The sequence below is a fragment of the Triticum aestivum genome, chromosome 3B (genome assembly GCF_018294505.1).
Source record: "Triticum aestivum cultivar Chinese Spring chromosome 3B, IWGSC CS RefSeq v2.1, whole genome shotgun sequence".
Classification (NCBI taxonomy): Eukaryota; Viridiplantae; Streptophyta; class Magnoliopsida; order Poales; family Poaceae; genus Triticum; species Triticum aestivum.
Window position 1 is genome coordinate 64,130,552 of NC_057801.1, and position 72,089 is coordinate 64,202,640.

Sequence of the window (72,089 nt, forward strand, 5' to 3'; positions counted from 1 at the left end):
AACCACAGTTCATAAGGCGTCGTCTCAACGGATTTTGATGGTGCCATATTTAACGTGAATGCGTCCGTCTCTAAAGCATAACCCCAAAACGATAGCGGTAAATCAGTAAGAGACATCATAGATCGCACCATATCTAGTAAAGTACGATTACGACGTTCGGACACACCATTTCATTGTGGTGTTCCGGGTGGCGTGAGTTGCGAAACTATTCCGCATTGTTTCAAATGTAAACCAAACTCGTAACTCAAATATTCTCCTCCACGATCAGATCGTAGAAACTTTATTTTCTTGTTACGATGATTTTCCACTTCACTCTGAAATTCCTTGAACTTTTCAAATGTTTCAGACTTGTGTTTCATTAAGTAGATATACCCATATCTGCTCAAGTCATTTGTGAAGGTGAGAAAATAACGATACCCGCCGCGAGCCTCAACATTCATTGGACCACAAACATCAGTATGTATGATTTCCAACAAATCAGTTGCTCGCTCCATAGTTCCGGAGAACGGCGTTTTAGTCACCTTGCCCATGAGGCACGGTTCGCAAGTACCAAGTGATTCATAATCAAGTGATTCCAAAAGCCCATCAGTATGGAGTTTCTTCATGCGCTTTACACCGATATGAGCTAAACGGCAGTGCCACAAATAAGTTGCACTATCATTATCAACTCTGCATCTTTTGGTTTCAACACTATGAATATGTGTATCACTACTATCGAGATTCAATAAAAATAGACCATTCTTCAAGGGTGCATGACCATAAAAGATATTACTCATATAAATAGAACAACCATTATTTTCTGATTTAAATGAATAACCGTCTCGCATCAAACAAGATCCAGATATAATGTTCATGCTCAACGCTGGCACCAAATAACAATTATTTAGGTCTAAAACTAATCCCGATGGTACATGTAGAGGTAGCGTGCCGACCGCGATCACAACGACTTTGGAACCATTTCCCACGCGCATCGTCACCTCGTCCTTAGCCAATCTTCGCTTAATCCGTAGTCCCTGTTTCGAGTTGCAAATATTAGCAACAGAACCAGTATCAAATACCCAGGTACTACTGCGAGCATTAGTAAGGTACACATCAATAACATGTATATCACATATACCTTTGTTCACTTTGCCATCCTTCTTATCCGCCAAATACTTGGGGCAGTTCTGCTTCTAGTGTCCAGTCTGCTTGCAGTAGAAGCACTCAGTCTCAGGCTTAGGTCCAGACTTGGGTTTCTTCTCTTGAGCAGCAACTTGTTTGTTGTTCTTCTTGAAGTTCCCCTTGTTCTTCCCTTTGCCCTTTTTCTTGAAACTGGTGGTCTTGTTAACCATCAACACTTGATGCTCCTTCTTGATGCACACTGAACTATCGAGTAGTCATCAGCTTTGCTCTGCCAGACGTTCTTAACGTCGTCAGTTGCATCAGCAGCAGGCCTGGCACCCAGCGGTGCTTCCAGGATGTAATTCTTCTATGCAGCAATGAGGATAATCCTCAGGTTACGGACCCAGTCCGTGTAATTGCTACCATCATCTTTCAACTTTGCTTTCTCAAGGAACACATTAAAATTCAACGGAACAACAGCACGAGCCATCTATCTACAACAAACATAGATAAGCAAAATACTATCAGGTGCTAAGTTCATGATAAATTTAAGTTCAATTAATCATATTACTTAAGAACTCCCACTTAGACAGACATCTCTCTAGTCATCTAAGTGATCACGTGATCGAAATCAACAAAACCATGTCCTATCATCACGTGAGATGGAGTAGTTTCAATGGTGAACATCACTATGTTGATCATATCTGCTATATGATTCACGCTCGACCTTTCAGTCTCCGTGTTCCGAGGCCATATCTGTTATATGCTAGGCTCGTCAAGTTTAACCTGAGTATTCCGCGTGTGCAACTATTTTGCACCCGTTTTATTTGAACGTAGAGCATATCACACCCGATCATCACGTGGTGTCTCAGCACGAAGAACTTTCGCAACGGTGCATACTCAGGGAGAACACTTCTTGATAATTTTAGTGAGAGATCATCTTAAAATGGTACCGTCAATCAAAGCAAGATAAGATGCATAAAGGGTACATCACATGCAATCAATATAAGTGATATGATATGGCCATCATCATCTTGTGCTTGTGATCTCCATCTTCGAAGCACCGTCATGATCACCATCGTCACCGGCGCGACACCTTGATCTCCATTGTAGCATCGTTGTCGTTACACCATCTATTGCTTCTACGACTATCGCTACCGCTTAGTGATAAAGTAAAGCAATTACAGGGCGTTTGCGTTTCATACAATAAAGCGACAACCATATGGCTCCTGCCAGTTGCTGATAACTTCGGTTACAAAACATGATCATCTCATACAAAATATAGCATCACGTCTTGACCATATCACATCACAACATGCCCTGCAAAAACAAGTTAGACGTCCTCTACTTTGTTGTTGCAAATTTTACGTGGCTGCTACGGGATTAGCAAGAACCGTTCTTACCTACGCATCAAAACCACAACGATAGTTCTTACCTACGCAAGGACCGGGCATAGCCACACTCGATTCAGCTAAAGTGAGAGAGACAGACACCCGCCAGCCACCTTTAAGCACGAGTGCTCGTAACGGTGAAACCAGTCTCGCGTAAGCGTATGCGTAATGTCGGTCTGGGCCGCTTCATCTCACAATACCGCTGAACCAAAGTATGACATGCTGGTAAGCAGTATGACTTGTATCGCCCACAACTCACTTGTGTTCTACTCGTGCATATGACATCTACGCATAAAACCTGGCTCTGATGCCACTGTTGGGGAACATAGTAATTTCAAAATTTTCCTACGCACACGTAAGATCATGGTGATGGCATAGCAACGAGACGGGAGAGTATTGTCCACGTACCCTTGTAGACCGTAAGCGGAAGCATTATCACAACGCGGTTAATGCGGCGTTTGTGCTTATTGCGACGCGACCTGTCATTGCTGTCCTTGGTATCCGGACTACCAGAATTTTTGGTGAGGTTGTTACTGTGGGCTAGCCAGCTGTCCTCTCCCGCACAGAAGCGAGCCATGAGTGATGTGATGGCTGCCATGGATTTCGGCTTTTCCTGTCCTAGGTGCCGGGCCAGCCACTCATCGCGGATGTTATGTTTGAAGGCTGCAAGGGCCTCTACATCCGGACAGTCGACGATTTGATTTTTCTTGGTTAAGAATCGAGTCCAGAATTGTCTGGCCGACTCGTCTGGCTGCTGAATTATGTGGCTTAGGTCATCAGCATCTGGTGGTCGCACATATGTGCCCTGGAAGTTATCAAGGAATGCGGCTTCCAGGTCCTCCCAACACCCAATTGATTCTGCTGGCAAGCTGTTAAGCCAATGTCAAGCTGGTCCTTTAAGCTTGAGTGGGAGGTATTTGATGGCGTGAAGATCATCACCGCGGGCCATGTGGATATGAAGGAGATAGTCTTTGATCCAAACCGCGGGGTCTTTTGTGCCATCGTAGGATTCAATGTTCACGGGTTTGAACCCTTCGGGGATTTGATGATCCATTACTTCATCTGTGAAGCATAGTGGGTGTGCAACGCCTCTATATTGGGCTATATCACGACGTAGCTCAAGCGAGCTTTGTCTACTGTGTTCGGCCCGGCCGAAATTGCTGTATCCAGCGCGACGGTTGTCGTTGCGAATCGTGGGGCGCCCACGTGATCCGTAGATCGATCTTGATTGTCTTGCCTTATCCTCCAATATGTCTCGCAAGTCCGGCGCATTCCCCCGTGGCTTTGTACTTTTCGAGCGATGCCGGGGTACGGCTTTAGTGGAGGGCCTAGAGGCCTCTCTGTCGCGGCCACGAGGTGGCCGATCGGTCGTATTGTGCGCTGGTGATGTAGTTTTATTTGCTTCCTCCTCTAATCGGGGCAGCAGCTTGCGTTTGGGGTAGCTTTTGGAGGGGCGTTCGAGTTCGCACTCTTCGGCCGCAAGGACTTCGGTCCATCTGTCGGCTAGCAAATCTTGATCAGCTCTAAGCTGTTGCTGCTTTTTCTTGAGGCTGCTTGCCGTGGCCATGAGCCTGCGTTTAAAACGCTCTTGTTCGACGGGATCCTCAGGCACAACGAATTCATCGTCGTCGAGGCTTGCCTCGTCTCCGGAGGGAGGCATGTAATTATCGTCCTCTACCTCTTTGTCTGCCGCTCTCTCATGAGGGCTGGCTTCTCCATCCTCCTGTGCTGAATCTTGCTGGAGGGGGTTGTCTTCGGCACTGTCCGGGGTGTTATTGTCTCCGGTGCCGGAATCTCCATTCTTGCTGTGGCGGGATTTAGAGCGGCGCCGCTGACGCCGGCGCTTAGGCTGTTTCTTGGAGGGGTCTTCCTCCGCTGTTTCATCGCCATTCCCATCCTTTGGGATGTCCACCATGTATATGTCGTATGACGAGGTGGCTTTCCAGTGCCCTGGAGGCGCTAGTTCTTGGTCGTCTCCGGCATCGTCGTCCATACCATCGATGTCTTCGGAGTCGAAGTCTAGCATGTCGGTTAGGTCATCGACAGTGGCTACAAAGTGGGTGGTGGGTGGGTTTTGAATTTCTTCGTCGTCCGCCTCCCAACCGTCCTGACCGTGATCCTGTTGGGGAACGTAGTAATTTCAAAATTTTCCTACGTACATGCAAGATCATGGTGATGGCATAGCAATGAGAGGGGAGAGTATTGTCCACATACCCTCGTAGACCGTAAGCGGAAGCGTTATCACAACACGGTTGATGTAGTCATATGTCTTCACGATCCGACCGATCCAAGTACCGAAAGTACGGCACCTCCGAGTTCAGCACATGTTCAGCTCGATGACGATCGCCGGACTCCGATCCAGCAAAGTGTCGGGGATGAGTTCCGTCAGCACAATGGCGTGGTGACGATGATGATGCTCTACCGGCGCAGGGCTTCGCCTAAACTCCACGACGATATGACCGAGGTGGAATATGGTGGAGGGGGACACCGCACACGACTAAGGAACGATCCGTAGATCAACTTGTGTGTTCTAGGGTGCCCCCTGCCCCCGTATATAAAGGAGCCAAGGGGAAGGGGGCGGCCGGCCAAGGAGGGCGCGCCAAGGGGGAGTCCTACTCCCACCGGGAGTAGGACTCCCTTCTTTCCTAGTTGGAGTAGGAGAAGGGGGAAGGAGGAGGAAGAGGGGAACGAAAGGGGGGGCGCCGCCCCCCTCTCCTTGTCCTATTCGGACTAGGGAGGGGAGGGGGCGCAGCCCACCTCTTGCCTCCTCTCCTCTTCTCCCTTAGGGCCCATGAAGGCCCAATAACCCCCGGGAGGGTTCCGGTAACCCCCCGGTACTCCGCTAAAATGCCGATTTCACCCGGAACACTTCCGATGTCCAAACATAGGCTTCCAATATATCAATCTTTATGTCTCGACCATTTCGAGACTCCTCGTCATGTCCGTGATCACATCCGGGACTCCGAACAAACTTCAGTACATCAAAACTTATAAACTCATAATAAAACTGTCATCGTAACGTTAAGCGTGCGGACCCTACGGGTTCAAGAACTATGTAGACATGACCTAGAACTATTCTCGGTCAATAACCAATAGCGGAACCTGGATGCCCATATTGGTTCCTACATATTCTACGAAGATCTTTATCGGTCAAACCACATAACAACATACGTTGTTCCCTTTGTCATCGGTATGTTACTTGCCCGAGATTCGATCGTCGGTATCCAATACCTAGTTCAATCTCGTTACTGGCAAGTCTCTTTACTCGTTACGTAATGCATCATTCCATGACTAACTCATTAGCTACATTACTTGCAAGGCTTATAGTGATGTGCATTACCGAGAGGGCCCAGAGATACCTCTCCGACAATCGGAGTGACAAAACCTAATCTCGAAATACGCCAACCCAACATGTACCTTTGGAGACACCTGTAGTACTCCTTTATAATCACCCAGTTACGTTGTGACGTTTGGTAGTACCCAAAGTGTTCCTCCGGTAAACGGGAGTTGCATAATCTCATAGTTATGGGAACATGTATAAGTCATGAAGAAAGCAATAGCAATATACTAAACGATCAAGTGCTAGGCTAACGGAATGGGTCATGTCAATCACATCATTCTCCTAATGATGTGATCCCATTAATCAAATGACAACACATGTCTATGGTTAGGAAACATAACCATCTTTGATTAATGAGCTAGTCAAGTAGAGGCATACTAGTGACTATATGTTTGTCTATGTATTCACACATGTATCATGTTTCCGGTTAATACAATTCTAGCATGAATAATAAACTTTTATCATGATATGAGGAAATAAATAATAACTTTATTATTGCCTCTAGGGCATATTTCCTTCAGATCCGGCCAGGGCTCTCCTAATAAAGAGAGATACTTTAGCGAATTTAGGATGTCGCCAAAAGGCGAGTGCTGAAAGATATCCGCAGCGGTGAACTCCATGATTGGTGCCCAATCGGATTCGATCGGTAGGGGCGCGGGAGGTTCGGAGTCCGGCGAGGAGTCTGGCACCTCGGAGTCACGAGCTTCGCAAGGGACATGGTCGGTATTCGGCTCCATCGCCATAGAGGTAGCAGCCCCCGAGGCGGTGTCTAGCCACCCATCCTCGATCGGTGCAGTCGGCTCCGAGTTGAGGGTCAGAGCGGACTCTCGTGCGGCCTCCAGGGCACTGTCCGGCAGCAGAGCTAAATCATGCCCATCGTGACAGTGCGGCGTGCTCGGCTGCGGCTCGAATCCGTCGAAGATCAAGTCTCCGCGGATGTCGGCCGTATAATTCAAACTTCCAAATCTGACCTGATCGCCAGGGGCGCAGCTTTCGATCTGCTCCAGATGGCCAAGCGAATTGGCCCGCAATGCAAATCCGCCGAATACGAAGATCTGTCCGGGGAGAAAAGTCTCCCCCTGGACTGCGTCATTGTTGATGATCGAAGGAGCCATCGGGCCTATGAGCGACGTCACAGAGGAACTCTCAATGAAAGCACCAATGTCGGTGTCAAAACCGGCGGATCTCAGGTAGGGGGTCCCGAACTGTGCGTCTAGGTGGATGGTAACAGGAGACAAGGGACACGATGTTTTTACCCAGGTTTGGGCCTTCTCGATGGAGGTAAAACCCTACTCCTGCTTGATTGATATTGATGATATGGGTAGTACAAGAGTGGATCTACCACGAGATCAAGGAGGCTAAACCCTAGAAGCTAGCCTATGGTATGATTGTTCGTCCTACAGACTGAAACCCTCCGGTTTATATTGACACCGAAGAGGGCTAGGGTTACACAGAGTCGGTTATAATGGTAGGAGATCTACATATCCGTATCGCCAATCTTGCCTTCCACGCCAAGGAAAGTCCCATCCGGACACGGGACTAAGTCTTCAATCTTGTATCTTCATAGTCTTGGAGTCCGACCAATGATGATAGTTTGGCTATCCGGACACCCCCTAGTCCAGGACTCCCTCACAGAGTCTTGATCTTGAAGCTTTAGCCAATCCTTTGTCCTTAGCGTCTTGAAGGGGTTCCACATCCTTTAGTCCATGCCACTCTATTGTTGAACTTGTCTGAAACATACTAGGTAAAAGTGTTAGTCCAACAAGAGATATGTTAACGTTGACATTAATTACCAAAATCACCCAGGGAGCACTTGTGCTTTCAAAGGTGGAGGCTGAGGGAGTCCTGGATTAAGGGGTCCTCGGACAGTCAGACTATATTCTTTAGCCGGACTGTTGGACTATGAAGATACAAGATTGAAGACTTCGTCCCGTGTCCGGATGGGACTCTCCTTTGCGTGGAAGGCAAGCTTGGCAATTCGGATATGTAGATCTCCTTCTCTGTAACCGACTCTGTGTAACCCTAGCCCCCTCCGATGTCTATATAAACCGGAGGGTTTAGTCCGTAGGACAACAACAATCATAATCATAGGCTAGCTTCTAGAGTTTAGCCTCTACGATCTCGTGGTAGATCAACTCTTGTAATACTCATATCATCAAGATCGATCAAGCAGGAAGTAGGGTATTACCTCCATCGAGAGGGCCCGAACCTGGGTAAACATCGTTTCCCCCGCCTCCTATTACCATTAGCCTCAAACACACAGTTCGGGACCCCCTACCCGAGATCCGCCTGTTTTGACACCGACATTGGTGCTTTAATTGAGAGTTCCACTCTGCCGTCACGAAAGGGCTTGATGGCTCGCCTTGTTGTCAAGGACAACGTCACCTCTGGGGGAGCCCTGGCTTTCAGCCAAACTCTCCGACTAGGCGGCTTCGTCATGACCGCCCGATCGGCCGTCGCGCTGACGATGACTTCTCAGGTCATCAAAAACAACCTCCACATCAGCTCGGAACTTACCGAGCAGATGGATCCAATGGAGCTCTCCTTCCTGAACGAGCTCTTGGATCGCATCGCCGCTCTGGGAATCGCTACGGACTATGATCGGATCGGGCTTAAACCCGACCAAAGGGAGATTAACTCTCCGCCGGTCACCCATCAGATAGCGGTGGTGGAGGAGCAATGCATCGATTCCTCCTCTATTTTGAGGACGAACTATGTCCGATTCCCGAGCTCTCCGAGTCGGATACCCGTCTACGGGAGGACATGGCCCAAGCTTCGAACCTAGAATCGGACAGCGGGCCAGAAAAATTGGGCAGCATCCCGGAACCCAAGCTGTCAAGCTCGGAAGTTTCTCTGCCCCTGGGTCTCAGATCGGGTCAGGGTTTGGACTTAAATCTACCCACCCACCCAAATACAAGTGATCTTTCCCACATCAGACAAGAGCCCCAAGAGATAGTACATCACTTCTGGGCCAGATTCCTCCCTGTAATGAGCAAGGTTAAGGACTGTCGCGAGGAAGACACAATCTCATTCTTTTGCAAAAATTGCACGGACAAGGCAATCCTCAACGCCATAAGTCACGGTGACATAGTACACTTTGTCGACTTGGCGGCCATAGTACAGAAGTACTGTGCGATGGAAAGCGCCTGGCAAACCCAAACAAAATTCTGGGATCCTCCAGCTCTCACTAAACCTCTAGTCCGAACTAAAAGGGTGCACTCTCGCAAGTCACCTAATCTGATTACAAAGAAACCAAAGCCCACTACAGGGCGTGGAACCATATTGGAGGGATGGCTTAATGGGACATGCAAAATTCACAGCACACCGGATACCATACAAACACACAGCCTTAGAGCATGTTGGATACTCCGGCAGGTGGCCAAGAGCGTCGAGGATCTCCTCATCAGCAATACCATAGAACACCATCCCGCAGAAAATAACAATACAGTACTGACAGTCTTCGAGACTTTCGCCTCAAATAATAGGCGCAAGCGAGCACTCTGCAGCCTCGCCGAAGTCTGCCACATTGCAGCAATAAATCCATGGAACAACATGGCCATAACCTTCAATGCCAGTGACGAACCTCAATTTCGAACAGTCCGAGCACCGGCCGCTCTGGTCCTTAGTCCAATTGTGGACGGCTTCTGGCTCACTAAAGTGCTCATGGATGGCAGAAGCGGATTAAACCTCATTTACGAGGAGACTCTTAACAAAATGGAAATAGACAAGAGCCGCATTGAGCAAAGCAGCACGACCTTCAGGGGAATAATCCTTAGTTGGGAAGCACGATGTGCAGGAAAATCACACTAGATGTGGTATTCGGCACGCCGGAAAATTATAGGTCCAAAGAAATCACATTCCAAGTGGCCCCGTTCAGTAGCGGATACCACGCCCTTTTAGGGTGGGATGCATTCACGAGCTTTCAAGCTATACCCCATTACGGGTACATGAAGCTCAAGATGCCCGGGCCCAATGGAATAATCACTCTAGCTAGTGATCCGGACGTAGCACTCCGCACCGAAAATAAAACCGCCGCACTGGCCCTTGAGGCATTATCTGAAGCCCTCGCGGCCGAAGAACTAACTACGCTGCGCTCCACAGTGGACAGGGATGACGTGATACTCGACAAACGACCCAAGTCCACCTCTTTCAAACCAGCGGACGAAATAGTCAAGTTACAGGTCCACCCAATGGACCCTACAAAAATAGCATCCATCGGAGCACAGCTGAACCCCACAATAGACGCTACACTGCGAGAGTTCTTGCATGAGAATTGGGACATCTTCGCCTGGCATCCTTCAGACATGCCAGGTATCCCACGCAGGCTGGCCGAACATAGCCTAAACATACTGAAGGGATACAAGCCGGTCAAGCAAACTCTTCGGCGCTTTTCAGAACCTAAGCGACAAGCCATGGGAGAAGAGCTAGCTATGTTACTCGAGGCTGGATTCATCAGAGAAATAAAACATCCAGACTGGCTAGCAAACCTGGTGATGGTACCAAAGAAGGACAAATCCTGGCGCCTATGCGTCGATTTCAAGGACCTCAATAAGGCTTGCCCCAAGGATCCCTTCCCACTCCCCCGCATTGATCAAATCATCGACGCTACCGCAGGACACGACTCATTGTGCTTCCTCGATGCATACTCCAGATACCATCAAATCAAGATGGCGGAGTCCGATCAAGCCGCAATGGCATTCATCACTCCATACGACCCCTTTCTGTTTTAACACCATGCCTTTCATGCTCAAAAACGCTGGTGCAACCTATCAACGCATGATTCAGGCATGCCTGGAAACACAAATCGGCAAAATAGTGGAGGCATACATAGATGATGTGGTCATCAAAACTAGACACGTCGAGTCCTTAATAGACGACTTGAGGCTTACGTTCGACAATCTACGAACATATGACATCAAGCTCAATCCGGAAAAATGCGTCTTCGGCGTACCTACCGGAAAGCTCTTGGGCTTCATCATTTCCAATAGAGGAATTGAAGCAAATGCGGCTAAAATCTGAGCTCTCTCACAGTTGGCTACCCCAACAAACCTCAAGCATATCCAAAAATTAACTGGATGCGTGGCTGCCCTAAGCCGCTTCATCTCCCGATTAGGAGAAAAGGCACTACCTCTCTATCACCTTCTTTGACGCACCGAACACTTTGAGTGGACGGATGCGGCTACGGCCGAACTGGAAGACATAAAGGCCCTCTTGGCCAGCAATCCAATCCTGGCCGCGCCAAATATTGGCGAACCTATGCTGTTATATATAGCTGCAACACACCAGGTTGTAAGCGCAGTGCTCGTCGTCGAACAAGAGACGGACAGATATAAGTTCCCGCTTCAAAAGCCGGTATACTACGTATCCACTGTCCTCACTCCATGCAAGTCACGGTACCCACATTATCAAAAGATAGCATACGCGGTCTTCATGGCATCCCAGAAATTACGACACTACTTTCAAGAGTGTTCAATCACGGTGGCCTCTGAAGTACCACTCAACGATATAATAAATAACTGCCATGCCATGGGCCAGATTGCTAAATGGGCTATCGAGCTCCTCCCGTTCGACATAATATAAAAACCACGGCGAGCCATTAAGTCGCAAGTACTGGCCGACTTCGTCGCCGAATGGACAGAAGCCGAACTCCCTAAAGAGTACGGTGCGTACTCCAATTGGATCATGCACTTTGACGGCTCTAAGATGCTGGCTGGTCTGGGGCAGGCGTTGTCCCGACATCCCCCACCAGAGATACAATCCAATACGTACTCCAAATATTATACACAGACTCCAACAACATAGCCGAATATGAGGCTCTGTTGCATGGTCTTCGGATGGCAGTCTCCAAGGGCATTCAACGCCTGGAAGTGCGTGGGGATCCGAACCTCGCAATATCTCAAATAAATGGAGACTTCGACGCCAAGGACCCAAAAATGGCGGCTTACCGTAATGACGTCCTCAAAATGTTAGCTCGGTTCAAGGGGCTCGAATTCCACCATGTGGTCCGAGAAAACAATCAAGAGGCGGATATCCTCGCCCGCATCGGCACTAAGCGCGACCCCGTCCCACCTAATATCTTCTTGGAAAGGCTGTTCAAGCCATCCGTGGTGTGGGAAGGGGAGACCGGCAATACCAGTCCGGATTCGAACACAACCCCAGATCCCGAACAATCTGACGTAATCGGAGGCTCCGCCGCCGAAATAACACCTTCGGCCCACATGATTATGGCTATCATCGCCCCGTGGACAGAACCCTTCTTAGCCTACCTAAATAGGCAAGAACTCCCTGAGGACCAAAATGAGGTGCATTGTGGCGCTCTAAAGCGTACAAGGTTCACGAAGGTGAGCTTTATAAGAGAAGTGCGACCGGAGTGCTCCAAAGGTGCATCTCCGAAGAGGAAGGACGACAGCTACTGGCCGAAATTCATGCTGGACTCGGCGACCATCACGCCGCAGCTCGGGCCCTTGTAAGCAAGGCCTTCCGTACAGGTTTCTACTGGCCGACATCCCAAGCAGACGCACAAGACCTCGTCCAACATTGTGTCGGTTGCCAGCTTTTTGCAAATCAAAGCCATATGCCACCTACCGCTCTCCAAACAATCCGCATAACTTGGCCCTTTGCGGTCTGGGGGCTCGATATGGTTGGACCCCTTAAAGGAGGAAGCCATAAGAAAAAAATACTTGTTGGTCATGGTAGATAAATTCACCAAATGGGTAGAAGCCAAACCAGTTAAAACGGCCGAATCCGGACCAGTGATAGACTTCATATCCGGGGTTGTACACCGTTCCGGTGTCCCCCAGAGCATCATCACTGATAACGACTCCAACTTCACAGCCGAAGAAGAGAAAACTTGGTTCTGCAACATGGGCATCAAACTCGATTATGCCTCCGTCTATCATCCCCAAACAAACGGTCAAGTCAAACGAGCAAATGGTCTTATTATGAGCGGCATCAAACCCAGACTAGTGCGATCCTTGAAGGAATCAGATACGCACTGGGTTGAGGAGCTCGACTCCGTACTATGGGGGTTGCGGACCACGCCGAATCGCACTACCGGATACACACCATTCTTTATGGTGTACGACGCAGAGGCGGTATTGCCATGCGACATTATTCATGACTCACCTCGAGTGCGCATGTACGAAGAGAGAGAAGCCAAGCTGGATCGACAGGACAGTTTAGATGCCCTGGGAGGAGGAGCGTGACATCGCAAAGGCCCGTTCCGCATTCTATCAGCAGCAGGCTCGAAGGTATCAAAGCAGAGAATTATAGGCCAAAACCTATAATGTTGGCGAACTCGTTCTACGCCTACCGGAAAAGAAAAAGGACAAGCTCAAGCCCAAGTGGGAGGGTCCCTTCATCATTGATAAAGTTCTCACAGGAGGAGCGTACCGTCTGCGTGATGCGTCAGATAATAGACTCGAGCCGAACCCATGGAATGCGGCCAGACTCCGAAGATTCTACGCCTAGTGCCGAACCCTGTGTTCGTCTCCTTACCTCCGCCTTTTTTAAGTTATATCCTCTTTCTTTCTTTCTTTCTTTTTTTATATAGCCTTAAAAGCTTCAAGTGTGCTTCGACCGCACACTCATGCCGCGCTATGCGCGCTCAATATACCTGGGGGCTTCTTATATAGAAGATTAATATAATTATCTTCTGGGCTTTATGCTCACCACATATGCGTCACTTCCCCATATGTACCTTTTTTCACCATTATATGCATCGATATGACTTAAGTTTTGGCCAAGCTGGGTTGCCTGACTCTTGTGTTTATGCCCTACGTTCCCGTTAATTTGGCTAGGGCATAAGGGGAGCACCTCTCCGATTGTTACTGCCGGGTCAGCCGGATGTGTACCTTAGACTGGATGAAGCCGAAAGCTAGCGTTCTTAAGGGAATATTCGATCAGTGAACGAAATATGTTTCTTACTTACTTGCAATATATGCCCCCAGACGTTTATATCTTGCATCGCTTTTCGCAGTTCAGACATGCACATTAATGCATGCATACCCAGGGAAAGGAACCCTTAACGGAACTATTCTCCCTGGAAGATGTTTCTTACTATCCATGTAATATAACATAGCTAGTTGGGTACTTGTCTGTTCAAGCACTTATGACCCCTACGCCTGGTTTCCACGCATACCCCCGCTTTTACATAACTGAGCGGGTATTCGGATACACTCCGGACTGTCGGGTCCGGAGGTTGAAGCGAAAAGGTCCGCCATGACAAATGATTTACAATCCGGCTAGGGACAAAATATGTCATTTGAAGTACACAGTCACTTAGACTGACTGAATAAAGGTTCTTCGCCGAACTGTATAAAGTTTCGTTCGAGCACTTACTAAAAATGCCGTGTCGAAGCCTCTTATTCTCCTTCACGGAGTCAGCAAGCTGGGCCCGAACATCTTTTAATTCAACGCCCAGCCGGGTATTCGCGTCCTGGAGATCATTTTTTTCCCGTATAACCTTTGTAAGGACGCGCTCGCCAGCCTTTAGCTGTCGTTGAGCATGTTTCTCATCCTCCGATACGATCTCCGGATTACCTCCGGGATTGTCTGCAGAATCTATTGTTAGATTTGCATGCATGCCGAATACTAACTGGTATATGTCAATACATTCTTTTCGATCAAGACAAGTATTACCAGACGAGGCCTTCTTGGACTCCTCCATTCCGGCAACTGCGGCCCGTAGCTGGGCTTTGCACTCCTCCAGCTCTTGAGAAAACTGGGTATTCTTCTTCGTGAGAGCCTACGCATACAATGATTCTTAAATCAGTTGCGCCAATTGTTTCAAGTCTCAGGGGCTACTGATATACATAATTATCAAAATTTCTTACTTGTATGTCCTTTACATACTGGTCTGTGGCTCTGGCAAGGCCATCTTGAGTAACTCGGATGTACGCATCTCCTGAGTTGAAGGCATTGAACGCCTCTTCGGAGAAACTATGGTCGCGGAGTATGGCCCGGTGGCGCCTGTGATTCATGGCGCTCTCCACTTCAGAATTCGTAGCGGATAGTCTATCTGTATCCTCTATAGGAGGACCATCCGGCGTCGTCCCCGCGTTAGCCTCTGCCCCTAAGTCCGATTCTGGAGTCCGGCTGGTGGAGGCGTGGCCAGCAGGCTCTCCGGACACAGTTCGGCGAGCATTTTTCTGCCAGGAACCACAAACATTATTATATTTTAAAGATGATAATCGTGGAGCAAGGTTTTAATCATACCTCTGTGATGGCATCTCAGTCCTAACCGCCTTCCTTTTGAGCCTACCCGACTTCGGTGCCCCTTGTTGACGAGTCACCGCGGGTTCGGCACGGCGCCCCGATGGCCTTCCCTGTAAGACACAATATATGTGCGGTGGGTAAGATGCAAAGAAGGGATCCTTCTCGGAAGTTGGGACTCCGGTTTTACTTACATGCGATGCAGGGAGTAGGCCAGGGTAATCGGCTATGATGGCCACCAAGACACCATCACGACTTAGCTGATAGAACGCCCTGTCAATAAGCTCCACAAATACGTTCGGATCTTCTTCGAGTCAGGGGTCGAGGGCCCGGTCGGGGTCCTCTGGCTGTGGAGACGGGCTGTGGACCTCCCTCATAGCTTTTCGCAGTTCCTGCTATGAATTGGCAAGGTAAATATTTGTGATGAAGAATGTGAGAAAGACTGGAATAAAAGATAGCAGCTCACCCAGCTTGGGGGGTTGTACATGGAGAATCCATCCCGTGGCTTAATATGGATGAACTCCTCTTCTTTTCCTTTGTACAAATCGGATAGTATTTTCGCCAGAGCGGCGGCGGAGTCCGGACCTTTACGGCCGCAGCGGGTGGTGTCGTCTTCTCCATTGAAGTGCCACATGGGTTTCCCCCGATATTGAAGTGGCTGCACTCCCCGCATTATACATATTGACATAACCTCAATTATTGTCAGTCCTGATTTGGCCAGCGTCTTTATCCTGTCCATTAGGAAAAGGACCTCTATGTTATCTTCCTCCTGGGGGCTGCGGGGGTGCCAGCTGTGGCGTTTCTTCAACGGGGCATTTGCAAACTCAGGAAGGCCCATCCGAATAGGGTCCGGAAGGGGGACGTCCTCCATATAAAACCACTCCGAGGGCCAGTCTTCGGATGTCTTCTTCGGAGTACCGGACAGGTATCCGGTCCCGGCGATGCGCCATATTTCGGCTCCGCCCACTTGATATATCAACCCCTCCTGGGTGCGGGGTACGAGGCAGAATAGCCTCTTCCATAGCTCGAAATGAGCTTCGCAGCCCAGAAATAGCTCGCAGAAGGCGACATAGCCCGCGATGTGTAGTATGGAGGCAGGAGTGAAGTTATGCAGCTGGAGGCCGTAGAACTCCAGGAGCCTGCGGAGGAACGGGTGGATTGGAAATCCGAGTCCCCTCAGCAAATAAGGGACAAGGCATACCCGCTCCCTCTTGGATGGGTTGGGAGAACTCTCCGCTTGCTCCCCGCCATTATAAGTGGCTAGTCCGGCTCGGACGGGGACCATGTACGCAGGTGGGAGAAACCCCTGGGTCTGCAACTCTACCAATCGGCTATGGGGGACTGAACACTTCTCCAAATCACCTGGCTTAGTGCTACGGGAGCGAGAGGAGGAGCTGCGACGGCCGGCCATGATGAGATGGCTTCTTTCGGGCGTGCTCTGATGAATACTCGCTGGTGGAGGATGGTGTGATTTGGATCTGAGGATCCCCGTCTCTTTAAATAGACGATTTGCTTACATGTCCAGGGTAGCAAATGTAAAAATGCCCTGACTTCTCGCATTCGCTCGACACGTGGAGATAGCCATTATTAAAGCACAGAAGCCGAGGAGAGCAACATTAATGGGAAGCCGGACACTACTCGTTACAACAAGTACTCAGGGATTTTGGAGAAGAACCCGCCTTGCAATGCCGAAGACAATCTGCGCGCCGGACTCATCGTCATTGAATCCTGGTTCGGGGGCTACTGAGGGAGTCCTGGATTAGGGGGTCCTCGGACAGCCGGACTATATACTTTAGCCGGACTGTTGAACTATGAAGATACATGATTAAAGACTTCGTCTCGTGTCCGGATGGGACTCTCCTTTGCGTGGAAGGCAAGCTTGGCAATTTGGATATGTAGATCTCCTTCTCTGTAACCGACTCTGTGTAACCCTAGCCCCCTCCGGTGTCTATATAAACCGGAGGGTTTAGTCCGTAGGACAACAACAATCATAACCATAGCCTAGCTTCTAGGGTTTAGCATCTATGATCTCGTGGTAGATCAACTCTTGTAATACTCATATCATCAAGATCAATCAAGCAGGAAGTAGGGTATTAGCTCCATCGAGAGGGCCCGAACCTGGGTAAACATCGTGTCCCCCGCCTCCTGTTACCATTAGCATCAGACGCACAATTTGGGACCCCTTACCTGAGATCCGCCGGTTTTGACACCGACAGAGGCGGCTGCGGGCTTCACCATGGAGGATGCCATGCGAAGTTCAAAGTCTCCCAAGCGGAGGAGATGGCGGAGCAGACCGCCATTCTGGAGTTCATCCAAGATGAGTCTGCGGTGGCGGCCAACGGGCGCTTCATCCGGCAGCAACGGACAAAGATTGGCGAAATATTCGCCTCTAGTGACTCGGACGGCGAGCCAGAGTTCCCTCAGTTGCCCATCTACTCGGAGTCGGGCACTGAGATCGTCGATACCTCTGACGATGAGTAGATAGGATACGTATGCAGTACATATGTTTTTTATTCTGCATGACGGTATGGATTTGAGGTACATGAATGTAGGAACGTTTTTTATTGTGTGACCGGTCAGTGCATGTGGACGCGGTTGGACGCGACCACGGGGCGTATAGGTGCCCAAATTAGATGACCAGGGCTGTAGATACTCTAGCAACTATGACCAAAAGCAAACTACGCGTGCAACAATGAAACAAATTATGCCGCATTCGTCTAGTGTTGTTCATTTAGCTCCATATACATAGAGGATACTTCATGGCAATTAACAATGAAACAATGCCCTAAACAAACAGAGAAAATTAATAGGGCCATATAATTCAAGACGCAAGACAATAAAGTAGCACAATTAAGAAACAAATTTGTAGTACAATACTACAATACGTTCTAAAACGAGCACAGCTAATGGCTTATATAGCTACAAAGTCTAGTAGGATCAGAATATTCCAACATACTAATTATGAAGCCTAGGACTATGCCGTGCGCACGACAACTTTTGTTAAGACCATTTCCTACAACTTCTCATGGTTCTTCCTTGACAACTTTCCATCCATTGTTCGTGTCCTGCCACCAAAGAATATATTAGATGTGAAGGAGAGGGAAAAAAGTGATGTCGTATTGAAATAAAAAGATGAGAAATGCATATCCATGTGTACATGCACATGCTGTTGGCGCCTGTCCAAAGTAATTGTTGCGCGCGCACTAATTAGATTTCAGCGTACATTCATAAACTTGCGCGTTTTCAGTTTTGAGATAGCTTACTACATGTGTCATGGGGTAAACTTGCGTATATTTTAATTATATACTTTCATGTATGAAACACATTGAATGCAGGAACGCCTGGTCTTATATTAGGACTCCTATCAATTGACACATGATGGTTTTTGATTTCAGAAAGGGCACTAAATTTACCTCCTTGACGAGAACCACCCTCGTGCTATGCCTGCTGCAGTGCGACAAGCCTAACCATCCCAGCGATTGGCATGTCCATCTAACAAATGTATGAAATGGAAATGTTATAACTCAGTCAAACCAAAAGGCGATATTATATATATAACATACTGCATGAAAAAATCGAGGTTTTACATTGACTCCACCAAGGCGCTCTCCTAAGAACTCCTTTATAGTTCTGACCGGAACAGCGTATACAGAGGCACGTGAAGCTCCGCCAAGCACCCCAACTACCTCGTTTACATTTGCCAAAATAATAGGTGAACCTGATGTCGCTTCCTTAGATGAACAACTACAGTGAAGGTGTGGTTCATCTGGTTCATTGCTGCAATAATAAACATTCTAATTAGCCCAAAACGCTGATAAAATAGGGACAAAAGGAATATAGCTAGTGTTGGAAGATTGTATTACGTTATGTCACCAGAAAAGGTCCCTGGTTCTAGAATAGGATTGGATGAAGCACCCAATGAGATAAAAGAAAGTGCGACAACATTCCATCCAGAAGAATACGGTGAGTCAAAGAACCTCAAAGAAGTCATTGGTTCCACCACCTCTTCAGCCCACAGCAAAGCAAGATCCCGGTGCTCATCGGTATACAATACTCTTGCATTGTATGGGGCGACACTGTTGGAGAAATAAGCATGCATGGTTCCACCATCTTCAACTATCTTAACGACATGTTGACATGACACTATGAGACACCTCGTTTTACTGTGATAGACAATAAAGCCATTGCCACCAAAATCATTTCCAGCAACAGAATGCAGACGCACCACGGAGAACTCATGTTCTCTAAACACCTGCTCACGCCAGCGAGCTTCATCCACGACATCAGACATGTTTAGGTGTCAACCTGTACAAAAAAAATACATTCCGGTGAACAATTCATACATATTAAAGTTAAACACGCATGATGTATGTGTGAATCGGCTTGCCGATGGCACGACATCTGCACTACTCCAGCTACCTAGGTAGGTGGTGGTATACTGACATGCAACTTGGCAAGGGCACGAAAACGGGTGACTTGCAAGAGCACAAAAGCCGGCGACTTGGCAAGACCGCAAGATCGCACTGCTGTGCATATTGACTGGATCCATGCGTGTGGAGCTAGCTCCTGGTTGGAGCGGTGCCATGGTAAGCCATGGTTTGCACTACAACGACTCTATCTAGGCTGTAGCACCTGGTGCTAGCTAGGTGGTGTACTGACATCGCAAAGCCGGCGACTTGGCAAGAGCACGGTGCTTCGCATATTGCTCCATACATGTGTGTGGGCTAGATCTGAAGTGCGGGCAGAGCAGGGTTGGGGAAGGGGGGAGGAGAGCACGCGCAGGGCCGCTCACCGGGCGTTCTCTATCAGTGGTATGCCATGCCATGGTCGTCCATGGTTCTAGATCCTGGTCGATCGATTTGCTACTTCCTGACTACTGACTAAGCACATCGATTAGGACTTCCTGACTACTGACTAAGCACGCATCGATTAGGCGTACACGGCCAGGGACTTACCAGCACACAATCGTCGGAGGCTCACGCGGTGCCGGCGGCCGGACGGAAATCTCGTGGCGCAGAGCTGGCTGGACCGGAGAGATGTGGGGCGGGCGGAGCTGAGCACTACCTAAAACAGAGGAATGGTGCATTATTGGCAGACGGGTGGATGGGGAGATATGGGGAGGCTCCCGGCCGGCCAGATTCGCTCTGTGGTGTGGTACCGGGGCGGCAAGGACGAGCAGGTGGAGAGAAGCTGCATAAGGGCGGGCGGGGTACTGCACCGGCTAAAGCCCTCTCCATCCTTTGCCGCTTCGGGAAGACGAGTTATGACAAGAGGCCCCCGCCTTTGACCACCAATAATTGAGATTTTTCAACTGAATGCAATTTCAGAGCAACTCCAACACAACGATCCAAACAGGCCCTCGTTTTATCAAATTTTTTGTTCGTTTGGATCGCCGAGTGGCGCCATTATCCGCTTTTTAGTTTAGGTCTGCCCATCGTCCAACGGCTGGCCGACGCATTTTTCCGCATCCAAAAAACAAATTCAAAAATATGTAGTCGAAATAAACATAATAAATGGCCGGTCAACCGCCGGCCAAAATCCACTTAAGCATTAAATAAAACTTCAATAAACTAAAAACACGCTCGCCCGCTGCTTTAGGCTTTGTCGACGCCCTTGCTGTTGTCATCGCCGGTGAGTTCAATGAAGGTCGGCGACAGCCCACCCACGGGAATGCGCTCTCCCATGTCGTCGGTGTTGCCTCCTTCGGCGTCTACTCCGGTGGCGGCATTGCAATGCAGCGGGCGCCCTCCTCCTCCTGTTGCTCGCGGCGCTCCTCCTCCTGCTTGCGCTCGATCTGCTCCTAGCGCTGGCCGGCGTCCCGCTCCTCCGCCAGCCAGTGCTGCCTCCAACGTTCGAGTAGGTCACATCCTCCTTCGGTGGCGTGCATGTAGACGGTAGGCGCGCTCACCCACTCGCCCACAATGTCGGTCCACCCGTACCTTTCCTCGGGGCATGTGAGCGTTGTGGCACGCGCGGGGCCATGGGCGTGCGCGTTTGCTCTGGGTCGGCCTTGGACTCGAGGACAGGCGGCCGCCGTGGCGGGGGGTAGAGCAGGGCGTGGAGGGAGTCCCCAGCCGCCGACAACGCGAGGGCCTCCTCCATGCCCTCCCAGTGCGCGTCCTGGTCGCGCCTACTCGCCTCCATGGCGCGCTGTGTGGCCGCCTCCAGAGCAGCCTGGTAGGCCACCTCCTCCTCTTCCTCCTCCGGCTTAACCTCTGGGGCAACGGCACGTAGCTGGGGTCAAGCTGCACGCCGTCGCGGCGGGCAACGTGGTTCTCTATCGTGAACCAGCCCTCCCAGTGGGGGGAGGGGGGTCTGACGTGTAGGGTCGGAGACGCCGCTGCTCCGGCGTAAGGAGGGTGCGATGCCGGCCACCTCCTCTGCGTGCGACCGCAGCATCGCCGACACGGGGATGTGGTGCAGATCCAAATGCCAGCCTGGGGTACGTTGGCATCTGGATACGGCAGCCGCTGGTGGTACTTCTAGTGCCGGCGGCCTGGTGCATCGGATGTACAACCTCTCCCGTGGACCGCCGGCAGCGGCAGAGCAGGAGGCGCGCGGGAAGAGGTGACGCCGGGGGTGAGCTTCCCCTTGCCCTTTCCAAAGAAACCCATGGCTAGGGTGGCTAGGGTTTTGGTGTCGCCGACGAGGGAGCGAGCTTGGCCAGATGTGGACAGGGAGAGGAAGTGGATGAGGCCGGACCCCCCCCCCCCCCACACACACACACACGCACACACACACACACACGCTTACATAAAAAAAGGACGACGGGCAGGACGCTGCCACACTAGTCCAAGTTAGATGGCTGCATTGACTACGGCCGACGCTGAAGGTTGGGTGGCCAACAAGTGGGGCCGTCACGGACACCGAGCAGACTGCGATGCGTCTGTCTCTTGTCCACGTGGACGCAAATCGGGTGCAAATTTGGGTCTAAAATGCGTCTAGGCGAACAGCAAGCGGACACCTTTTAAGTTTGGGTCGGCGCATTGCATTTGGGTCACGGCGGCGTTGGGTTGCTCTCAATTTAGTGAGAGGCATAACTTTTCACCCCGTTTCATTTTCTAGAAAAGTATATGCTACTCCTACTTTCTTATTAAATTAAAATTTCATTTTTCCAAATTGACTGAGACTTGAAAAAACTCCATGGGCCTAGGATTAATAAAACCACTATTATTACAACCGGGCCAAAAAGGGAATAAGCTCAAAATAATTAATACTACCTCTTTAACTTAATGTAAGATGTTTTTTTGGCTCCATCAGGAAGTAGCATCAAACGAAACTAGTTTTATGTTTTTTTAAATTTTTTTGTTTCTTGTGAGTGTAAAAGTAAAATGGTTTTTGTTTCTTCTGTTTTCTGCTTTTTCTAGATTTTTGTCCGACTAGGTTTATCGGTTGGTCCACAAGCTCTACAAAAGTGAAGCATGGGTTAGTACAGTTTTGAAGCACATATTTCACTCAAAAAAAATTGTCAAGACTTATCAATATGAGATATAGTTTTAAAAATCTCGATGCGAGACGTGAAACGGTTCGTTATTTGGACGCACAGTTTGAGCAACAAATCGAATCTATCAAAACACACACAAATAAACATGACCATCTCTCCTCGTGTGGGAAGAAATCCCATAAAGACTCTCTAATTGCGACAAGTGCCAATGCCATAAGTATTGCTTGCTAACATGAGATGTGTTCTGGGCCAAACCATTGGCGATACCTAAGCGAGCACAATGAACGTTTCAACGAACAGCTTCCAAAACCTTCCGCCTGTGTTAGGAAAGTTTCAGAAGGTATTCATTTTGTTCGTTTTTTCTTCTCCGGGGTTTCCTTTTATTTTTTTCTTTTGTTTTTCTAACTTATAATTACATAAAAATTTCAGATTCAGAAATTAATTTTTAAAATTGTGAACCTTTTTAAATTCGTGAATTTTATACAAATTTGTCAACATTTTCTATGTCAGCGAAAACATGTTGAATTCTTATATTTTTTACAATTTCATGAACACTTCTTTGAAATCACCAAATATTTTTTTTCATATTCACCAACATTTTCTATATGCCTGAACAGTTTTTCAATTTCCTGAACACTATTCAAAATCATAAACATTTTGGAAATCTGGGAACCATTTGTCAAAATCATGAACATTTTCAAATATGTGAATTTGTTAAAAATTGTAAAAAAATTCAAAATTGACAAAACTTTCTTGATTCATGTAATTCTGATCTTCATGAAAAATATTTTTCCAGTTCTTGATTTCAAAAAAAAAGTGCGTGGCATTTTTTAAATTCATGAACTTTTTCTTACTCCAAGAAATTTTCCATACTCGCAAACCATTTTTCAAATTGATTAATATTTTTGAAATTCGCAGTTTGTCTTTCAATTCTTTGAATGGTTTTTTAATGGGTGAACATTTTTTTCAATTCCAGAACGTTTTTTGAATTTAGTATTTTTTTTCATATTCGCAAACATGTTTTGATTTTTTACTTTAGAAAAACTCATGTACATTTAAATTCAAGGACATTTTTCAAATTCATGGACTTTTATGATTTCATGAACATTGTTTGATATTATGAACAGTTTTTCGAAATTCTAGTTTTTTAGTGCAATGCATAGAAAAACAGAAGGGAAAAACCCCACGAATCTTACATAGCCTACGCTACGGAAGCGATCCAAATGAATGGGCTGACCCACCGTGAGCGATGGCTCGCTGGGATACACATCGCTATAAGCCATAAATTTCACCGCCCTACCCTGCCCTGCACTAGGAGAAGAGCGCGAGACCGAGGATTTGAATCAACGGAGAATTCACGTTGCATCCGACTGCAAGATGGTGGTGGACGATATCATGCATCGGAGTTCGGCTAGCTATGAAGCCATCATACATGAAATTATAGACTACAGTAGTTCTTTCATTTTATGTAACTTTGTCCATGAGTTTAGAAGCTCCAATTTTGAAGCTCACAATTTAGCGAAGCATGCTTTGAAATTAGGGATGAGTCGTCATGTTTGGTTAGGACATCCCGGTGATCTGATGTTCGTCCCTGTAAATATTGTGACGTTATAAATAAAGCTTCGCGAGATTGTCTCAAAAAGAGAAGAGCGCTAGAACTGTATTGGTTTTTTTAACAGAAATCTATAGCTTGCTTATAGCGAGAAGAGCTCCTGTCTTACTGAAGATTTTTCCTCCTTTCTGCTGTTTTGGGCCAGCCTGTTTGATGTTTTTTTGTTCGCTCTTTTTTTAGTAATTTTATTCATACTCATAACAATTATAAGTATACTGATTTAGATCTAAAATCCAAGAAACTACAAAGTAACTTCTATGACTAAGAATTACAATGAAATCCCTTGAAAGCACCTTCTAAGAAAAGGGTTTCCCCCCACTTTAGATTATAAAGCAACGTCCAACCGATACAACCAGCTTGCTGGGGCCGCAGCACAAACAAGCCCAAAAGAAAAAGGAGAGAAAGAAAAAAGAAACAAATGCCGACGCCGGCAGCTCAACTAAGCAAAGATGGCCGACACCCGCTACACCCACCGGAGAAGAAGCACCGCCCGCCAAGCACTCCGAAGCCTCGCGTACCAAGCAACATCTTCAGGAAGAAATGCGACGACGACGCCGCTGCTGCCCGGACAAGTCCTAGGGTTTCCACCGGTACGCGGATGGTAGTGGGGAAGGGGGTATTACCGACGCCCCTCAAGAGGGTCCAGCAACGCCCACGGGCGCAGCCGCGCCGGTGGCGAACGAGCCGCAAGAGATTTCTCCCGCCCCGAAACCACCACCGCCACCTCAGACAATCGGAAGCACATGATAACCCACAAGTATAGGGGATCAATTGTAGCCTCTTTCGATAAGTAAGAGTGTCAAACCCAACGAGGAGCTAAAGGTAGAACAAATATTCCCACAAGTTCTATCGACCACCGATACAACTCTACGCACACTTGACGTTCGCTTTACCTAGAACAAGTATGGAACTAGAAGGACTTTGTAGGTGTTGTTGGATAGAATTGCAAGATAATAAAGGGCACGTAAATAAAAAGTAGGGTCTGTTTAGATAAAGAAGCAATAAAGTAAATATAGCGACTGTGGAAAAGTAGTGGTAGGAGTTGTGAAATTGTCCCTAAGCAATTGACTATTTTACTAGACCGATAGCAAGTTTTATGTGGGAGATGCATAAGCTAACATACTTTCTCTTCTTGGCTCATATGCACTTATGATTGGAACTCTATCAAGCATCCGCAACTACTAAAGATCATTAAGGTAAAACCCAACCATAGCATTAAAGTATCAAGTCCTCTTTATTCCCATACGCCACAACCCCCTTACTCGGGTTTATACTTCTGTCACTCAAGCAATCCACTATAAGCGAATCATGAACGCATTGCAACACCCTACAGCGGGAATCCCTCACGCTTGTGCGACACGAAGAGCACCATAGGACAGCAACATAACCACAAGCAAATTAAACCAATCATAGCAATTCACCAATTACCGATAGGACGAAGAAAATCTACTCAGACATCATAAGATGGCAATACATCATTGGATAATAATATGAAGCATAAAGCACCATGTTCAAGTAGAGGGTACAGCGGGTTGCGGGAGAGTGGACCACTGAATATAGATGGGGGAAGGTGATGGAGATGTTGGTGAAGATGATGGAGGTGTTGGTGTAGATCGCGATCATGATGATGGCCCCTGGCGGCGTTCCGGCGCCACCGGAAGCAAGGGGGAGAGAGCCCCCCTTCTTCTTTTTCCTTGACCTTCTCCCTAGATGGGAGAAGGGTTTCCCCTCTGGTCCATGGTCTCCATGGCATGGGAGGGGCGAGAGCCCCTCCGAGATTGGATCTGTCTCTCTGTCTCTCTCTGTTTCTGCGTTCCCAGATTCTGTCCTTTCACCGTTTCTTATATATCCGGAGATCCGTAACTCCGATTAGATTGAAACCTTCGCCAAGATTTTTCTCCGAAAATTAGCTTTCTTGCGGCAAAAGAAGAGCATCAACCGCCTTACAGGGTGGCCACGAGGGTCAGGGGCGCGCCCACCCCCCTGGGGCGCGATCCCCTGCCTCGTGGCCCCCTTGGGCACCGTCTCGCATTGATTTTTATTCCCAAAAATCATAAATATTTCGAAAATATTCTCCGTCCGTTTTTATCCCGTTTGGACTCCGTTTGATATGGGGTTTCCGCGAAACATAAACCATGCAACAAACAGGAACTGGCACTGGATCAATATGTTAGTCCAAAAATAATATAAAAAGTTGCCAAAAATATATGAAAGTTGTAGAATATTAGCATGGAACAATCAAAAATTATAGATACAACGGAGACGTATCAGCGCACCGCCCAACATGCCGCCCACCAGCCTGTGCCCCCACAGATACCGCACCATCTTCACCGTTTCACTAAGGCCACCAACACAAGATCTGGAGTTAGGACGAGAAGACGCCGGGCTCGGAGGCAACCGCACCGCATCCGACAGGAGGGAACAACCTCCACTGCCGCGCGGAGCCGATCGGACATGGCGACAGGGACTTGCCAGGCCACCACCGGCTCGGCCGGACCCCAATGGGTCCGGACAGTCCCTGCAGCCACGCTGCAGCACGCCGGCCGCTGGTGCCACCACCACCGCAGCCACGGTCCCCTCGTCACACCACCAGGGAGCCACGCCATCGTGCACCGGACCACAGGCCCATCCCAGCCCAGATGGGGCCCGAAAGGGCCTAGATCTGGGGCGAGCGGGCGGCGCCGGCCAGCCGCCCACCGCGCCGCACCGCAGCCAACGGCCACACCGCCGCACCGAGGGCACCCGAGGCCCGCAGAACACCGCCGCCGAGCCTCGCCCCCGCCAGCCAAGCAGCACCGCTGCCGGACAGGAGGGAGCCCCGACTCCCCCTCCTGGCGTGCGGGGAAGGGACATCCGCCGCTGGTGGCGGCGGTGAAGGGGGATGAAGGAGGAGGAGGGACGAGACGGGGAGGAGGGCGGGGGGCGCTCTGCCGCCTCGGGGGACGGCGGCAGCACCGGGGAAGGGGGAGGAGGAGGGGCAGAGGGGGGACCAGGGGCACGCGCGATGCGGCCGGCGCCGGCGGGAGGGGGTGAGGGCAGCCGGTGGCGGCGGGGAGGAACCCTAGCGCGGGTCTGATACGTCTCCAATGTATCTATAATTTTTTATTGTTCCACGCTATTATATTACCCCTTTTGGATGTTTATGGGCTTTATTTTACACATTTATATCATTTTTGGCACTAACCTACTAACCTGATGCCCAGCCCGTATTGCTGTTTTTTTTCTATTTCAATATTTCGAAGAAAAGGAATATCAAACGGAGTCCAAATGGAATGAAACCTTCGGGAGCGTGATTTTTGGAACGAACATGATCCAGAGGACTTGGAGTGCAAGTCAAGAAGCAGCCGAGGCGGCCACGAGACAGGAGGGCGCGCCCACCCCCTCCGGGCGCGCCCCCTATCTCGTGAGCCCCTTGGGTAGCCACCGGCGTACTTCTTCCTCCTATATAATCCTATGTACCCCGAAAACATCCAGGGAGCCAACGAAACACAATTTCCACCGCCGTAACCTTATGTATCCGCGAGATCCCATCTTGGAGCCTTCGTCGGCGCTCCGCCGGAGGGGTAATCGACCATGGAGGGCTTCTACATCAACACCATAGCCCTTCGATGAGTTGTGAGTAGTTTACCACAGACCTTCGGGTCCATAGTTATTAGCTAGATGGCTTCTTCTCTCTTTTTGGATCTCAATACAATGTTCTCCCCCTCTCTTGTGGAGATCTATTCGATGTAAACTCTTTTTGCGGTGTGTTTGTCGAGATCCGATGAATTGTGGTTTTATGATCAAGTTTATCTATGAGAAATATTTGAATCTCCTCTAAATTCTTTTATGTATGATTGAGTTATCTTTGCAAGTCTCTTCGAATTATCAGTTTGGTTTGGCCTACTAGATTGATCTTTCTTGCCATGGGAGAAGTGCTTAGCTTTGGGTTCAATCTTGCGGTGTCCTTACCCAGTGACAGCAGGGGCAGCAAGGCACGTATTGTATTGGTGCCATCGAGGATAAAAAGATGGGGTTTATATCATATTGCATGATTTTATCCCTCTACATCATGTCATCTTGCTTAATGCGTTACTCTGTTCTTTATGAACTTAATACTCTAGATGCAGGCAGGAGTCGGTCGATGTGTGGAGTAATAGTAGTAGATGCAGGCAGGAGTCGGTCTACTTGTTGCAGACGTGATGCCTATATACATGATCATGCCTAGATAATCTCATAATTATTCGCTTTTCTATCTATTGCTCGACAGTAATTTATTCACCCACCGTAATACTTATGCTATCTTGAGAGAAGCCACTAGTGAAACCTATGGCCCCTGGGTCTATCTTTTATCATATAAGCTTTCAATCTACTTTTGTTTGCATCTTTACTTTTTGCATCTATATTATAAAATACCAAAAATATATTTCTTATCATACTATCTCTATCAGATCTCACTTTCGCAAGTGGCCGTGAAGGGATTGACAACCCCTTTATTGCGTTGGTTGCGAGTTCTTTGTTTGTTTGTGTAGGTGCGTGGGACTTTTGAGGAGCCTCCTGGATTGATACCTTGGTTCTCAAAAACTGAGGAAATACTTATGCTACTATTGCTGCATCGCCCTTTCCTCTTCAAGGAAAACCAACGCAAGCTCAAGACGTAGCAGGGTTGCGGGAGCCCCTAGCACCACATAATCTCAGGTGTCCCCTAGCGTCGTCTCCCTTGAAAGCACCTTCTTCATGGCGTCAATCTCTGCTCGAAGAAATACTCCAAAGACTTCGGTAAAAACGCTGCAATTGGACTGAAGCAATGGTGTTGTCACTCATTACCAATAATGATATTTGACAGCGCTTTGAGTCGCCCGTCCAAAGAGATGGGGAGCCTTGATCGATCAAAGTACTTGGGGTGGGATGATCCGCGAGAAGTGCAGGCCATCGAATTACTATATCTCGTTAGATCTGAATAATCAGATCCACGAGGACACAAAACTCTCTAACCTCATGGCACCGCCAAATGAAAGGAAATTTATTCTCATAAAACTATGATGATCACTAGACGATGGTGAAGAACATAGAGGTCTTGAAGATCCGAGCCCCCCCCCACCCCCACCCCACCTCTCAGTGCCAAGATGGAAGCCGGAGGCGAGGGGACCTAAATTTCTCAGATAACGGCTGCGGCGCGAGAAACCCTAGAGATGCGTCCGTCCAGATTTTGTCTATTTTTTCATTTTTCCTTCAGTTTTTCTTCGTTTCTCAAGGATTTCTTTTTTTTTTAATTGGTTTTCTCTTCGTTCCTTCATTTTTTCCTGACGAAATATTTGGTTCATTTTTTCCTTTACACTGAATTTTTTTTCCCTTTCATTCTTTCTTCAATGGTTCTTTTTGCACTTGTTTTTTTGCTACTATTTTTTGTTTCCTTTTTATTTAGTTATTTGGTTTTCTTTTTTATTTTCTTTGTTTATTTCGGTTTTAATATATGTAAACAACCTGCTTCCAATACACATTTAACATTTTTAAAATACAAGTTTAACACCTTAAAATACATGGTCAACATTTTTTATACATATTTTCCATAATTTTCAAGTGCTTGATTAATATTTTAATAATACAAGATTAACATTTTCTGAATACATGGTCAACATTTTCTGTATTCAAATTTTAACATTTGTAAATTCTTCATTAAGATTTTTTGTATACAAGACTAACATTTTCCCAATACATGGCCAAAAAATTTATATACAAATTTAACATTTTACAAATACTTGTTTAACATTATTTCAATGCTTTATTACAATTTTGTATATACATGATCAAATTTTTTCATATACGTTGTCTATTTTTTGTATAAAGTTTTGTATACATTAGATAATGTTGTTTATACATAATTAACATTTTTCAACTACTTGGTTAACATTTTTATAGTACATAGTGAACAATTTTTTATACACATTAAAAAATTATATAGTTGATTAGCTTTTCTTCAATACATGATTAACATCTATGAATATATTATCATAATCTTTTCTATACATATTTAAGCATTTTCAAATGCTTGATTAGTATTTTTCAAATACAAGTAGATTTTTTTAATACATAGTCAAAAAAATTCTATATACATTTACCATTTTTCAAATGATTGATTAACATTTTTCAAATGATTGATTAATATTTTTCAAATATTTTTTAGTATTTATTTTAAATGCTTGATTAATATTTTTGAAGTACATGATCAACTTTTTTGGCACATATTGTATATTTATTTATACATTTTTAGTGTACATGAGGTACATGTTTTGTATACACATTTAACATTTTGCAAGTGCTTGATAACATTGTTCTCAATGTCTTTAATTAAAGTGTTTTTGTAATATATTTATTTAGAATATTTGAAAGTATATACGAAAGTAAAAAAAAAGTGAAAACAAAAAAAATAAGAAAACGAGGTTGTGGCCTCCTGCGCGCCTGGCCTACCCCATTTAAGTAGAAGCATGACGAGAGGATGCTAGATCTTCTTGTAAGGAAGACATACAGCTACCCAACGAAGGGTGCTATGAGTATTTTTTCTGAGTCAGTCTCGCGAAGCTTTATTCATGTAACTATAATGTTTACAAGTACAAAAAGAAGATCGCCGGACTGGCCAAACCATACATGGCTGCCAAACCCTAATGATAAAGCATGCTTAGCGAGATTGTGAGCCTCGGTATTCGAGGCTCTATGCTCGTGAACTATATTACAAGAAGTAAACGAGGTCGAATGATCTATGATTTCACGAATGATAGCTCCACACTCCGCTCCTGATCCTTGCTTTGTTCCGTACACCATATTCTTGCAGTCCGGCCACATGTATTTTTTTCTCATAAAGATCGTCCGCCAACAAGCCAGGGCTTCTCTTAGTTCCAAAGCCTCTAGAATCTCAGGATCCGAAATGTTCCTAAATGTTATGCATGAAGCTCCCAGAAAAGTACGTCCCATGTCACGACAGAAAGCCTCTAGAATCATAATTATTCGCTTTTCTATCAATTGCTCGACAGTAATTTGTTCACCCACCGTAATACTTATGCTATCTTGAGAGAAGCCACTAGTGAAACCTATGGCCCCTGGGTCTATCTTTTATCATATAAGCTTTCAATCTACTTTTGTTTTCATCTTTACTTTTTGCATCTATATTATAAAATACCAAAAATATATTTATCTTATCATACTATCTCTATCAGATCTTACTTTCGCAAGTGGCCGTGAAGGGATTGACAACCCCTTTATTGCGTTGGTTGCGAGTTCTTTGTTTGTTTGTGTAGGTGCGTGGGACTTTTGAGGAGCCTCCTACTGGATTGATACCTTGGTTCTCAAAAACTAAGGAAATACTTACGCTACTATTGCTGCATCACCCTTTCCTCTTCAAGGAAAACCATCGCAAGCTCAAGACGTAGCAAGAAGGATTTCTGGCGCTGTTGCCGGGGAGGTCTTCGCTCAAGTCAAGACATACCAAGTACCCATCACAAACTCATCTCCCTCGCATTTACATTGTTTGCCATTTGCCTCTCGTTTTCCTCTCCCCCACTTCACCCTTGCCGTTTTATTCGCCCTCTCTTTCCCAATCTCCTCCTCTCTTTCGCTTGCCTTTTTCGTTTGCTCGTGTGTTAGATCGTTTACCTTGTCGTTATGGCTAGCTCAGTCTTTATCCCTTCGTCTCCCGATTTTGAAGTTCTCCTTAGCAAAGACAAGGAGAAAATTTAAAAGATGCTTGGTTTAGGATGTTAGAATCTTATCGTAGTTGCGCTTTAGAATGAGATTTCAAGATTTTAATTCGCAATTTTTATGTTGGGTTAACCTTACCCCACAAACAACTCCTTGATTGTGCCGCAAAAGGGGAATTTATTGAAATTGATCCTAGTTCAGCTTATGAAATTATAGAGGGAATAGTAGGAGTACTTCCCCGACAAAACGGATCACCCTTCTCTCTTGAAGGAACCCAAATTTTAGAGAAATTACTTGAATTGCAAAAACTTGTTGAACCTTTTAAGAGTATTATTGGGAGTATCAACCGCATGAATAATTTGATCACACTTTACAATAAGCGGTTGGATGCCTTAGATCAAAGGATCTCTGAGCATGAAGGGAAACGCAAAGAGCCTCCCGGACTTGAGCATAACTCCATTAAAAAGATGAGTACCAAAGATGGCACTACTTAGATCTATCTTCGCTTTTATGCCTAGCTAGGGGCGTTAAACAATAGCGCTAGTTGGGAGGCAACCCAATTTTATTTGTGTTTTTTTGTTTTTGTTCCTGTTTAGTAATAAATTTTGCATCTACCTTCTGTTTAGATGTGTTTTTATCTTTTAATTAGTGTTTGTGCCAAGTAGAACCTATAGGATAACCTATGATGATAGTTGATTTGATTCTGCTGAAAAACAGATATTTTGCACGCACGAATTTAGTTTTGTTAAATCACAGAAACGTGCTTTTGCGTTGATTCTTTTTGATTATGATCAATAGATAAATTTTCCAGGACTTCCTATTTTGGTAGGATTTTTAGAGTTCCAGAAGTTTCCGTTAGTTACAGGTTTCTACAGACTGTTCTTTTTTTGACAGATTCTGTTTTTCGTGTGTTGTTTGCTTATTTTGATGCATCTATGGATAGTAAAATAGTTTATAAAACATAGAGAAGTTGGAATACAGTAGGTTTAACACCAAAATAAATAAAGAATGAGTTCATTACAGTACCTTATGTGGTGGTTTTGTTTTCTTTCACTAACGGAGCTTATAAGATTTCCTGTTGAGTTTTGTGTTGTGAAGTTTTCAAGTTTTGGGTAGAGCTTTGATGGACTATGGAATAAGGAGTGGCAAGAGCCTAAGCTTGGGGATGCCCGTGGCACCCCAAGATATTCAAGAATAGCCAAAAGCCTAAGCTTGGGGATGCCCCAGGAAGACATCCCCTCTTTCGTCTTCGTTCATTGGTAACTTTACTTGGAGCTATATTTTTATTCGCCTCATGATATGTGTTTTGTTTAGAGCGTCATGTATTATATCAGTATTTGCTTTTTAGTTTACCACAATCATCCTTGCTGTACACACCTTTTGGGAGAAGCCTACTTGATTAGAATTTGCTAGAATACTCTATGTGCTTCACTTATATCTTTTGAGCTTGATAGTTTTTGCTCTAGTACTTCACCTATATCTTTTAGAGCACGGCGGTGGCTTAATATTAAAGAAATTGCTAGTCTCTCATGCTTCACTTATATTATTTTGAGAGTCTTTTAGAACAGCATGATATTTGCTATGGTTACAAATTTGGTCTTAGAATGATGAGCATCCAAGTTGGGTATAATAAAAACTATCATAGGAAGTGAATTGGATGCTATGGTCAATTTGATGCTTGATAATTATTTTGAGATATAAAGGTAGTAATGTTAGGGTCATGCTAGTGGGTAATTATGAAATTGAGAAATACTTTTATTGAAGTTGGCAAGTCTCGTAGCATGCACGTATGGTAAAAGTTGTGTGACAAATTTATTGCATGAGGTGCTCTTTTGATTGTCTTCCTTATGAGTGGCAGTCGGGGACGAGCGATGGTATTTTCCTACCAATCTATCCCTCTTGGGGCATGCGTAGTAGTACTTTGCTTCAAGGGCTAAGTAGACTTTTGCAATAAGTATATGAGTTCTTTATGACTAATGTGAGTCCATGGATATACGCACACTCATCCTTCCACTTTGCTAGCCTCTATTATACCGCGCAACTTTCGCCGGTATCAACCATTATTTACCTTCCTCAAAACATCCACCATACCTACCTATTATGGCATTTCCATAGCCATTCCGAGATATATTGCCATGCAACTTTCCACCGTTCCGTTTATTATGACACGTTTCATCATTGTCATATTGCTCTTTGCATGATCCTGTAGTTGACATCGTATTTGTGGCAAGGCCACCTTCATAATTTTCATACATGTCGCTCTTGATTCATTGCATATCCCGGTAGACCGCCGGAGGCATTCATATAGAGTCATATCTTGTTCTAGCTTTGAGTTGTAATTCTTGAGTTGTAAATCCATAAAAGTGTGATGATCTTCATTATTAGAGCATTGTCTCAGTGAGGAAAGGATGATGAAGACTATGATTCCCCCACAAGTCGGGATGAGACTTCGGACTTTACAAAAAAAGGAGAAAAAAAAGAGAAAGGCCAAAAAAAAGAAAGGCCAAAGAAAAAAAGATAAAAAAGAAAAAGAAGAAAAAGGAAAAAAAAGAGAGAAGGGACAATGCTACTATCTCTTTTTCCACACTTGTGCTTCAAAGTAGCACCATGATCTTCATGATAGAGAGTCTCCTATGTTGTCACTTTCATATACTAAGTCGGAATTTTTTTCATTATAGAACTTGGCTTGTATATTCCAATGATGGGCTTCCTCAAAATGCCCTAGGTCTTCGTGAGCAAGCGAGTTGGATGCACACCCACTTAGTTTCTTTCGTTGAGCTTTCATATATTTGTAGCTCTAGTGCATCCGTTGCATGGCAATCCCTACTCACTCACATTGATATCTATTGATGGGCATATCCATAGCCCGTTGATACGCCTAGTTGATGTGAGACTATCTTCTCCCTCTTTTTGTCCTCACAACCACCATCTTTTACCACCTTAGTGCTATGTCCATGGCTTACGCTGATGTATTGCGTAAGAGTTGAAAAAAAGCTGAAGCGCGTTAAAAAGTATGAAACAATTGCTCGGATCATCATCGGGGTTGTGCATTATGGGAGTATTTTGTGTAATGAAAATGAAGCATGGCCTAGCTATATGATTTTGTAGGGATAAGCTTTCTTTGGCTATGCTATTTTGATAGGACATGATTATTTGTTAGTATGCTTTGAAGCATTATTATTTTTATATTTTATAAGCTTTTATCTTGAATCATTTGGATCTGAACATTCATGCCAGAATAAAGAAAATTACATTAAGAATGAAGGAAATATGCCCTAGAGGCAATAATAAAGTTATTATTTATTTCCTTATATCATGATAAATGTTTATTATTCATGCTAGAATTGTATTACCCGGAAACATAATACATGTGTGAATACATAGACAAACATAGTGTCACTAGTATGCCTCTACTTGACTAGCTCGTGAATCAAAGATGGTTAAGTTTCCTAGCCATGGACAAAAGAGTTGTCATTTGATTAACGGGATCACATCATTAGGAGAATGATGTGATTCACTTGACCCATTCCGTTAGCTTAGCACACGATCGTTTAGTATGTTGCTACTGCTTTCTTCATGACTTATACATGTTCCTGTGACTATGAGATTATGCAACTCCCGTTTACCGGAGGAACACTTTGTGTGCTACCAAACATCACAACGTAACTGGGTGATTATAAAGGAGCTCTACAGGTGTCTCCGAAGGTACATGTTGGGTTGGCGTATTTCGAGATTAGGATTTGTCACTCTGATTGTCGGAGAGGTATCTCTGGGCCCTCTCGGTAATGCACATCACTATAAGCCTTGCAAGCAATGTAGCTAATGAGTTAGTTACGGAATGATCCATTACGTAATGAGTAAAGAGACTTGCCGGTAATGAGATTGAACTAGGTATTGGATACCGACAATCGAATCTCGGGCAAGTAACATACCCATGACAAAGGGAACAACGTATGTTGTTATGCGGTTTTATCGATAAAGATCTTCGTAGAATATGTGGGAGCCAATATGAGCATCCAGGTTCCGCTATTGGTTATTGACCGGAAACGTGTTTCGGTCATGTCTACATTGTTCTCGAACCTGTAGGGTCCGCATGCTTAAGGTTTCGATGACAGTTATATTATGAGTTTATGAGTTTTGATGTACCGAAGGAGTTCGAAGTTCCGGATGAGATCGGGGACATGACAAGGAGTCTCGAAATGGTTGAGACGTAAAGATCGATATATTGGACGACTATATTCGGAGTTCGGAAAGGTTCCGAGTGATTCGGGTATTTTTCGGAGTACCGAAGAGTTACGGGAATTCGCCGGGGAGTATATGGGCCTTATTGGGCCATACAGGAATAGAGGAGAGAGGCCATAAGGAAGGAGGCCTGCGCCCCCCTCTGGTCCAAATTGGACATGGGGCGCAGCCCCCTTTTCCTTCTTCCTCTCCCCCTCTTTCCCCTTCTCCTACTCCAACAAGGAAGGAGGGAGTCCTACTCCCGGTGGGAGTAGGACTCCCCTTGGCGCGCCTCCTCCCTAGGCCGGCCGCCTCCCCCCTAGCTCCTTTATATACGAGGGCAGGGGGACACCTCATGGACACAACAACAATTGATCCTTTGGATCTCTTAGCCGTGTGCGGTGCCCCCCTCCACGATAATCCACCTCGATAATATTGTAGCGGTGCTTAGGCGAAGCCCTGCGTCGGTAGAACATCAAGATCGTCACCACGCCGTCGTGCTAACGGAACTCTCCCTCGATACTCGGCTGGATCGGAGTTCGAGGGACGTCATCGAGCTGAACGTGTGCTAGAACTCGGAGGTGCCGTAGTTTCGGTGCTTGATCGGTCGGGCCGTGAAGACGTATGACTACATCAACCGCGTTGTTCTAACGATTCCGCTTTCGGTCTACGAGGGTACGTGGACAACACTCTCCCCTCTCATTGCTATACATCACCATGATCTTGCGTGTGCGTAGGAATTTTTTTGAAATTACTATGTTCCCCAACAAAGAATTATGCTAGGTAGCATTCCACATCAAAAATTCTGTTTTTGTCATTTACCTACTCGAGGATGAGCAGGAATTAAGCTTGGGGATGCTTGATACGTCTCCAACGTATCTATAATTTTTTATTGTTCCATGCTATTATATTACCCCTTTTGGATGTTTATGGGCTTTATTTTACACATTTATATCATTTTTGGCACTAACCTACTAACCTGAGGCCTAGCCCGTATTGCTGTTTTTTTTGCCTATTTCAGTATTTCGAAGAAAAAGAATATCAAACGGAGTCCAAACGGAATGAAACCTTCAGGAGCGTGATTTTTGGAACGAACATGATCCAGAAGACTTGGAGTGCAAGTCAAGAAGCAGCCGAGGCAGCCACGAGACAGGAGGGCGCGCCCCCTATCTCGTGAGCCCCTTGGGCAGCCACCGACGTACTTCTTCCTCCTATATAATCCTACGTACCCCGAAAACATCCAGGGAGCCAACGAAACACAATTTCCACCGCCGTAACCTTATGTATCCGCGAGATCCCATCTTGGAGCCTTCGTCGGCGCTCCGCCGGAGGGGTAATCGACCATGGAGGGCTTCTACATCAACACCATAGCCCTTCGATGAGTTGTGAGTAGTTTACCACAGACCTTCGGGTCCATAGTTATTAGCTAGATGGCTTCTTCTCTCTTTTTGGATCTCAATACAATGTTCTCCCCCTCTCTTGTGGAGATCTATTCGATGTAAACTCTTTTTGCGGTGTGTTTGTCGAGATCCGATGAATTGTGGTTTTATGATCAAGTTTATCTATGAGAAATATTTGAATCTCCTCTGAATTCTTTTATGTATGATTGAGTTATCTTTGCAACTCTCTTCAAATTATCAGTTTGGTTTGGCCTACTAGATTGATCTTTCTTGCCATGGGAGAAGTGCTTAGCTTTGGGTTCAATCTTGCGGTGTCCTTACCCAGTGACAGCAGGGGAAGCAAGGCACGTATTGTATTGGTGCCATCGAGGATAAAAAGATGGGGTTTATATCATATTGCATGAGTTTATCCCTCTACATCATGTCATCTTGCTTAATGCGTTACTCTGTTCTTTATGAACTTAATACTCTAGATGTAGGCAGGAGTCGGTCGATGTGTGGAGTAATAGTAGTAGATGCAGGCAGGAGTCGGTCTACTTGTTGCAGACGTGATGCCTATATACATGATCATGCCTAGATAATCTCATAATTATTCACTTTTCTATCAATTGCTCGACAGTAATTTGTTCACCCACCGTAATACTTATGCTATCTTGAGAGAAGCCACTAGTGAAACCTATGGCCCCTGGGTCTATCTTTTATCATATAAGCTTTCAATCTACTTTTGTTTGCATCTTTACTTTTTGCATCTATATTATAGAATACCAAAAATATATTTATCTTATCATACTATCTCTATCAGATCTCACTTTCGCAAGTGGCCGTGAAGGGATTGACAACCCCTTTATTGCGTTGGTTGCGAGTTCTTTGTTTGTTTGTGTAGGTGCGTCGGACTTTTGAGGAGCCTCCTACTGGATTGATACCTTGGTTTTCAAAAACTGAGGAAATACTTACGCTACTATTGCTGCATCACCCTTTCCTCTTCAAGGAAAACCAACGCAAGCTCAAGACGTAGCATGGTCGCGGGAGCCCCTAGCACCACATAATCTCAGGTGTCCCCTAGCGTCGTCTCTCTTGAAAGCACCTTCTTCATGGCGTCAATCTTTGCTCGAAGAAATACTCCAAAGACTTCGGTAAAGACGCTGCAATTGGACTGAAGCAACGGTGTTGTCACTCATTACCAATAATGATATTTGAAAGCGCTTTGAGTCGCCCACCCAAAGAGATGGGGAGCCTTGATCGATCAAAGTACTTGGGGCGGGATGATCCACGAGAAGTGCAGGCCATCGAATTACTATATCTCGTTAGATCTGAATAATCAGATCCACGAGGACACAAAACTCTCTAACCTCATGGCACCACCAAATGAGAGGAAATTTATTCTCATAAAACTATGATGATCACTAGACGATGGTGAAGAACATAGAGGTCTTGAAGATCCGAGCCCCCCCCCCCACCCCTACCCCACCTCTCAGTGCCAAGATGGCAGCCGGAGGCGAGGGGACCTAAATTTCTCAGATAACGGCTGCGGCGCGAGAAACCCTAGAGATGCGTCCGTCCAGATTTTGTCTATTTTTTTCATTTTTCCTTCAGTTTTTTTTTGTTTCTCAAGGATTTCTTTTGTTTTCATTGGTTTTCTCTTCGTTCCTTCATTTTTTCCTGACGAAATATTTGGTTCATTTTTTCCTTAGCACTGATTTTTTTTCCCTTTCATTCTTTCTTCAATGGTTCTTTTTGCACTTGTTTTTTGCTACTTTTTTTGTTTCCTTTTTATTTAGTAATTTGGTTTTCTTTTTTATTTTCTTTGTTTATTTCGGTTTTAATATATGTAAACAACCTGCTTCCAATACACATTTAACATTTTTAAAATACAAGTTTAACACCTTAAAATACATGGTCAACATTTTTTATACATATTTTCCATAATTTTCAAGTGCTTGATTAATATTTTAATAATACAAGATTAACATTTTCTGAATACATGGTCAACATTTTCTGTATTCAAATTTTAACATTTGTAAATTCTTCATTAAGATTTTTTGTATACAAGACTAACATTTTTCCAATACATGGCCAAAAAATTTATATACAAATTTAACATTTTACAAATACTTGTTTAACATTATTTCAATGCTTTATTACAATTTTGTATATACATGATCAAATTTTTTCATATACATTGTCTATTTTTTGTATAAAATTTTGTATACATTAGATAATGTTGTTTATACATAATTAACATTTTTCAACTACTTGGTTAACATTTTTATAGTACATAGTGAACAATTTTTTATACACATTAAAAAATTACATAGTTGATTAGCTTTTCTTCAATACATGATTAACATCTATGAATATATTATCATAATCTTTTCTATACATATTTAAGCATTTTCAAATGCTTGATTAGTATTTTTCAAATACAAGTAGATTTTTTTAATACATAGTCAAAAAAATTCTATATACATTTACCATTTTTCAAATGATTGATTAACATTTTTCAAATGATTGATTAATATTTTTCAAATATTTTTTAGTATTTATTTTAAATGCTTGATTAATATTTTTGAAGTACATGATCAACTTTTTTGGCACATACTGTATATTTATTTATACATTTTTTGTGCACATGAGGTACATGTTTTGTATACACATTTAACATTTTGCAAGTGCTTGATAACATTGTTCTCAATGTCTTTAGTTAAAGTGTTTTTGTAATATATTTATTTAGAATATTTGAAAGTATATACGAAAGTAAAAAAAGAAAAAAGTGAAAACAAAAAAAAAGAAAACGAGGTTGTGGCCTCCTGCGCGCCTGGCCTACCCCATTTAAGTAGAAGCATGACGAGAGGATGCTAGATCTTCTTGTAAGGAAGACATACAGCTGCCCAACGAAGAGTGCTATGAGTATTTTTTCTGAGTCAGTCTCGTGAAGCTTTATTCATGTAACTATAATGTTTACAGGTACAAAAAGAAGATCGCCGGACTGGCCAAACCATACATGGCTGCCAAACCCTAATGATAAAGCATGCTTAGCGAGATTGTGAGCCTCGGTATTCGAGGCTCTATGCTCGTGAACTATATTACAAGAAGTAAACGAGGTCGAATGATCTATGATTTCACAAATGATAGCTCCACACTCCGCTGTTGATCCTTGCTTTGTTCCGTACACCATATTCTTGCTGTCCAGCCACGTGTATTTTTTTCTCATAAAGATCGCCCGCCAACAAGCCAGGGCTTCTCTTAGTTCCAAAGCCTCTAGAATCTCAGGATCCGAAATGTTCCTAAATGTTATGCATGAAGCTCCCAGAAAAGTACCTCCCACGTCACGACACAAAGCCGCAACTGAGCCATAGCTTTCATTCCTCGTTACTGCCGCATCGGTGTTCATTTTCACATATTCCAACGGTCGTGCAATCCACACCTGCGCTCTGGCCGGCTGATTCCTTGCTTGAGCAATAGCTGGCTGCTTAAGAGACTCCAAGTCAACAAGAAAATGGTTAATGAAAGAGAATGTTGACATCAGACTTTGGAAAATCTCATCGTGTATAGCTTTCCTCTTATCTCTCCAGATTGCCCACAAGGTGACCACCAATCTTGTGAAATCAATTTGAGCCAGAGTTTCGTGCATCAGAAACAACCAGTCCTTCGCTTCCAGCTCCAAGTTTGCTTGAATATGCTCCATCATCCCAGAAGAAGCTAGTGCTCAGACACTACCCGCCATATGGCAATTGACCAGTGCGTGCCTCCAACTGTCAGAAGCTGAATAAATAGCACAGACCAAAGAAGCCTACATGTTGTTGGTAATGAATTCTGGCAGAAATTCCATAAAAAGTTCTTCAACTTCGATGCAACATTAATCTACCATAGATTAGACCACCTCTTCGCCTCGACTGCAACATTCGGAGGGCTTTCAGAATTTTCGAGCCAACTTTCCCTCTGCAGTTTTGTTTTCACGAGCATTCTATAAACCGAGCTAACTGGAAATCTCCCACGGTGATCAGCACCCCAAGCCCAGAAATCAGCAACCTTGCGAGTACATAGTGGGATCCTTAGTATGCTTTGGGCGTCATAAGGATTAAAGGTGGCCCATATCAGATCTTCTCTCCAAGTGGCTGAAGTGGCATCAATTAATTCTGAAACTAGTTCAGGCGGGTGAGCAACCATCGCGTTCAAAGGTCGTTTAACTCCCTCTCGGGGGAGCTAGTTATGCTCCCAGATCTTTGTTTCTTCTCCAGTTCCAACTCTTCGAATGATGCCCTGGGACAAGATGTCCCGCCCATCTAGGATCGTGCGCCATACCTGAGAGGGATGACCGCCTAGGCCTGCTTCTAAAATGCTCGTGGCGGGAAAATAAACTGCCTTGCACTGAGTGTCATAGGCTCCTGAAGGAGCCGCCACGCCTGCCTCGCCAAGAGAGAAAGGTTGAATAGCGCCATGTCACGGAAACCTAGGCCTCCTAGATGTTTCGGCTTTGTGCACACGTCCCAAGAGACCCAACATGGCTTTCTCCTTCCTCTCCTACTGCCCCACCAAAACTGTCTTAGAGATGTTATGCTTTCACAAACTCCTCTTGATAATCTGAAACAGGCCATCGAGTAGATCGGGATAGCTTGTGTAATTGCCTTAATCAGAACCTCTTTGCCAGCATAAGATAACAACTTTTCCATCCACCCTTTAATCTTCTCCCAAACTCTATCTTTCAAATATTTGAAAGTGCCATTTTTTGAGTGTCCCACATCAGTAGGCATACCCAAATACCTCTTGCTAAGTTGTTCATTGTGAACATTGAGCGTTCCCTTTATGCCATCCCGCACTGTTTGAGGGAAGCCCTTACTGAAAAAATAGAAGATTCGTCATTGTTCACCCTCTGGCTAGACGCATTATAGTAGATATCCAACAAGTTTGACACTGCAACTGCTCCATCAATACTTGCCCTGAATAGCAGCATGCTATCATCAAAGAGAAGGTGGTTGACAACCAGGGCTGTCGGCGCCACCTTAACTCCCACAAAACTAGATGACTATGAACTGAGTTTCAAAAGGCACAGGAGGCCCTCCACTGCGATCAATAAAGGATAAGGAGAAATTTGGTCTCCCTATCGAATCCCTCTAGAAGGTTTAAACTCATCAAGTTTTTCACCATTGAACAACACTGCAAAAGAAATTAATTTCACCATCCCCATCACCATCTTTATCCATTCTGGGGAAAATCCCAGTTTGCCCATTATTGCTTCCAAATATGTCCATTCCAGCCTATCATAAGCCTTCATCATGTCCAACTTTAGGGCACAATGGCTATTAACCTTTAACCCACTTCTTTTTATAAAATGTAAACATTCATAAGCAGATATGATGTTATCAGTAATGAGTCTCCCTGAGACAAAGGTTGACTGCTCCTCTGGTATGATGTCTGGAAGGATTTGCTTGAGTCTATTTGAAACCACCTTCGAAGCTATCTTGTATAACACATTGCATAAACTTATTGGTCTGAATTGAGTCAGGAGAGTTGGATTCACTACCTTTGGGATCAATACCAAAAAAGTATCATTAATGCATTCGGGACTCTCTTCCCCTCTTACTATTCTCAACACTACCTTCTTTACCTCTTCCCCACAGACATCCCAGTGCTGCTGGTAAAAGTGTGCTAGGAAACCATCTTGCCCCTGGTGATTTTGTCGGAAACATTTGAAATAAAGTTGTTTTTACCTCCTCACCCGTGTATGGAGCACATAGGATATCATTCATATGATCCGTGACTTTCCTTGGCACATGCTCGAGTACTCCCTCCATGTTTGTAACTCCTTCTGAAGTGTATAAATCCTTATAGAAATTTGAGACCAGAATCTTTAATTCGGTCGGATCATCAACCACAACTCCAAGGGAGTTAGATAGTGCTTTTATCATATTTTTCCTCCTCCTTATACTGGCTCGGATATGAATTTTTTGTGTGTTTTTGTCCCCCTCCGCTAGCCAATTGATTCTCGATCGTTGCCTCCATAGCATCTCCTCTCTATGGTATAACTCCACTAGTCTTTCATTTATCTGTATCTCCTCCTGACTCGGTCCCACCCTTAGCGGCACACTTTTGAGTTTTTCAAGCTCTTTATTTAGGCCTTTGATCTCCTTGCGGACTGACCCAAAGGTGTCGACGTTCCAGCTCTGAAGTCTGGTCACGAGAGAGGAGAGCTTCTGCTTTATATCTTCCACCCTACCACTGTGTTGGTTTGTAGCCCACTCTTCCACTATAGTTTCTTTCATATTTCCATGAGGATTCCAGGCTGTTTCATATCGAGCTCTGAACCTGTTACTGTAGGACCTTGAGAAGAGGTGTCTAGAGGGGGGGGGGTGATTAGAAACTAAGTACCAAAGTTGAAGTTTTTAAGATCTTTAACTTTAAGTGGAGTTTAGGCACAAGTTTAACATTCACAATACATAACAAGCAAGCATGCAAAGAGTATATGAGCAGCAGAAAGTAAAGCATGCAACTTGCAAGAATGTAAAGGGAAGGGTTTTGGAGGATTCAAACGCAATTGGAGACACGGATGTTTTTGTCGTGGTTCCGATAGGTGGTGCTATCGTACATCCACGTTGATGGAGACTTCAACCCATGAAGGGTAACGGTTGCGCGAGTCCACGGAGGGCTCCACCCATGAAGGGTCCACGAAGAAGCAACCTTGTCTATCCCACCATGGCCGTCGCCCACGAAGGACTTGCCTCACTAGCGGTAGATCTTCACGAAGTAGGCGATCTCCTTGCCCTTACAAACTCCTTGGTTCAACTCCACAATCTTGTCGGAGGCTCCCAAGTGACACCTAGCCAATCTAGGAGACACCACTCTCCAAGAAGTAACAAATGGTGCGTTGATGATGAACTCCTTGCTCTTGTGCTTCAAATGATAGTCTCCCCAACACTCAACTCTCTCTCATAGGATTTGGATCTGGTGGAAAGAATATTTGAGTGGAAAGCAACTTGGGGAAGGCTAGAGATCAAGATTCATATAGTAGGAATGGAATATCTTGGCCTCAACACATGAGTAGGTAGTTCTCTCTCAGAAAATTTATGTTGGAAGTGTAGGTTCAGTCTGATGGCTCTCTCCACGAATGAAGAGGAGGTGTAGGGGTATATACAGCCTCCACACAAAATCTAACCATTACACACAATTTACCAAACTCGGTGGGACCGAATCAACAAACTCGGTCGGACCGATTTAGCAAATCTAGTGACCGTTAGGATTTTTGGTGGGACCGATATGCAACTCGGTAGGACCGATATGGTTAGGGTTAGGGCATAACGTAATCTCGGTGAGACCGATTACACAAACTCAGTGAGACCAATTTTGGTAATTAGCTAACCAAAGAGTTGGTCAGGCAAACTCGGTGGGACCGATTACTCAAACTCGGTGGGACCAATTTTGGTAATAAGTTAACCAGAGAGTTTGCATTATAATCTCGGTAGTACCGATTGCTCAAACTCGGTGGGACCGATTTTGGTAATGGACATACACAAAGAGATTACAATCCCATCTCGGTGAGACCGAGATCCCTATCGATAAGACCGATTTGCCTAGGGTTTGTGGCAGTGGCTATGACATCTGAACTCGGTGGTGCCGGATAGAAAGAATCGGTGGGGCTGAGTTTGACTTTAGGTTAAGGTCATATGTGTGGAAGTGGGAAAGTAGTTGAGGGTTTTGGAGCATATCACAAAGCACTGTGGAGCAAGAAACTCATTAAGCAACACCTCATCCCTTCTTGATAGTATTGGCTTTTCCTATAGACTCAATGTGATCTTGGATCACTAAAATATAAAATGAAGAGTCTTGAGCTTGAAGATTGAGCCAATCCTTTGTCCTTAGCATCTAGAAGGAGTTCCCACATCCTTTGGTCCATGCCACTCCATTGTTGAGCTTATCTGAAACATACTAGATAAAAGTGTTAGTCCAACAAGAGATATGTTGACATTAATTACCAAAACCACCTAGGTAGCACTTGTGCTTTCAATCTCCCCCTTTTTGGTAATTGATGACAACATACATCAAAGCTTTAGATAAATATATAAAGAATAGCAAGTAAAGCTTTGGAAAGACATGTAACAAGCGTAGGCTCCCCCTACATGTATGCAGTCATGTGAATATGGAATGTAGAAGCATGTGAGAGCATAACCATGATAGAGCAGGCAATGTGTTACATGTATCTTGGCCATATAAATCATATCCTGGGGACTTTGCACACAACCAGGATCAAGAGAATTATACCATATCTTAGCATCACCCTTTAATGAGAACGGAAATATCTTGAGTAAATAAAGGTAGCGTGATCTCTCATTATTAGTAAACAGGGCAGCTATATCATTTAACTTAGTAAGATGTGCCACAATAGTTTCAGATTCATAGCCATAAAAAGGATCAGATTCAACCAAAGTAATTATATCTGGATCAACAGAAAAATCATAATAATCCTGATCAGGAACACAGATAGGTGAAGTAGCAAAAGCAGGATCAGGTTTCATTCTATTTCTAAAAGTTTCTTTACTCCATTTAACTAGCAACCTCTTAAGTTCACGTCTATCCTGGCAAGCAAGAATAGCTGCAGAAGATTCAACATCAAAAAGATAACCCTCAGGAATAGCAGGCATAGGTTCATCATCACTAACATCATCATGTTCAGGTTCAATAATTTCTCTTTCTCTAGACCTAGCAATTTGCTCATCAAGAAATTCACCAAGTGGCACAGTAGTATCAAGCATAGAAGTAGTTTCATCATAAGTATCGTGCATAGCAGAAGTGGCATCATCAATAACATGCGACATATCAGAATCAATAGCAGTAGTAGGTTTAGGTGTCGCAAACTTACTCATAACAGAAGGAGAATCTAGTGCAAGGCTAGATGGCAGTCCCTTACCCCCCCCCCCCCTCGTAGTTGAGGGCAAAATAGTAGTTCGATCATCTTTCAAGTTCTTCATAGTGTCCAGCAGATATAAATCCCAAGTGACTCAAAGAATAGAGCTATGCTCCCCGACAACGGCGCCAGAAAAAGGTCTTGATAACCCACAAGTATAGGGGATCGCAACAGTTTTCGAGGGTAGAGTATTCAACCCAAATTTGTTGATTCGACACAAGGGGAGCCAAAGAATATTCTCAAGTATTAGCAGTTGAGTTGTCAATTCAACCACACCAGGAAACTTAGTATTTGCAGCAAAGTAATATGATAGTGGTGGTAACGGTAACAAAAGTAAAGACAACAAAAGTAAAGACAACAAAAGTAGTGTTTTTGGTATTTTGTAGTGATTGTAATAGTAGCAATGGAAAAGTAAATAAGTGTAAACCAGTATATGGAAAACTCGTAGGCAGCGGATTAGCGATGGATAATTATGCCGGATGCGGTTCGTCATGTACCAGTCATAACATAGGGTGACACAGAACTAGCTCCAGTTCATCAATGTAATGTAGGCATGCATTCCGTATATAGTCATACGTGCTTATGGAAAAGAACTTGCATGACATCTTTTGTCCTACCCTCCCGTGGAGCGGGGTCCTATTGGAAACTAAGGGATATTAAGGCCTCCTTTTAATAGAGGACCGGAACAAAGCATTAGCACATAGTGAATACATGAACTCCTCAAACTATGGTCATCACCGGGAGTGGTCCCGATTATTGTCACTTCGGGGTTGCCGGATCATAACACATAGTAGGTGACTATGGACTTGCAAGATAGGATCTAAAACTCACATATATTCATGAAAACATAATAGGTTCAGATCTGAAATCATGGCACTCGGGCCCTAGTGACAAGCATTAAGCATAGCAAAGTCATAGCAACATCAATCTCAGAACATAATGGATACTAGGGATCAAACCCTAACAAAACTAACTCGATTACATGATAAATCTCATCCAACCCATCACCGTCCAGGAAGCCTACGATGCAATTACTCATGCACGGCGGTGAGCATCATGAAATTGGTGATGGAGGATGGTTGATGATGACGACGACGACGAATCCCCCTCTCCGGAGCCCCGAACGGACTCCAGATCAGCCCTCCCAAGAGAGATTAGGGCTTGGCGGCGGCTCCGTATCGTAAAACGCGATGATTTCTTCTCTCTGATTTTTTTTCTCCCCGAAAGCCAATATATGGAGTTGGAGTTGGCATCGGAGGGCCACCAGGGGGCCCACGAGGTGGGGCGCCCCCACCCTCGTGGACAGGGTGTGGGCCCCCTGGTCTTCATCTTTTGCGAGTATTTTTCTATATTTTTCTAAGGTGTTCCGTGGAGTTTCAGGTCATTCCGAGAAATTTTATTTTCTGCACAAAAAACAACATCATGGCAATTCTGCTAAAAATAGCGCCAGTCCGGGTTAGTTCCATTCAAATCATACAAGTTAGAGTCCAAAACAAGGGCCAAAGTGTTTGGAAAAGTAGATACGACGGAGACGTAGCAACTCCCCCAAGCTTAAACCCTTGCTTGTCCTCAAGAAATTCAGTTGACAAACTGAAAGAGAAAAAGAAAAACTTTTACAAACTCTGTTTGCTCTTGTTGTTGTAAACATGAAAAGCCAGCATTCAAGTTTCAGCAATTATTATGAACTAACCATACTCACAATGACACGTAGGTCTCATAATTACTCATATCAATAGCATAATCAGCTAGCGAGCCATAATAATAAAACTTGGATGACAACACTTTCTCAAAATAATCATAACATGATATAACAAAATGGCATCTCGCTAGCCCTTTCTGAGACCGCAAAACATAAATGCAGAGCACCTTTAAAGATCAAGGACTGACTAAACATTGTAATTCATGGTAAAAGAGATCTAGTCAAGTCATACCCAATATAAACCAATAATAATGAATGCAAACAACAGTGTGCTCTCCATCGGGTGCTTTTTAATAAGAAGGGTGATGACTCAACATAAAAGTAAATGGATAGGCCCTTCGCAGAGGGAAGCAGGGATTTGTAGAGGTGCCAGAGCTCGGTTTTGAAATAGAGATAAATTATGTTTTGAGCGGCATACTTTCATTGTCAACATAACAACTAAAAGACGACGATATCTTCCATGCTAAACAGATTATAGGCGGTTCCCAAACAGAATGGTAAAGTTTATACTCCCCTTCCTCCACAAGCATCAATCCATGGCTTTCTCGAAACAACGAGTGCCTCCAACATTCAACGGGTCCCAAGGGGAGTTTTGTTTGCAGTTATTTTGATTTAGTTTGCATAAAGCGTGGGACTGGGCATCCCGGATACCAGCCATTTTCTCGTGAATGAGGAGCAGAGTCCACTCCTCTTGAGAATAACCCGCCTAACACGGAAGATAAGGGCAGCTCTAGTTGACATATGAGCTATTCGAGCATGCAAAACAGAATGTTTATTTGAAGATTTAGAGTTTGGCACATACAAATTTACTTGGAACGGCAGGTAAATACCGCATATAGGTAGGTATAGTGGACTCATATGGAATAACTTTGGGGTTTAAGGAGTTTGGATGCACAAGCAGTATTCCCGCTTAGTACAGGTGAAGGCTAGCAAAAGACTGGGAAGCGACCAACTGAGAGAGCGACAACAGTCGTAAACATGCATTAAAATTAATTCACACCGAATACAAGCATGAGTAGGATATAATCCACCATGAACATAAATATCATGAAGGCTATGTTGATTTGATTCAACTACATGCGTGAACATGTGCCAAGTCTAGTCACTCAGTACATTTAAAGGAGGATACCATCCCATCATACCACATCATAATCATTCTAATAGCATGTTGGCACGCAAGGTAAACCATTATAACTCATAGCTAATCAAGCATGGCACAAGCAACTATAATCTCTAAATGTCATTGCGAATATGTTTACTTCATAATAGCTGAATCAAGAACGATGAATCATCATATTTACAAAAACAAAAGAGGTCGAGTTCATACCAGCTTTTCTCTTCCCAATAAGTCCATCATATATCGTCATCATTGCCTTTCACTTGCACGACAGAACGGTGTGTATAATAATAAGAGTGCACATGCATTGGACTAAGCTAGAATCTGCAAGCATTCAACTCAAGAGAGAAGACAAGTAATATGGGCTCTAAGTTAAATAAACAATCATGCATATAAGAGCCACTAAGCATTTTCAATATAGTCTTCTCGACCCCCAAAGAAAGGAAAAGAAATAAAAACTATTTACACGGGAAAGCTCCCAACAAGTAAAAGAAGAACGGGAAATATTTTTGGGTTTTCTTTTTAATTCTACTACAAGCATGAAAGTAAACTCACTAATTTTTTTGGTTTTTCTTAAGGTTTAACAAACACACAAGAAGAAAGCAGGAAAAAGAAATTTAAACTAGCATGGATATTACAGTGAAAAAGTATGAGCACCGACATCTAGCAATGAGTGTGTGTGTGAACATGAATGTAATGTCGGTGGGAAATACGTACTCCCCCAAGCTTAGGCTTTTGGCCTAAGTTGGTCTATTGCTAGGGATGGCCTGGCGGATACCCATAGGTGTAGCTGGGGTCGCACTGTGACGCAGCGGCTATCGCCGCCTGAGCTGTAGCGTGGAGTCGAGCAGCCTCCACTCTCCTTTCGTACTCATCTGCCTCCTCTCTGGTAATAATATATCTTCTTTTTGCCTTTGAATCAAAGAAGGCAGGAGCAGGAAGAGCAATATGGACTACACGAAGCCTATCAAAGATTAGTCGATACTGGAGAGGTGGTTCAGTCCTCTCAACAAACTGATGGGAAACCATAGAATCAAAATCTAAATAGGAAGGGGGTAATTCCATATCACCCTCACGAATGTCTATCTCAAGAAAATTAGCTAAGCGGGTTGCATAAATTCCTCCAAAGAAATCGCTGCTATGTCTATTCTGGTGCAACCTGCGAGCTACAATGGCTCCCATAATATAAGATTGGTCTCCTAACACAGCACTCCTGAGAATACTGAGATCAGGGACACACATGTGACATGCTTCATCCTTAGCATTTATGCATCTACCTATGAAGAGAGCAAAATAATGTATAGCAGGAAAGTGAATGCTCCCTATAGTAGCTTGCGTTATATCTCTAGATTCCCCCAGAGTTATTCTAGCAAGAAAGTCTCTGTATTCAGATTTAGGGGGATCCCTAACATTACCCCAAGATGGAAGTTTGCAAGCAGAAGTAAAATCCTCTAAGTCCATGGTATAAGATTTTTCATAAAGGTCAAACATGACTGAAGGAGAATTGCGCGAAGGTGAAAACTCAAACCTCCTCACAAATGAACTTGTGAGATCATGATACTGGGGGTATTTGTCAGCTTCAAAGTCCTCAAGACCGGCGTTACTCAAATATGTGCTAAATTCTTCTTTGATTCCCACTTGATTCATAAAATTTTCCGATGGCCATTCACAAGGCCTCACAGGAGCGTCTCTTGGTGGTTCCTCGTCGGCATCACGTATTGCAAGCCTGGGACCTTGCTTCCTTGAAGGACCACCTTGGAACATCCTCCTAAGCATATTGTTTCCTCTGAAAAATTTCTGAAATTTTTAGTAACTTCAAATAAAAGTGAACCAACTTCAAATAAAATTGATGGTAACAACTCCCACAAGTGCCTAGAGCCTATATAAAGCATTGGAACTACTTGGAACCATATAAATTTGACATGCAAGCTCAAGAACATGGTCACCTATGCAGCACAAATTTGCAATGAATAAAGCACTAGAACAAAAACTAATTGGACCAATGGAGGAGTCACATACCAAGGAAGAATCTCCCCAAGCAGTTTTGCAAGAGGTGCTTTGAGCAAGGAGATCGAAAATCACAGCAACGAGGGCTGGAACTCGTGCTTGAGTTGGTTTTTCGTGTTTGTGTGAGACAGAGGAAGAAGATGGGTGCAGGAATAAGTGGAGGAGGGCCACCATGGGCCCACGAGGCAGGGGGTGCACCCTCCACCCTCGTGGCCAGGTGGCAGCTCCCCCGTGGTAATTTTTGCACAATAAATCCTCAAATATTCCCGAAAAATTCATATTAAATTGGCATGGCATTCTGAGGACTTTTATTTTCGGGATATTTTTTATTGCACGGATAAGTCAGGAAACAGACAGAAAAATATTATTTTACTTTATTTCTACTAAATAACAGAAAATATAGAGAGGGTACAGAAGGTTGTGCTTCTAGTTTCATCCATCTTGTAATCATCAAAATGAACCCACTAACAAGGTTGATCAAGTCTTGTTAACAAACTCATTCCGAATAATCACAGAACCGGAGAAATTTCGAATAACACTAAGTTACCTCAACGGGGATATGAAAATCCCCAACAGTAAGAATATCATACTTTTTCTTAACAGTAGGGAGAGGAAATTCAAAACCTCCAAATATAATCGATGGAATTTTTCCAATAGAGTTGATACTATAAACTTGAGGTTGTTTCCTCGGAAAGTGTACCGTGTGCTCATTGCCATTAACATGAAAGGTGACATTGCCTTTGGTGCAATCAAGAACAGCCCCTGCAGTGTTAAGGAAAGGTCTTCCAAGAATAATAGACATACTATCATCCTCAGGAATATCAAGAATAACAAAGTCCGTTAAAATAGTAACGTCTGCAACCACAATAGGAACATCCTCACAAATACCGACAGGTATAGTAGTTGATTTATTAGCCATTTGCAAAGATATTTCAGTAGGTGTCAACTTATTCAAGTCAAGTCTACGATATAAAGAGAGAAGCATAACACTGACACTGTCTCCAAGATCACATAAAGCAGTTTTAACATAATTTCTTTTAATGGAGCATGGTATAGTAGGTACTCCTGGATCTCCAAGTTTCTTTGGTATTCCACCCTTAAAAGTATAATTAGCAAGCATGGTGGAAATTTCAGCTTCAGGTGTCTTTCTTTTATTAGTAATAATATCCTTCATATACTTAGCATAAGGATTTGTTTTGAGCACATCAGTTAATCGCATACGCAAAAAGATGGGTCTAATCATTTCAGCAAAGCGCTCAAAATCCTCATCATCCTTTTTCTTGGATGGTTTCGGAGGAAAAGGCATGGGTTTCTGAACCCATGGTTCCCTTTTGTTACCGTGTTTTCTAGCAACAAAATCTCTTTTATCATAACGTTGATTCTTTGATTGTGGGTTATCAAGATCAACAGCAGGTTCCACTTCTACACCATTATCATTACTAGGTTGAGCATCAACATGAACATTATCATTAACATTATCACTAGGTTCATGTTCATCACCTGATTGTGTTTCAGCATAAGAAATAGAGATATCATTCATATTCTCAGGTGGTTCAGCAATAGGTTCACTATAAGTTTGCAGAGTCCTATCATTTTTCTTTTTCATCCTTTTAGAAGAACTAGGTACATCAATATTGTTTCTTTGAGAATCTAGGGTGGCCTTCAGGATACAAAGGTTCCTGAGTCATTCTACCAGTTCTACTAGCCACTCTAATAGCATAATCATTTTTCTTACTATTCATTTCATCAAGCACTTCTTTCTGAGCTCTAAGTACTTGTTCTACTTGAGTGGTAACCATAGAAGCATGCTTGCTAACAAGTTTAAGTTCACCTCTAGTATCAGCCATATAATCACCCAAGCGTTTAATCATAAAAGTATTCTGTTTTAATTGTCTACCAAAATAAGCATTAAAGTCATCTTGCTTAAACATAAAGTCATCAAACTCATCCAAGCACTGACTAGCAATTTTAGTAGGAGGGACTTCAGCTTTATCATATCTATAGAGAGAATTTACCTTTACTACTTGTGTCGGGATATCGGGAGGTTCTTCATTAAATAAGTGATTGAGATCATATACTTCTTCAACAGGCGGTAAATTAAGACCATGTATTTCTTCAATAGGAGGTAAATTCTTAACATCTTCAGCTTTAATACCTTTTTCTTTCATAGATTTCTTTGCCTCTTGCATATCTTCGGGACTGAGAAATAGAACACCTCTCTTCTTCGGAGTTGGTTTAGGAATAGGCTCAGGAGGTGGCTCAGGAGGTGCCCAATTATTTTCATTTGCCAACATATTATTCAATAGAATTTCAGCGTCATCAAGTGTTCTTTCCCTGAAAAGAGAACCAGCACAACTATCCAGGTAATCTCTGGAAGCATCAGTTAGTCCGTTATAAAAGATATCAAATATTTCAGGTTTCTTAAGAGGATGATCAGGCAAAGCATTAAGTAACTTGAGAAGCCTCCCCCAAGCTTGTGGGAGACTCTCTTCTTCAATTTGCACAAAATTGTATATTTCCCTCAAAGCAGCTTGTTTCTTATGAGCAGGGAAATATTTAGCAGAGATGTAATAAATCATATCCTGGGGACTTTGCACACAACCAGGATCAAGAGAATTATACCATATCTTAGCATCACCCTTTAATGAGAACGGAAATATCTTGAGTAAATAAAGATAGCGCGATCTCTCATTATTAGTAAATAGGGCAGCTATATCATTTAAGTTAGTAAGATGTGCCACAACAGTTTCAGATTCATAGCCATAAAAAGGATCAGATTCAACCAAAGTAATTATATCTGGATCAACAGAAAAATCATAATAATCCTGATCAGGAACACAGATAGGTGAAGTAGCAAAAGCAGGATCAGGTTTCATTCTATTTCTAAAAGATTCTTTACTCCATTTAACTAGCAACCTCTTAAGTTCACGTCTATCCTGGCAAGCAAGAATAGCTGCAGAAGATTCAGCATCAAAAAGATAACCCTCAGGAATAGCAGGCATAGGTTCATCATCACTAACATCATCGTGTTTAGGTTCAATAATTTCTCTTTCTCTAGACCTAGCAATTGCTCATCAAGAAATTCACCAAGTGGCACAGTAGTATCAAGCATAGAAGTAGTTTCATCATAAGTAGCGTGCATAGCAGAAGTGGCATCATCAATAACATGCGACATATCAGAATCAATAGCAGTAGTAGGTTTAGGTGTCACAAAGTTACTCATAACAGAAGGAGAATCTAGTGCAAGGCTAGATGGCAGTCCCTTACCCCCCCCCTCGTAGTTGAGGGCAAAATAGTAGTTCGATCATCTTTCAAGTTCTTCATAGTGTCCAGCAGATATAAATCCCAAGTGACTCAAAGAATAGAGCTATGCTCCCCGGCAACGGCGCTAGAAAAAGGTCTTGATGACCCACAAGTATAGGGGGTCGCAACAGTTTTCGAGGGTAGAGTATTCAACCCAAATTTGTTGATTCGACACAAGGGGAGCCAAAGAATATTCTCAAGTATTAGCAGCTGAGTTGTCAATTCAACCACACCTGGAAACTTAGTATCTGCAGCAAAGTGTTTAGTAGCAAAGTAATATGATAGTGGTGGTAACGGTAACAAAAGTAAAGACTGCAAAAGTAGTGTTTTTGGTATTTTGTAGTGATTGTATCAGTAGCAACGGAAAAGTAAATAAGTGTAAACCAGTATATGGAAAACTCGTAGGCACCGGATTAGCGATGGATAATTATGCCGGATGCAATTCGTCATGTAACAGTCATAACATAGGGTGACACGGAACTAGCTCCAGTTCATCAATGTAATGTAGGCATGCATTCCGTATATAGTCATACGTGCTTATGGAAAAGAACTTGCATGACATCTTTTGTCCTACCCTCCCGTGGCAGCGGGGTCCTCTTGGAAACTAAGGGATATTAAGGCCTCCTTTTAATAGAGGACTGGAACAAAGTATTAGCACATAGTGAATACACGAACTCCTCAAACTATGGTCATCACCAGGAGTGGTCCCGATTATTGTCACTTCGGGGTTGCCGGATCATAACACATAGTAGGTGACTATAGACTTGCAAGATAGGATCTAAATCTCACATATATTCATGAAAACATAATAGGTTCAGATCTGAAATCATGGCACTCGGGCCCTAGTGACAAGCATTAAGCATAGCAAAGTCATAGCAACATCAATCTCAGAACATAATGGATACTAGGGATCAAACCCTAACAAAACTAACTCGATTACATGATAAATCTCATCCAACCCATCACCGTCCAGCAAGCCTACGATGCAATTACTCATGCACGGCGGTGAGCATCATGAAATTGGTGATGGAGGATGGTTGATGATGACGACGGCGATGAATCCCCCTCTCCGGAGCCCAGAACGGACTCCAGATCAGCCTTCCCGAGAGATATTAGGCCTTGGCGGCGGCTCCGTATCGTAAAACGCGATGATTTCTTCTCTTTGATTTTTTTCTCCCTGAAAGCCAATATATGGAGTTGGAGTTGGCGTCGGAGGGCCACCAGGGGGCCCACGAGGTAGGGGGGCGCGCCCATGGGGGGCGAGCCCCCCACCCTCGTGGACAGGGTGTGGGCCCCCTGATATTCATCTTTTGCGAGGATTTTCTTGTTTTTTCTAAGGTGTTCCGTGGAGTTTCAGGTCATTCCGAGAATTTTTATTTTCTGCACAAAAAAACAACACCATGGCAATTCTGCTGAAAACAGCGTCAGTCCGGGTTAGTTCCATTCAAATCATACAAGTTTGAGTCCAAAACAAGAGCAAAAGTGTTTGGAAAAGTAGATACGACAGAGACGTATCATATTCTCTCCCCCTGGAGATCTCTTTCTCCCCCTGAGGAGGTGACACTACTAGGGAAAAGCCTATACACAGAATCTTACCAGCAGCGCTCCTCAAAATACCACGCTACTGCTATTTAGCAGCAGCGCGTGTTATCAAAACGCGCTGCTGACAGGAAAATAGCAGTAGCGCGTCCACCGCAAACCGCGCTACTGCTAGCCATGACCTCGCCCCCCCCCCCCCGCTAGTTATAGCAGTAGCGCACTATACTGAATAGCGCTACTGCTATAGAAGTTTGCAGCAGCGCGCTTCTAGGAAAACCGCTACTGCTAAGATCAGCCCACAAGTTTAGTCCCATCTCACTCCGTGAACAGGGTGTTTACCACCTTAAATATGTTATTTCTGAAACTACCACAACCAGTTGGTCTTCACTGAACTCTATGTGTAAAATTTGTGGCCGCAATATGAGTCCTCTCCGGTAGGAACCGGAGAGGACTCATATTGACAATACAGATTGTACACAAAAAGATCATTGATGGCCAATGTATTTTTGCATGGATGTACTTTTTTGTATAGTTACACTTAGCAGTAGCGGTTTATATGCAAAGCGCTACTGCTATTCAGATTAGTTGTAGCGCGTTTTGGCAAACACGCTACAACTATCCCTACCTTATCCCCACGCGCACGACCGGCCCTCACTCACACTCTCACTCTCGCCCGCGTAACCGTCGTCGTGCGTCGCCGCCGCCGCCTTCGTCCGTCCGCCGCCGAGGTACTCCCCTCCTTCCGTCCCTCCTCCCTCCTCCTCGCACCTCCTCCCTCCGCCTGCGGCCGCCCCTCCCTCCTCCGTCGCCACCCTCCTCCCTCCTCCTGCGGCCGCCCCTCCTCCCTCCTCCGCCGGCAGCCCTCCTCCCACCGCCCTCGACCTCGCCGCCCCTAGCTACCTCTCCGTCACCCCCACCCCCTGCCACTAGTTAGTACTAGATTTAGTAGTAGTAGATGTTAATTTAGGGTTCATAGCTAGTACTAGATGTTGCTTATTTAGTACTAGATTTTTAGTAGTAGTAGATGTTAATTACTAGTTAACTAGGGTAGTATGATTAATAGTAGTTGTAGTTGAACTACTTTAGTTGTAGTTGAACTAGTTTAGTAAGTAAATTAATAAACTAGTTGAACTAGTTGAATTAATAGAACTAATGTATTTTTAGTAAGATAATTAATATAACTAGTTGAACTACTTTATTTTTAGAAAGAACTTGTTTTTTTTTCTATTTGTAGTAAGTTTATATTTAGTAAGAACTAGTTGAATTAATAAAACTAGTTGAACATCTCATATTTGTTGTTATTTTTTAGTTTAAGCAATTATTCGGGATGTATTAGTGATAACTTATATGGTTTCAGGTGACCACCGTCGTCCCCGTCACCGACCCCCTCCTACATCCCCGTCGTCGTCCCAGTCACCGACCCCCTTCGACATCGAGGTGAGACCAGCCAAATATCCTTGTATATCTTGTGTTGTTGCTCAAATAGGATATGTGGTTGCCCAAGTGGCCGTTCATGTTCAGTTTACATCTCCGAGTGGCCTATGTTTTGCCGGAGTGTTGATTAATTTCCGTTCCGGCAAATTTCAGGTGCTCAATATGTCCTTTTTTAGCAAAGGTTATGCCGGATTTTTTCGTGAATTCTGGCATGACTTGTGCTAGAATATGTACAAGTTTAATCTTTGAATTATGAACGTAGGAAATGTCGTACTCGGACGACGACAGTCTCCCGGAGGAGTGTAGCTGGTGCCACGACGATCGAGGTATGTGCGACAGGTTCGTTCAGCTGGACGAAGATCGGCGCTTCAGCATTAAGCTCGAGGAGACCTTCGATTGTGAAACGGTACGCAACAACGACAAGTGTTTTTTTTGTAATTAAGCATGACTTCAACTATTTCAACATCTAATTTTCATATTTTACAATTCGACTAGCTTATCCCATGCCATGCAAGACGCTATGTCTTGGAGAGGATGGGTTTTGAAGACCATGAAAATTTCTAAACAAAGAAAATACACCTGAGGACCCATCATGATATGGATTTTGAAGTAAATTTGTGCAATGCTCAGAGCGTAACCCATTTTGGTTGCCAAAATTGGGAAGCACTTTGCAAAATGTATGGTTTTTATGAGGGTATGATTGTCACCATGGATCTTGGTAATCCTGACATCGAGCAAGACAATATGGACATTTGGGTCCTTGTTGATACACTTCCGATTGTACCACTATGTGAGTTTCTCAAAGATAGTTATTAACTAATTTATATTGTTTATTTCAAAATAGTTTATAGCTTATTTCCATTGACAACTTATTTTGATTCTTCAAAGACTGTGCGGAAGATGGTAGATAAAACCCACTACACCGATGGCACCGAATTAACGTATAAGGAGAAAAATCATCTGATCGCATTTTGTACTCTTCTTGAGAATTACAATAACCATTATCGAACTCCTCCAAATTATGGTGAATACGTGCCACTAGTGCATGTGTTGAACCACGGTAACTTCTCTGGAGATACCCTGGTAAGATTTTTTTACTATTACGACATCCGTGCATCTTTTGCATACTTCTAAAACTAGTACATCATTGCTAACTACAAAGTTATTATTATGTTTTTCAATAGAAACTCCCGATGGATTGTGTGCCTCATCTGATGTCTCTGCATGGTCGCCTCTCAGTTCTAAATATACTGCCAGGTAAATCTACGAAGCTCACCTGTGCATATCGGATTTCTAAAACCCGTGAACACATGTTCATCAAAGAATGGAAGAAATGTATGGACATTCGCAAGGAGGTTCTTGGAAGTAACATTCAGCGAAAGGCAAGAATTGGAGACAGGCTAATCTCCATTCTCCATAATGGAGAGTCAGGGGCTATCTTGCTTTTTGCTATTTTACCTTAGAAAATGTAGTAGATCTTAATCGAATGTAATAGGTCCTATGAGGTACAATATGTTTATTATGTGGTAATGTGTTAGAGTTGATAATGAGGAGTACTTGTGATTACGACTAGTGACCAATTTGCTATGTGATGTCATTGATGAAAACGATGATCTTGAGCAGGTGTTATATCACAATGATGTATTATGATGATAAATTGTTAATGATATGATGATGATGATGATATTATTATATCATTGGGTGAAAGAACGCTGATTAGTTTGAAGTGGATGGACATCCACTTGAAACTAGTCCACGGTTCTTTCACCCCGTGATGTAATAACTCATTATGATGTAAAAACAATCTCTAAATTCCTGTTGTATGAAAACTTGTGTAAAGATGGATGAATACAACATGAAATAAAAAAGAAGTAAAATACTAAATAATAGTAGTAGCGCGGGAAATAAGAAGCGCTACTACTAATTACCAGTAGCGCTTCTCTGGAGAAGCGCTACTACTAAGTCAATTTAGCAGTAGCGTGGGTCCAGGCACGCTACTGCTAAGCTTTAGCTGTAGCGCCGTATCAGTAGCGCTCCTGCCCACGCTACTGATAGGCCTAAAACCCGCGCTGCTGCTAGGCTTTTCCCTAGTAGTGTGATACTCTCTGTCTCTGATGTGATCTCTCTAAGTGATAAGCTTTGATGTGATCTCTCTCTCCCCCTTTGACATCAATTTCCAAGAAGGGTTTGATCCTTGAGTCACAGCACAAAGCATTTATATAAATGTGATGCTTGTAGAGGACAAGATTCATTGAATGGAGCTGGATCAGAAGAAACATAGAATACGTGGCAAACTGTTTTTCCTGATGTGAAATCGGTGGCACCAAGTGGTATGCTTCGGTTGTACCGAAAGGATTCGGTTGGACCGAAAACAGCAAGTCAGTGAAACCGAGTTCATCACAGAGAAAACACTTGTCACCTCAGCTCACTTAGACTAGTAAGATCTCACAAAGATTTGCAAGGAATTTACTGAATGATATGCAATGAATTGGATGCAGAAAATGCAGAGCAAACAGAAAGAAATTTAGATGTTGTTTTTTTAAAAGGGGAAACAAATATGCATGAGACAAATGCAAAAACACAGAAAAGATCACAAGAGAACTTCATCTAGAGATGGTCGGTGACAAAGTCACCTATGTTAGAGTATATTGACTTAGGAGTCAAGTGAGATCACTTGATCATAGGTCATACTCATCGTTTAAGCTCAAAATGGGGTTGCCATTTTTCGTTTAAGCATCTTGATGTATTCACATCTTGTCGAGTTGCTTTAGCTCATGACTTGGAGTAAAGCTTCTCTAAGATGGAATAACATACCTTGGTTGGTGGTGTAGAACATGTAGTTGAACTTGTGTGGGTTGCTCAAGGTTGATGTAGCTCATCAAGAGTTGGGAGCACCACTTGGAATTTGAGTCCATCTACCTACATGGGTTAGTTCTTGCAAGGAAGAGCACTTGTGTATCCAAAAATGACAATCATGAAGCTCAACATAGAATTTGTCAAAGGATATGTTCGAATAGTTCCGTGCTTCCTTGTCTTCAACCACCATAGTGTAAAAACTTGGTGATGTTGAGATTGCTCAAGATGTGAGTAGATTACAATCTCATGGAATTTGATTCAACCAAGTACTACATGGGTTATATAACATGCAATATGCAAATATATCCAAGACATAAGATTTTCATCATAAGGGAAATATCAAGGATTAGTCATAAGCTCATGTCTTACATGTATCCAATGGAGTTTCTACTCCAGGTTTGAAGCATCAATGATGTTCAATTCTCCTCTTAACTTGCAAAACACTTTCTCATCAAGAGGTTTAGTGAATATATCCGCTAATTGCTTTTCGGTGCGAACATGCTTAAGATTAATGTCACCCTTAGCAACATGATCTCGAATGAAATGATGACGAACTTCAATATGCTTAGTTCGAGAATGTTGTATAGGATTATGACCAATTTTAATAGCACTTTCATTGTCACAAAGAAATGGAACATGTTTCACATATATCCCATAATCTTTAAGAGTTTGGGTCATCCAAAGTAATTGAGCACAACATGAACCAGCGGCAATGTATTCCGCTTCGGCGGTGGATAAGGATACCGAGTTTTGTTTCCTGGAGGACCAAGACACAAGAGATCTACCAAGAAATAGACAAGTACCCGAAGTGGACTTTCTATCAACCTTGTCTCCCGCATAGTCCGAGTCGGAGTAGCCAACAAGATCGAAAGAGGCCCTCTTAGGATACCAAATGCCAAAATTTGGTGTATGGATTAAGTATCTCACTATCCTTTTCACGGCCTTAAGATGACATTCTTTAGGAGCAGCTTGATATCGTGCACACATGCACACACTTAGCATGATATCGGGACGTGAAGCACATAGATATAACAATGAACCAATCATAGAGCGATAAACCTTTTGATCAACCGGTTCACAATCTTTGGTCAAGTCAAGATGTCCACTAGTAGGCATGGGTGTAGACATACCTTTGCATTCTTGCATATTGAACTTCTTGAATAAGTCCTTGGTGTACTTCGTTTGAGAAACAAAGGTACCTTCCTTAGTTTGCTTGATTTGCAACCCAAGAAAGAATTTGAGTTCACTCATCATAGACATCTAAAACTTCTCCGACATTAGCTTCCCAAACTTTTCACTAAAATGAGGGTTAGTTGAACCAAATATAATATCATCAACATAGATTTGGCACACAAATAGTTCTCCATTAACCCTTTTAGTAAAAAGATTAGAATCAATTTTCCCAATTTCAAAGCCTTTTTCAATAAGGAACTTGGTCAAGCATTTATACCATGCTCTAGGAGCTTGTTTAAGACCATAAAGAGCTTTCTGAAGTTTGTAAACATGATTTGGTTTCTTAGGATTGACAAAGCCGGGAGGTTGTTTAACATAAACTTCCTCCTCTATTTAACCATTTAGAAAATCACTTTTAATGTCCATTTGGTACAAGGTGATATCATGGTGATTAGCATAGGCAAGTAAGATGCGAATGGACTCAAGTCTAGCAACGGGAGCGTAAGTCTCACCATAGTCCATACCTTCGACTTGTGTGTAGCCTTGGGCGATGAGACGTGCTTTGTTGCGAACTACTTGTCCATCTTCATCTTGCTTGTTGCGAAACACCCATTTGGTACCGATGATGTTGTGGTTGTTGTCGGGCTTCTCAACCAATGTCCAAACTTGGTTCCTCTCAAAGTTGTGTAGCTCTTCATGCATAGCATTTATCCAATCCGGATCTTCCAATGCTTCTTCAACCTTCATAGGTTCAATGCTAGAGATGAAAGAATAGTTTTCACAAAAGTTAGCTAAACGAGTTTTAGAGAGAGTGATTCTCCCGGTTTGAATATCATTGTAGATTTGCTCGACGGGATGGTCTTTAGCAATTCTTGCTCGAACTCGTGAAAGCTTTTGCTTGGTTCTTGGTTGAACTTGTTCTTCATCTTGTTCTTCTTCTTGGCCTTCTTCATTGTTGGCGTTGTCGTTCTCTTGTCGTGGTGGAGAAGGAGGTTGTTGACGTTCATCTTGATGCACTTCCTCGTTTTCTTCATCTTGGTGTGTCCCACTTGTGGATGCTTCCGTATCAACTCTTGGTTCACCTTGTCGTGAAGTAGAAGCTTCCACTTGGACGGACGAGGTACTCTCCTTCACCTCCGTTGGACGGACCTTGCCAATAGACAAGTCTTGGATTGCTTCTGAAGGATCTTTGTCTCCTACATCAATTGGCAATTGCTCTACTTGCGAGCCGTTAGATTCATCAAACTTCACATCTACCGTCTCTTCAACCTTTCGGGTGAAATTGTTGTAGACAGGGTAAGTGTGAGAGTTTGAGCCATAACCTAGTAGGAAACCTTCATGAGACTTAGGAGCAAATTTAGAACGATGATGCTTATCAAGAATGTAGCACTTTGATCCGAATACTCGAAAGTATCCAACTTGGGGTTTGTTACCGGTGAGGAGCTCGTATGCCGTCTTGCCGAGTAGCTTGTGAAGATACAAGCGATTTGTTGCATGACAAGCTGTCTCAAACGCTTCTGCCCAAAAGTGCTTCGGTGTCTTGTACTCATCAAGCATCGTTCTCGCCATTTTGATGAGCGTCCGGTTCTTCCTCTCAACAACTCCATTTTGTTGAGGTGTGTATGTAGCCGAGAACTCGTGTGAATTCCCTTCTTCGTCAAGAAAGGTGTCCACATTTGCGTTCCTGAACTCCGTTCCATTGTCGCTGCGAACCTTCTTGATCTTCACTTCAAATTGATTTTGGGCCTTCCTAGCGAAGTTTTTGAGGATCTTTTGGACCTGTGATTTATCATCGAGAAAGAACACCCACGTAAATCTTGAAAAATCATCAACTATAACTAGACCAAAAGAATTTCCACCGAGACTCTTGTAGGCGTTGGGACCAAAAAGATCCATGTGAAGTAGCTCGAGTGGCCTCCTTGTGGTCATGATGTTCTTCACGGGATGCCTTCCTCCAACCTGTTTACCTGCTTGACAAGCACTGCAAAGTCTATCCTTATCAAATATTACATCATTAACACCAATGATATGATTTCCTTTAATAAGCTTGTCAAGGTTTCGCATGCCAACATGACCTAATCGTCTATGCCATAACCAACCTTTTGAGGATTTAGCAATGAAGCAAGTTTTAGGTTGAGCCTTTTTAGTGAAATCAACAATGTATAGATCACCTCTACGCACACCAGTAAAGACCATTTTATGATTATCTCGACGAAACACTTGGCAATCTACTTCAGTAAATAGGACATTGAAACCGAAATCAGCAAGTCTAGATACTGAAAGTAAGTTGTAGCCAAGAGATTCAACAAGCATGACATTTTGTATGGAGCTATCATGTGAGATGGCCACCTTACCGAGGCCAACCACCTTACCCTTTGATTTTTCACCAAAAGTGACATACTTTCGAGGACTATCATTTTTAGCAAGCTCACGAAACATGTCTTTATCTCCGGTCATGTGATCGATACATCCACTATCAAGAACCCATTCCTTTCCTCCTGACATATATCCCCAAAGATTTTCCATAAGACCAAAGTGTCTCATTGCATCATCAAGATTGAAGTCACTATCCTCATCCTCATCATAGTATCCATGTTCAACATCGTCATTTGGTGGATCAAGTCCTAGAGAGGGTGATTCGTTAGAGTGAGTTTGACAATGATCTTGCTTATGAATTTTTATAGCTTCGGAAATAATATCACTAATAATTCCAACATCTCCTTTGGCACGCATAAGTTTTGTAAGCTCAAATAGACGATCACCAAACATAGGATCACTAGTATTCATCTTACTCAAGGCAATAGACTTATGGAGAATTTCATCTAGATTTTTCAAGGAATAATTTGGAAAGTGTTCCTCAAGAAATTTCCATATAGTGTAGGCACACTCAAGAGTAGGCAAGTTTCTAATCAAATTTCTAGGCAAGCCTCTAGTGATAAGATTAACAGTTCTAAGATTCCTAATCATGTCAATTGACTCATCAAGAGTAGGATGCATAGGATGAACATGAGGTGCACAAGGGCTAGCAATGTACTTGTTCAAATGATATTGATTGAAAATTACAAGCATCTCATTTTTTCACTATGAAAATACTCTCCATCAAGTATAGGCACTCTATGTCTAAGACTCCCCAAAGTAGACTCATCCATCTTCCACCAATGGTGATTAAACCAAGGAAATGGATACCAAAGCTCTGATACCACTTGTAGGACCTTGAGAAGAGGTGTCTAGAGGGGGGGGTGATTAGACACTAAGTACCAAAGTTGCAGTTTTTAAGATCTTTAAGTTTAAGTGGAGTTTAGGCACAAGTTTAACATTCACAATACATAACAAGCAATCATGCAAAGAGTATATGAGCAGCGGAAAGTAAAGCATGCAACTTGCAAGAATGTAAAGGGTAGGGTTTTGGAGGATTCAAATGCAATTGGAGACACAGATGTTTTTGTCGTGGTTCCGATAGGTGGTGCTATCGTACATCCACGTTGATGGAGACTTCAACCCATGAAGGGTAACGGTTGCGCGAGTCCACGGAGGGCTCCACCCATGAAGGGTCCACGAAGAAGCAACCTTGTCTATCCCACCATGGCCGTCGCCCATGAAGGACTTGCCTCACTAGCGGTAGATCTTCATGAAGTAGGCGATCTCCTTGCCCTTACAAACTCCTTCGTTCAACTCCACAATCTTGTCGGAGGCTCCCAAGTGACACCTAGCCAATCTAGGAGACACCACTCTCCAAGAAGTAACAAATGGTGTGTTGATGATGAACTCCTTGCTCTTGTGCTTCAAATGATAGTCTCCCCAACACTCAACTCTCTCTCATAGGATTTGGATCTGGTGGAAAGAAGATTTGAGTGGAAAGCAACTTGGGGAAGGCTAGAGATCAAGATTCATATGGTAGGAATGGAATATCTTGGCCTCAACACATGAGTAGGTAGTTCTCTCTCAGAAAATGTATGCTGGAAGTGTAGGTTCAATCTGATGGCTCTCTCCACGAATGAAGAGGAGGTGGAGGGGTATATATATCCTCCACACAAAATCTAACCTTTACACACAATTTACCAAACTCGGTGGGACCGAATCAACAAACTCGGTCGGACCAATTTAGCAAATCTAGTGACCGTTAGGATTTTCGGTGGGACCGATATGCAACTCGGTAGGACCGATATGGTTAGGGTTAGGGCATAACGTAATCTCGGTGCGACCGATTACACAAACTCGGTGAGACCGATTTTGGTAATTAGCTAACCAGAGAGTTGGTCAGGCAAACTCGATGGGACTGATTACTCAAACTCGGTGGGACCGATTTTGGTAATAAGTTAACCAGAGAGTTTACATTGTAATCTCGGTAGTACCGATTGCTCAAACTCGGTGGGACCGATTTTGGTAATGGACATACACAGAGAGATTACAATCCCATCTCGGTGAGACCGAGATCCCTATCGGTAAGACCGATTTGCCTAGGGTTTGTGGCAGTGGCTATGACATCTGAACTCGGTGGCGCTGGATAGAAAGAATCGGTGGGGCCGAGTTTGACTTTAGGTTATGGTCATATGTGTGGAAGTGGGAAAGTAGTTGAGGGTTTTGGAGCATATCACTAAGCACTGTGGAGCAAGAAACTCATTGAGCAACACCTCATCCCTTCTTGATAGTATTGGCTTTTCCTATAGACTCAATGTGATCTTGGATAACTAAAATATAAAATGAAGATTCTTGAGCTTGAAGCTTGAGCCAATCCTTTGTCCTTAGCATCTAGAAGGAGTTCCCACATCCTTCGGTCCATGCCACTCCATTGTTGAACTTATGTGCAACATACTAGATAAAAGTGTTAGTCCAACAAGAGACATGTTGACATTAATTACCAAAACCACCTAGGGAGCACTTGTGCTTTCAGTTACTCTCCCCCTTGAGCTGCAATAAGATAGGCCCATGATCCGAGGTCGCAGTAGTCAAATGACTGAGACAAGCCAATGGAAACTGGGTGCCTGATACGTCCATTCTGCATCATGCTTTTATATCAATATTTATTGCATTATGGGCTGTTATTTCACGTTATGTCACAATACTTATGGCTATTCTCTCTTATTTTACAAGGTTTACATGAAGAGGGAGAATGCTGGCAGCTGGAATTCTAGGCTGGAAAAGGAGCAAATATTGGAGGCCTATTCTGCGCAACTCCGAAAGTCCTGAAACTCCACGTAATACCTTAGAATAAATAAAGAAAAGTCATCGCCAAAGATGAAGGCCAGGGGGGCCACACCCTGCTCATGAGGGCGGGGGGCGCGCCCCTGTTGGCTCTCCGACGTCCATCTTCTCCTACATTAAGTCTTTCGATGAGAAAAAAATAGAAGGCAACCTTTCGGGACGAGACTCCGCCGCCACGAGGCGGAACCTTGGTGGAACCAATCTAGGGCTCCGGTAGAGCTGTTCTGCCAGGGACACTTCCCTCCGGGAGGGGGAAATCATCACCATCGTCATCACCAACGCTCCTCTCATCGGGAGAGGGCAATCTCCATCAACATCTTCACTAGCACCATCTCATCTCCAAACCCTATTTCATCTCTTGTATCCAATTCCTGTCTCCAAGTCCGGGATTGGTGCTAGTAGGTTGCTAGTAGTGTTGATTACTCCTTGTAGTTGATGTTAGTTGGTTAATGTGGTGGAAGATCATATGTTCAGATCCTTTATGCACATTATTACCCTCTTATTATGAACATGAATATGCTTTGTGAGTAGTTACGTTTGTTCCTGAGGACAAGGGAGAAGTCTTGCTATTAGTAGTCATGTGAATTGGTATTCGTTCGATATTTTGATAAGATGTATGTTGTCTAACCTCTAGTGGTGTTATGTGAACATCGACTACATAACACTTCACCATTATTTGGGCCTAGAGGAAGGCATTGGGAAGTAATAAGTAGATGATGGGTTGCTAGAGTGACAGAAGCTTAAACCCTAGTTTATGCGTTGCTTCGTAAGGGGCTGATTTGGATCCATATGTTTCATGCTATGGTTAGGTTTACCTTAATACTTTTGTTGTAGTTGCGGATGCTTGCAACATAAGTTAATCATAAGTGGGATGCTTGTTCAAGTAAGAACAATACCCAAGCACTGGTCCACCCACATATCAAATTATCAAAGTACCGAATGCGAATCATATGAGCGTGATGAAAACTAGCTTCACGATATTCCCATGTGTCCTCGGGAGCGCTTTTCCTATTATAAGAGTTTGTCCAGGCTTGTCCTTTGCTACAAAAAGGATTGGGCCACCTTGCTGCACTTTATTTACTTTTGTTACTTGTTGCTCGTTACAATTTATCTTATCACAAAACTATCTGTTACCACTTATTTCGGTACTTGCAGAGAATACCTTGCTGAAAACCGCTTATCATTTCCTTCTGCTCCTCGTTGGGTTTGACACTCTTACTTATCGAAAGGACTACGATAGATCCCCTATACTTGTGGGTCATCAAGACTCTTTTCTGGCGCCGTTGCCGGGGAGTGAAGCGCCTTTGGTAGGTGGAATTTGGTAAGGAAAAATTTATTTAGTGTGCTGAAATTTTCTGTCACTTGTTACTATGGACAGTAATTGTCTGAGGGGCTTGTTCGGGGTATATTCACCCCATCCAGTTGAGCAAAGAGTTGCTCCTCAACCTACTGAACCTACTGAAAATGAAACTCCTTTTCAGATTCCTTCGGGTATGATGGAAAAACTGCTAGCTAACACTTTTACAGGAGATGGAACAAAGCATCCTCATGAACATCTACGCTATGTGGATGATGTTTGTGGACTATTTAAGCTTGCAGGTATACCCTATGATGTTGTTAAGAAGAAGGCCTTCCCTTTATCTTTGAAGGGAGATGCGTTGACATGGTATAGGCTATGTGATGATATGAGATCATGGAACTATAAAAGATTGAAATTGGAATTTCATCAAAAGTATTACCCTATGCATCTTGTTCACCGTGATCGCAATTATATATATAATTTTTGGCCTCACGAAGGAGAAAGCATCGCTCAAGTTTGGGGAGGCTTAAATCAATGTTATATTCATGCCCCAATCATGAGATCGCAAGAGAAGTGATTATGCAAAAAAATTATGCTCGGCTTTCTGATAACAATCGCACCATGCTCGATACTTCTTGTGTTGGCTCTTTTATGATGAAGCCTATTGAATTTAGATGGAATTTATTGGATAGAATTAAACGCAACTCTGAAGATTGGGACCTCGACGAAGGTAAGGAGTCAGGTATGACACCTAAGTTTGATTGTGTTAAATCTTTTATGGATACCGATATTTTCCATAAGTTTAGCACTAAATATGGACTTGACTCTGAGATAGTAGCTTCTTTCTGTGAATCTTTTGCTACTTATGTTGATATCCCCAAGGAGAAGTGGTTTAAATATCATCCTCCCATAGAAGTAAAAGTAGCTGCACCTATTAAAGTTGAAGAAAAGATTGTCACTTACAATGATCCTATTGTTCCTACTTCTTATGTTGAGAGACCACCTTTCCCTGTTAGAATGAAGGATCATGTTAAAGCTTCAACTGTTGTTCGTAAAAGCAATACTAGAACTTATACACCTCCTGAGCAAGTCAAAGTAGAACCTAATATTGCTATTGTTAAAGATCTCTTGTCTGATAATATTGATGGGCATGTTATTCAATTCTCTGGTGAAACTGCTAGAATTGCTAAACCCTGTGATAGAGATAAGCATAGACCTGTGGTAGGCGTGCCTATTATTTCTGTTAAAATAGGAGATCATTGTTATCATGGCTTATGTGATATGGGTGCTAGTGCTAGTGTTATACCCATTGCCTTATACAAAGAAATTATGCATGAAATTGCACCTGTTGAGTTAGAGGATATTGATGTTACAATTAAACTTGTCAATAGAGATACTATATCTCCAATAGGAATTGTTAGAGATGTTGAAGTCTTGTGTGGGAAAACCAAATATCCCGCTGATTTTCTTGTTCTTGGTTCTCCACAAGATAGCTTTTGTCCCATTATATTTGGTAGACCTTCTTGAATACTGTTAATGCTACGATAGACTGCAAAAAGAATGTTGTTACCATTGGCTTGGATGATATGGTTCATGAGTTTAATTTCTCTAAATTTAGTAAACAACATCGTGAGGAAGAATTGCCTAGTAAGGATGAAATTATTGGTCTTGCTTCTATTGCCGTACCTCCTAGTGATCCTTTAGAACACTATTTGCTAGACCATGAAAATGATATGTCCATGAATGAAAGAAGGGAAATAGAAGAAGTATTCCTTAAACAGGAACCTATTCTGCAACACAATTTGCCTGTTGAAATCCTAGGGGATCCTCCTCCACCCAAGGGTGACCCCGTGTTTGAGCGTAAACCGTTGCCTGATAATCTTAAATATGCTTATCTTGATGAGAAGAAAATATATCCTATTATTATTAGCGCTAACCTTTCAGAGCATGAAGAAGAAAGATTATTGAAAACTCTAAAGAAGCACCGTGCTGCTATTGGATATACTCTGGATGATCTGAAGGGCATCAGTCCCACGCTATGTCAGCATAAAATAAATTTGGAAGTGGATGCCAAACCAGTTTGTGATCCTCAACGACGTTTGAATCCTAAAATGAAAGAAGTGGTAAGAAAGGAAATACTCAAGCTTCTGGAGGTAGGTATAATTTATGGGTTAATTATCCTTTTGCCCTTAGTGGTGTCCATCTGCTCATTTTTGCCCTCAGATGCAAATTGTGCTCAGATTTGCCCCTAGTCCGTGCGCACCGACTCGTTCTGTGAACTTTGGCATCTCCGTCAGGCCAACATTTTGACTCGGCCCTTACAGGTGGGACCAGGCGGTAGAGGCGCCCAATTTTATTCAGACCGTTGCACGTGTAGCTTGCGGGACCCAGCAGAGAGCCGTTGAGCATAGAGCCGTTGCGGGTGTGCTATATAAGTGGGCGACAGCAGCGGTGATCACGGCAACAAGAGCACGGCGCTGACCACGGCGAGAGAGCGAGAGCATGACGGCGGTGGGAAGCTAGCTGTGGAGGGCGCGACGGTGGGAAGCTAGCTGTGGAGGGCGTGGCGGCATTGAGATCCCGTTCGACTCCGAGCTCCATGTCTTCCGCAAGCTCCCGCGCCACCTCATGGATGCAGAGCCGGGAGCGTGTGGAGATGCCTGTCTTTGTCTGTCCGTGGTGCCGAGCGAGTGTTGATCGGAGGGTTTCTCACACACCGAGGAACCACAATCGTCTGTTCTACATGTGCAGCGAGAATGGGGTAAGAATCGGGGCAATTGCACCATTTTCGTGGTCGGGATCTTTGAGCAATCGGTTGATCTGTTCCGTGTTCATGCAGGTGACATGCTTCTTTCTTTGGGTCGATGCTCTGGCCAAGACTCTGATAAATGAACTGCAAGAAGAGCATGAAGAATGGTTGCGCATGCTGCCCCAAACCGCAGTGGCCGCAGCACGAGCTCCGGAAGAAGAGATGGAGGGCGAAGCACGCACTGACAGAGAGCTAGCCGTTGAGCTTAGGATGTTGAAGAAGAAGGTTAGGAAGCTTGAAGATCAAGCACTACCAATACCCATTTGCAAATACTTTTGGGCATTTGTAGGTATGGTAATCGCACTGGTTGTAATGTTGAAAATGTATGGAAAGGCATTAATTATGGAGGAATTTGTAATCTTGAAATTGTATGAGAAATTCACCTAGTTTAAATGTTGGCCAAAGTTGTTTAAATGTTGAAAAAAAAGAAGTGACCAACATTTAATTATGTTGGAAAAAAAGGAGAAGAAATGAGGAATTCAGAAACTTTTGATCAACGAAATGCAACTAATGAATTATTCCAGAGCCAAACAATTAAGGTTAGAAATTTTTTGGAGCTGTTAAATATTTAATAGCAATTTAAGTAATCCAATTCAAATACACCATGATTTAAATCAAAGACCAAAATCTCATGGAAAATGTGCCTCAGCTCTGGTAGATATTTACACCTAGTGCCAAAATAAATGAACATTTTTTAAGGGCATTACATTGAGTAAAAACTAATTTGTCTAAAAAATGAAGGGTGGAAAATGCACAAAAAATTGGTGCGGCTGGGGACTCGAACCCAAGACCGCGTGGGTTTGTGGTGTTTAGGGTTGCGCTGGTAACCACTAGGACAGATGGCAATAGTTTGACATGGGTAGGGAAGGAATGTATACATAGTGAGACTATGAAATTTGTCAAAAAAAATAGTGAGACCATGAATGTTTGCACAAGCGTGAGAGTGGTTTTCCTTTGTTTTGCACTGAAATTTTGAAGGGTTGGAAGGTTGAAAACGTATGTTTGCACTGCCACGTGGTTTTGGTTAGAGTGGCACTTGGTTTAGTGTTAGAGTGGCACTTGGTTAGGATTTAAACGGAATAAATTTGCATGTTAGTTCATGACTTATTTTTTTTGAATAAAACGGAGGGCTTCTCACCCCCTCCGATTTTCATTAATGACAACCACAAGTTCTCAAGCTTCATGACTTGGTTTAGGGAAGAAATTATATGCTTGGGCATGGACATTTTTAACACACATAATAAACCCTAATAAATAACTTAGATAAGATACAACACAAGTACCATTACAATAATAAGTTCACGGACAGTTCATGGACACATGACGAAACATGACACGACACGACACGACATAGAAAAGCA

The 72,089-nt window shown here is 43.8% G+C and overlaps 1 protein-coding gene across 1 annotated transcript; it reads right to left on the bottom strand.

The window, feature by feature from the left end:
- Window positions 1-17,831: 17,831 nt before the first annotated feature.
- Window positions 17,832-20,225, bottom strand: LOC123064790 (uncharacterized). Its single transcript, XM_044488192.1, has 5 exons — window positions 20,001-20,225; window positions 18,909-19,350; window positions 18,633-18,822; window positions 18,459-18,537; window positions 17,832-18,110 (listed from the first exon to the last, which is right to left on the bottom strand). The coding sequence occupies exons 2-4, from the start codon at window positions 19,334-19,336 to the stop codon at window positions 18,484-18,486; spliced, it is 672 nt and encodes a 223-aa protein (XP_044344127.1). The 5' UTR covers window positions 19,337-19,350; window positions 20,001-20,225; the 3' UTR covers window positions 17,832-18,110; window positions 18,459-18,483.
- Window positions 20,226-72,089: the final 51,864 nt, after the last annotated feature.

What these genes read in the sequence shown, in the direction of transcription:
- LOC123064790 (XM_044488192.1), bottom strand. Translation starts at nt 19,336, where the DNA reads ATGTCTGATGTCGTGGATGAAGCTCGCTGGCGTGAGCAGGTGTTTAGA. An exon ending in ACCTTTTCTGGTGACATAAC is followed by an intron (nt 18,823 to 18,908) that starts GTAATACAATCT and finishes TTATTATTGCAG; the next exon opens with CAATGAACCAGATGAACCAC. An exon ending in AGCGCCTTGGTGGAGTCAAT is followed by an intron (nt 18,538 to 18,632) that starts GTAAAACCTCGA and finishes TACATTTGTTAG; the next exon opens with ATGGACATGCCAATCGCTGG.